The sequence below is a fragment of the Rutidosis leptorrhynchoides genome, chromosome 2, assembly GCF_046630445.1.
Source record: "Rutidosis leptorrhynchoides isolate AG116_Rl617_1_P2 chromosome 2, CSIRO_AGI_Rlap_v1, whole genome shotgun sequence".
NCBI lineage: Eukaryota > Viridiplantae > Streptophyta > Magnoliopsida > Asterales > Asteraceae > Rutidosis > Rutidosis leptorrhynchoides.
The window spans coordinates 126,417,573-126,489,661 of NC_092334.1; the positions used below are offsets into that span (position 1 = coordinate 126,417,573).

At 32.4% G+C, this 72,089-nt stretch overlaps 3 protein-coding genes and 1 long non-coding RNA gene across 6 annotated transcripts; 2 read left to right on the forward strand and 2 right to left on the reverse strand.

Moving 5' to 3' along the window:
• Positions 1-29,813: 29,813 nt before the first annotated feature.
• On the reverse strand, positions 29,814-31,712 carry LOC139891366 (uncharacterized). Of its 3 annotated transcripts, none has more exons than XR_011773627.1 (3): positions 31,604-31,712; positions 30,167-31,404; positions 29,814-29,948 (listed from the first exon to the last, which is right to left on the reverse strand). It is a non-coding gene; the product is annotated as an uncharacterized lncRNA (long non-coding RNA). The 3 variants fall into 3 exon arrangements; XR_011773628.1 differs by having other exon boundaries at positions 30,167-31,443; positions 31,604-31,698; XR_011773626.1 differs by lacking the exon at positions 31,604-31,712 and having other exon boundaries at positions 30,167-31,087; positions 31,235-31,588.
• A 314-nt stretch (positions 31,713-32,026) lies between these two features.
• LOC139891367 (uncharacterized) lies at positions 32,027-36,106 on the forward strand. Its single transcript, XM_071874331.1, has 6 exons — positions 32,027-32,318; positions 32,533-32,733; positions 33,817-34,308; positions 34,660-34,803; positions 34,890-35,327; positions 35,968-36,106. The coding sequence occupies exons 2-5, from the start codon at positions 32,541-32,543 to the stop codon at positions 35,198-35,200; spliced, it is 1,140 nt and encodes a 379-aa protein (XP_071730432.1). The 5' UTR covers positions 32,027-32,318; positions 32,533-32,540; the 3' UTR covers positions 35,201-35,327; positions 35,968-36,106.
• Positions 35,391-36,689, forward strand: LOC139888248 (ankyrin repeat-containing protein NPR4-like). The gene is made up of 2 exons (XM_071871271.1): positions 35,391-35,505; positions 35,968-36,689. The coding sequence occupies exons 1-2, from the start codon at positions 35,391-35,393 to the stop codon at positions 36,594-36,596; spliced, it is 744 nt and encodes a 247-aa protein (XP_071727372.1). The 3' UTR covers positions 36,597-36,689.
• A 223-nt stretch (positions 36,690-36,912) lies between these two features.
• LOC139891368 (probable prolyl 4-hydroxylase 4) lies at positions 36,913-39,046 on the reverse strand. Its single transcript, XM_071874333.1, has 7 exons — positions 38,768-39,046; positions 38,622-38,679; positions 38,274-38,378; positions 38,002-38,059; positions 37,652-37,827; positions 37,504-37,570; positions 36,913-37,380 (listed from the first exon to the last, which is right to left on the reverse strand). The coding sequence occupies exons 1-7, from the start codon at positions 38,878-38,880 to the stop codon at positions 37,085-37,087; spliced, it is 873 nt and encodes a 290-aa protein (XP_071730434.1). The 5' UTR covers positions 38,881-39,046; the 3' UTR covers positions 36,913-37,084.
• Positions 39,047-72,089: the final 33,043 nt, after the last annotated feature.

Consider the following 72,089-nt stretch of genomic DNA (forward strand, 5'->3'; position numbering starts at 1 on the left):
AAACTCGGGTCCTCGTCTTGCGTTCCAACGAACCCTAACTATCGGTATTTTGCTTTGTTTTAATTGTTTGACCTCACGGTCCATGATTTCAACAGGTTCTTCGATAAAATGAAGTTTATCATTGATTCGTATTTCGTCAAGAGGAATTACGACATCCTCTTCAGCTAAACATTTCTTCAAATTTGACACGTGAAATGTGTTGTGAACACTACTAAGTTCTTGCGGTAGCTTTAATCGATAAGCAACTGTTCCAATTCTTTCGGTGATTTCAAAGGGTCCTACGTACCTAGGACTTAGCTTTCCTCGTTTACCGAATCGTACAACGCCTTTCCAGGGTGACACTTTCAACATGACTTTGTCGCCCACTTGAAATTCTAGCGGTTTTCTTCTTACATCAGCATAACTCTTTTGGCGACTCATGGCCGTTTTCAATCGCTGTTGTATTTGAATGATCTTTTCGGTGGTTTCGTGAATAATTTCTGGTCCAGTAAGTTGTCTTTCTCCTACTTCACTCCAACATATAGGAGATCTGCACTTTCTACCGTAAAGTGCTTCAAATGGCGCTGCGTTGATGCTCGTATGATAGCTGTTATTGTATGAAAATTCTGCCAACGGTAAGTGTCGATCCCAACTGGTTCCAAAGTCAATCACGCATGCCCGTAACATGTCTTCCAATGTTTGTATTGTTCTTTCACTTTGACCATCTGTCTGTGGGTGATAAGCGGTGCTCATATCTAATCGAGTTCCCAATGCTTTTTGTAATGACTGCCAGAAACGTGATGTGAATCGGGTGTCGCGATCAGATATGATAGAGATGGGTACACCATGCCTGGAAACTACTTCCTTCAAATATAGGCGTGCTAATTTCTCCATACTGTCTGTCTCCTTTATTGGTAGAAAGTGAGCTGATTTAGTTAGACGATCAACTATCACCCAAATAGTATCATGACTACTTGCAGTCCTTGGCAATTTCGTAATGAAATCCATAGTTATTCTTTCCCATTTCCACTGCGGAATTTCTGGTTGTTGCAGTAATCCTGACGGCTTTTGGTGCTCAGCTTTGACCTTTGCACACGTCAAACATTTGCTTACATAAGTAGCAATTTCTGTCTTCATATTAGGCCACCAATAAAACTTCTTGAGATCGTGGTACATTTTCCCGTTTCCTGGGTGAATTGAGTACCTCGTTTTGTGTGCTTCATCTAGTACTAGTTGCCTTAGATTACCATATTTTGGTACCCATATCCTATCAGCAAAATACAGGGTTCCATCGGCTTTTACCTCAAGCTGTTTTTCTAACCCTCTGCTCATTTCGCCTTTTTCATTTTCTTCTTTTAAAGCTTCTAACTGTGCTGCTTGAATTTGCTTTGTGAGATCGGTACGAATTGTAATATTCAAAGCTCGGACCCTAAGAGGTTTTACTCTTTCTTTTCGACTTAGGGCATCAGCTACAACATTAGCCTTTCCAGGGTGGTAACGGATTTCACAATCGTAATCGTTTAACAACTCTACCCAGCGACGTTGTCTCATATTGAGTTGTTTTTGATCAAAAATATGCTGAAGACTCTTATGGTCAGTGTACACTGTACACTTGGTGCCATATAGATAGTGTCTCCATATTTTGAGTGCAAAAACTACAGCTCCAAGTTCCAAATCGTGTGTTGTATAGTTCTTTTCATGAATTTTTAGTTGTCGTGAGGCATATGCGATAACTTTTGTGCGTTGCATTAATACACATCCTAAACCTTGGCGCGAAGCGTCACAATAGATCACGAAATCATCATTTCCTTCTGGTAATGACAAAATGGGTGCAGACGTTAACTTCTTCTTTAACAACTGGAATGAGGATTCCTGTTCCGTGGACCAATCATACTTCTTTCCCTTTTGAGTCAATGAAGTTAAGGGTTTGGCGATTCTAGAGAAATCTTGAATGAATCTTCGGTAGTAACCAGCAAGACCTAAGAATTGGCGGATTTGTGTTGGAGTCTTCGGTGTTTCCCATTTACTAATGGCTTCGATCTTGGCAGGGTCAACTTTAATTCCATGTTTACTGACAACATGTCCCAAAAATTGTACTTCTTGTAACCAGAAATCACACTTCGAAAATTTTGCGTACAATTCTTCTTTCTTGAGTATCTCTAGTACCAGTCTTAAGTGTTGCTCATGTTCTTCCTTGTTCTTCGAGTAAATCAATATGTCGTCGATAAAAACAATGACAAATTTGTCTAAATACGGTCTACAGATGCGATTCATTAGATCCATGAATACTGCTGGAGCATTAGTCAATCCAAAAGGCATGACTAGAAATTCATAGTGACCGTAACGGGTTCTGAACGCGGTTTTAGGAACATCTTCTTCCTTCACTCTCAGCTGATGATATCCGGAGCGTAGATCAATCTTGGAATAAACACTTGATCCTTGCAATTGATCAAACAAATCATCAATCCTTGGTAATGGGTACCGATTCTTGATCGTTAATTTGTTTAATTCTCGGTAATCTATGCACATTCTCATAGATCCATCCTTCTTCTTGACGAACAGAATAGGAGCACCCCAAGGTGAAAAACTAGGACGAATAAATCCACGGTCCGATAATTCTTGCAACTGGTCTTGTAATTCTTGCATTTCTGAAGGTGCAAGTCTATATGGAGATCGGGCTACAGGTGCAGCTCCTGATATGAGATCAATCTGGAATTCTACACATCTGTGTGGAGGTAGCCCCGGTAATTCTTCTGGAAATACTCCGGGATATTCTCTTACAACCGGCATGTCATTAATGCTTCTTTCTTCAGTATCGATCTTCTTTACATGTGCCAAAATAGCATAACAACCTTTTCTTATAAGTTTCTGGGCCTTCATACAGCTGATAAAGTTCAGCTTTGAGTTGCTCTTCTCCCCATAAATCATTAATGACGTTTCATCCTTACGAGGGATGCGAATTGCTTTCTCAGCGCAAACAACTTCCGCTCTTGTTTTGGACATCCAGTCCATGCCAACGATTACGTCAAAACTTCCTAATTCTACGGGTATCAAATCGATTTTGAAGGTTTCACCAGCGAGATTCATTTCGCAACCATGGCAAATTTTATCGGCTTTTATCAGTTTACCATTAGCTAATTCAATAGTATATTTATCGTCTAGAGGTAATGATGCACATTTTAGTTTAAAACTAAAGTCTTTACACATATAACTTCTATCAGCACCCGTATCAAACATAATAGAAGCTAGTTGATTATTAACGGTAAACGTACCCGTGACAAGATTAGGATCCTCACGTGCTTTACTGGCACTAACATTAAATGCCCTCCCACGTGCGGGTTCTTTGTTCTTCTCCTTATCAGGGCATTGATTTATAAAGTGACCAGACTTCCCGCACCCAAAACATTTCTTGACATCGGTCAGTTTTGTCTTTACTTCAGAAACGGTGGCATAACAATCTTTCGCCACATGTCCTTTCTTGTTGCACTTATCACAGATCACTTGACAATAACCTGCATGATGTGTGTAACATCTTTTGCAGAACGGATGGGGTCCCTTATAGTTTGGACTTGCAGTTGCCCCATCTTGTTTACCTTTAAAAGTTTCTTGTTTCTTCAGGTGAGTACTTTTGCCCTTATAGTCTTCCCATTTCCTCTTTCCTTCAGTTGTCTTGACTTCGGTAATTGGTGCCTTAATCGAACTCTCTGTGATCTGGTCCATGAGTTGGTGTGCCATAGTCATGGCTTCCTGCATCGTATTTGGTTTGGACGATGTAACATTTCCTTTGATATTGATCGATAAACCGTCAATATACATTTCTATCTTTCGTTTCTCGTTTGGCACCAATTCGGGACACAACAAGGCTAGTTCCATGAAACGCTTTTCATAGTTATTGAGATTCGCGCCGATAACCTTCAGATTACGTAACTCAGATTCCATTTTTCTGATCTCGTTTCGAGGACAGTACTCCTCGATTAGCATCTTTTTCAGTTCTTCCCAAGAGATATCATATGCCGTATCTATTCCTTCTGCTTTAGCATAATTGTTCCACCAAGTAAGTGCACCATCTTGCAACGTGCACGAAGCATACTTTGACTTGTCTCCGTTCGCACAATTACTGATTTTGAAAACGGACTCCATCTTTTCAAACCATCGGGTTAGACCGACTGGTCCCTCGGTTCCACTAAACGTCTGTGGTTTGCATCCTTGAAAAGTTTTGTATGAGCATCCGTTTCGTGAGTTTGTGTTTACGGCTGCTGCTTTGGCTGCTGCTTCGGCTGTTGCTTTTGCTGCTTCGGTTGCAGCAATTCTTTCATTCACACGTTTCTCGACTAGTTGCTCAAACTCAGCATCCGACATTTGAGACATGTTTCTTCAATAAACACAACAGATATAATTTAATCATATAGAATATTATAGGTAAAATGAGTTGTCAATAGTTAATCGTAGCATATTAATAATATGAACCAATTATTATAAAAGCCTTTTCTTCTTATTAGCATTTTATAATTATTTCTAGGGTATTACCTACCCGTTAAGTTCATACATAATAGCTAGTACAAGGAATTAACTACTAAAATCCTAATAATATTCCACTATAAAAAAATTATAGCGAGTTACTACATTATTATGTAATAATAATAATAATAAGAAGTAGTAATAATACAAATAATCATTCCATGCATTTATTATTAATAAACCAAAATAATACAATACCATACAATACTGATATTTTACATATGCTTATTTTATATAACAAGATAGAGTAGCACACATAAGCAATAAAATAGCGCATGGAAGATTTATGGTTGCGAGGTCGTTCATTCAGAACTATCAGAAACTTCTTCCCATTTGGTTCTCTCTGCCAATTGTTTGTGTGCACATGGTCCGACAGACATTCTGGCAGTGTATTTTATTTTTAGTTGGGGTTTTGAGGTACCCGTTGCCTCAGTGGGTTTAATACAATAAGGGTGGTTACGGATCGAATGGTCCTGTTCTTTTTTAATAATTAAGGACATTTTATTATTGTGGTTGTTTTTATTATCTATAGCAAGTTGGAATTTCTCCTTAGTGATCTCTTTTATTTCATTAGCGAAATCCTCCTCCTTACTGATCTCGTCTGATGACGAACTGTCTGAGTCATGTGTAGGAGAATATGATGACGAACTGCAAGAATATGTACCGGTGGTCATGAACCGAAATCTGCCAGGCGTAATCGGCACAACCCGCCCGTCGGCGGTATATCTGGACCAATGTCCATATTTGTTTAGAAATGGACGATCCTCTTTTACTCCAGGGATCATGGGTCCATGCCAACGATATTGTGGCTCCGGAAAACTAAAGCTGGGTGGAGCTGGAACCTCCTCTGGGTTTACCGGGAGTTGAGATTCCCCGGCTAACACAATTTCTTCTTTAATAGGTATTGGAACGCCCTTTTCAGTTGTGGATAGAATAGATTCAGTGTCCGATTCCGAGTCGTACAAAATGATAGGATTAGAAGAAGTCATCTATCACATAATTGAAACAACAATTACGTTAGCATATAAATATATCACATATAATGTTTTTGACCAAATAATAAGCAAAAATCAGGAAAAACAGATATGGTCATAGTCCAGACTCACTAATGCATCCTAACAATTACCAGTTAAACACAATAATGTAATTTCTGGTTCCCTATGACCTCAAGCTCGGATACCAACTGTAACGACCCGTCAAAATCGCTATTGACGCGGCACATTAATCATTGATTCCACAGTGAGGTTTTGACCTCTATATGATACGTTTTGATAAAATATTGCATTCATTAAAATAAGTAACTTTCTAAACATAGAAAGTTATAAACATGTGGGCGAGTGCTTAGGTATAAGCAAAACCCCGAAATACATAAGTCTTTAATTTACAGGTTGACATCACAGTCCAATTATTTATTACACAACGCAGTTTTATTTTGAATGCAATAAACTTTGTACAAAGCATGAGAGACTCCATGCAGGCAACAAGCACATCACAGCGGAAGCATTCTAAGGACCTGAGAATAAAACATGCTAAAAAGTCAACACGAATGTTGGTGAGTTATAGGTTTAATTGCTCGAGTCATAAACATATATAAAGATAGACCACAAGATTTCATCAAAAGTTTATCAATAGATTCTACGTAACAGAGCACCCTGGTAACTAAACTTAACGCTATAGTGATAATTACCCCATTCGTTTTAATACACGCAAACCAACGTGTCTTAAACTCAAATAACATACGTCCGTTAAAAGGCTAGTGCTCTAGCTCGGACGGGGATGTCAAGCCCTATGGATCCATATACAATTATTCGCGCCCACCAGTCCATATCCTATGTACTGGCAGCTACTAGTTACCAAAGCTAAGGGATTTTCGGTTTAACTCAGTGTAGAATTTAGTATGTACTTGTGTCTTATCGCGTTTAAAATAAATTGCATATATTCTCAGCCCAAAAATATTTAAAGTATTTAAAAAGGGAGACTATAAACTCACAGTTCAATATTGAGACTCAATATTGTAGGCAAATTGCGTAGACGTAATGATGGTAGACGACTGTATGGTTGGCCTTGGATTCAAGAACAATACCCCGAACAATACCCAATATTTCCTTAGCTTATAGTGGTTTAAAACCCGAATTAAAACACCCTCGAATATACTTTATTATTATTAAACTTAAATTTAAAATTATAATTAGAATTTAAATATAAATTTTTATTACTGAAGAAAAAAATATGTGATAATTCGTCGAGCAAAACAGGCGTATTTATATTACTTTTCCGTTTACTGTAGCTCATGCGATCGCATGAGTTTTCAGTGTTTTTGCCATGCGATCGCATGGCCGCCTTTTCTGTTTTTGTTTGGTAGTTTGTCGACATCAAATAGTGTTACTGTAGCAAATAGTATTTTACTGTAGCAAATAATCTGCTCAATTGGATGCTGGTTCATCAAATAGCTGGTTGTAGAACACACAGCATCTTGATCATCAGCTGGTTCAGATGAGTGAGCAGCAACAGAAGGTTGCTGATCAATATCAGTAGAATCAGTACCAGCTTGTGATCTCTCAGAACCAGCAGACCTAGGCTCATAGTGTTTTACAGCAACAAATAGTGTTACTGTAGCAAATAGTGTTTACTGTAGCAAATAGTGTTTACTGTAGCAAATCACTGTAGCAAAGTCGTTTTTCACTGTAGCACTGTAGCAAAATACGGTTTCACTGTAGCAAATAGTGTTTTACTGTAGCAAATAGTGGTTTACTGTAGCAAATAGTGTTTTACTGTAGCAAATAGGGTTTTACTGTAGGAAAGTCGTTTTTACTTGTACATATATATATATATACATACATATAATTGTTCATGAATCGTCGAGAGTAATCAAAGGTAATTGTATATATGAAACAGTTCTAAAATTTTGAGACTCAATCTAACAGACTTTGTTTAGCGTGTTAAAATAATAAATCGTATAGAGAATTGGTTTAAATAAGTCAAAAAATTTCGGGTCATCACAATTTAAAGGATGGTGGGTTGTTTGGGTTGAGACATACAACTTTTTCTAAGTCTAAATTTTATACCTTTTTGAAAAGATGTTAAATTTTATTTAATGTGTAGCTTCAAATTTATAACTCAGTTAATAGCAAGCATCTCAACAATAATAATCTCATAACTAATGACTAACGAAATCATAACAAGCACCATTTATTTAATCTGAATTTACATATGTTTATTTATCTATTTATTTTAATTTATGTCTTTTATTATTATTGAAAAACCCCAACATTTAACAGCAAGCATCTCAACAATAATAATCTCATAACTAATGATTAACGAAATCATAACAAGCACTATTTATTTAATCTGAATTTACATATGTTTATTTATCTATTTATTTTAATTTATGTCTTTTATTATCATGAAAAACCCCAAATCACTCCTTTTTAAACCCGCTAAGATAGATACCCGATTGTAGGCAGACGCTTACTTCCTACTGCATTGTTCTCTTTAAACGAACGACCCTAGATCATACTACTGCTACTACTTTTTTGGGATTAGGAGTGATAGTCGATTTAGGCCCGAGCCTTACAAATTAATAAACTATGCCGGATACTCTTTAGATTACCCTTACGCCTAACGACAAGTAAAAACTTGACTAATGTGAGCGTACCAGCAGTATAACACTCGTCATCCGACCAGAAAGTATTTGGTAGAGAGTGTGACGACCCGGAAATTTCCGACCAAATTTAAACTTAATCTTTATATGTTTCTGACACGATAAGCAAAGTCTATAATGTTGAGTCTCGAAAACTTTGGAACAGTTTACATGAATGCATTTACCCCTTTACCATTCTCGACGATTCACAAACAATTGTTTGTATATATGCATATTGTAAAAATAAATATAAAGCTTGACTAACAATTAGAAATAATAGAATACAATATAATTATTTGAACTTAAAATGTAAAAATAATATATAGAATAATTAAACTACTATTAAAATGAATATATATAGGTTGTGTAAATATGATTTTTATGAATAATTGATGATCATATATATATATATATATATATATATATATATATATATATATATATATATATATATATATATATATATATATGTATATATATATATATATATATATATATATATATTGTAATAAATATTAAACATTCAATAAAGGATATATATTATATAATTAATAAATATTACAGAGTTAATAATAAATAATAATTGTTATAGTAATATTATTATGATTACTTTCATTATTATTGTTATTAATATTAATATTCATATTTGTAATATTATAACTTCTAATCTAAAATATTTATATATAACATATGATATGTTTAAGTTGTATTAGTATTATTATTATTATCAGTATTAACGATTATTATATTTTTATTATTTATAAAATTATTAATATTATTATTATTTATCTACTTAATTATTTATACTGAATATATATTGATAGATCGCGTAAATGAAGGAAATCAGTTAAAGAATCAATCAAACTATACTAAATTTTGTTTTCTTGTCTCTGGTCTGTTATACATCAAAATCCATTCACTATAAACAAAATTTGACAGCTTCCATTAGCCATTGAACGTACGAATCTGCTTTAGTAGCTTTCAAACTGTAATTGATTTGCAAAATTGGTACAAATCACTGCTTAATCACAAGATAACAATTTTTGTTAGCTTTCTTTTTCTCCTTTTTAAGTTTCTAATATATTTCAGTACTGAGCGAATGATTCTTGTCGAGTTTGTTAAGCTACAAAACAATCGATCACTTCATAATACTTGTAATCGAAAACACCATTTGATCTTCTTCTTCTCTTTTCTTTAAAAGCCACATGGGTGTTATCACTATTATGTTTTCCATCACCCATACACCTATGCTCAAATCATCAACCTTCATGAACAAACCTCGGGTTCTACCATTACATATGAAACGTTATTACCAAGATCGATCCCTAAATTCATTTGTTTTCTTTTTACATCGACAACCATAAACCCACCATCATCTAAGGCTACCACTTCACGCACTCTCTCTCTCTCCTCTCTCTCTCATAATCTTGATATTCTTCTTCGTTCCTGTTTTGAACCACCATCGCCATCTTGTGCCACCACAACCGTCAACTACCACTATCATCTTATAATCACCATTACCGCCATCACCTACATCATTAAACCGCCACCTTATCCTTCCTATTTGCAGCCGTTTTCCCACCACGTACCATAACCCATCAACATCTACTACTACAGCACATATTATTCGTATATTAATTTCTGTTCTTCATTTACGCTTAGCAACACCAAGAGTCTCACACCACCTTGCTTCCTCTCTATCTCACATACCTCTTTCTCTCTTTAAAATACTTCATGAATTCCATATGACCAAAAACCTTTGTGCCATTAACTGCCTTTTATATTTTTTTTGTATTAGCCGACAATTATAAAGTAAGGAACCCCATGTGATAAAGTTAATCGAGATGTTGGTCATATTTGATTAAATTACCCACCACCACCGAATATTTTTTTGTGCCATCCACTTGCTATCTAACAAACATATTAAATCAAAGAGCCCACTGTCCAATTTCATTGTCGACCACTTGAACCTACCAGCTGGATATACAATCGATATGCTGTGAATTAATTAAGTTATTCATGGGTCATGGTTATGGCATTTTATTGGTTGATGAATATAGTAATGATTTGATAATTAAAGGTGATAAAATTATAAAGCAATGATGTTAAAGGATGATACTTTCGGTTGTGGGTTCCATAAACAGACATCCATATGAGGTTAAATGTATGAATATTACAAATAAATAAAAGATTGAAGGCTGCGTTTGATTCTCCTTCGGTTCCCAACAGTGGGCCGATATATATATATATATATATATATATATATATATATATATATATATATATATATATATATATATATATATATATATATATATATATATATAGTTCAGGCGTGTACATATGGATTAGACCAAGATTGATGTGTGTTTATGCTTATTGGGCTGATGATACAGTTTAGTTGTTGGGCCTGGGGACTGCCTATGGGCCGAAAGAGATGCAGGGATGTGAAGATCATATTGATGTTGTGTGAAAAAGGAAAACGAAATCAAAACCAAAATACATTAAATAAAATAAATGTTGAGTATATTACAGAAAAATAGAATGGATTGGTTGGTTAAGGTGTGTTGTGTGTTATTCAAGAGGTCAGGTGTTCGAACCTAAGCAGGAGCATTTTTTTAAAAAAGTCATTATGAACACTCTTAAGGTAGTATTTAATTCCTGTTATTACTATTTTTATTATTATTATTATTATTATTATTACTATTATTATTATTATTATTATTATTATTATTATTATTATTATTATTATTATTATTATTATTATTATTATTATTATTATTATTATTATTATTATTATTATTATTATCATCATCATCATTTTTATTCTAATTATTACTAATTTTATCATTATTATTATCATCATAAGTATTAGAATTATCATTACAAACATTATTATTATTAGTACTATTTTTATCATTAATATTAAAATTTTAATTATTATTATTATTATAATCGTAATTAATATTATTTTAATCATTATTATTATTAATATATCAAATGATGATTTTCTATATAAAAATATATTTAAGACATAAAACCTAACCATATACATACCTTTGTAATAAATGTTAATTATATATATAAAGATAAATATATTTAATTAAGTTATTAATAAAACACATAATATCAAATAACAAATAAAATCACTAATAATATATATTTGTTCGATTACCATTACATGTATTAATATACAAGATCGAATATAGGTTCTTGAATCTGAGGCCAACCCTGCATTGTTCAATTTAGTCATATGTATTTTTACTACAAAATACAGTATGGTGAGTTCATTTGCTCCCTTTTTACTTATTACAATTTTGGGCTGAGAATACATGCAAATGCTTTATTAACTGATTTACAATATTTATATGCGTGAGTTCATTTGATTCCCTTTTACTCTTTACATTTTGGGACTGAGAATACATGCACTGTTTTTACAACTACTTTATTAAATGCTTTTGGAAATATATTTTGAACTGCGAATACATGAAATGCTTTTATAAATGTTTGATGAGATAGACACAAGTACTTAAAAACATTCTACGAATGAGTTATGAGTACACCGGATATCACCCCTTTATAGTCTGGTAATCTAAGAATTAGGAAACCGAGCTCCTAATTCACGCGAATCCTAAAGGTAGCTACCGGGTTTAACACCCCCACCCAGAATGTTCACTAGACGGAAGAGCTAGTAGGCGTGGTGTTTAGTACTTCGAAGTTTATTATATTATACAGACGAGATGTTCTGTTTTGGGGATATTATTGATGCGCATTATATGTTAAGGTCGGTTACCAAGCCAAGCTATGAAAGCAAAGTGAATATTATCTATCGAGAGAATGATTTTATACACAGGTTATGTGTATGTTATTTTTGTGCATGAGATATGTGTACGGTTACTAAGATTTATGAAAGATGATTTCGTACACGAGAAAGGTGTACTGTATTTAAAAGATATCGCATGTACATTACATGTGGGTATAGGATTCGGGCCCATTTGTACCATGCAGCATTTAAATCTTGTGGTCTATCAAAATGATAAATTTTATTGTTTTATGATAAACCTATGAACTCACCAACCTTTTGGTTGACACTTGAAAGCATTTTTATTCTCAGGTATGAAAGAAATCTTCCGCTGTGCATTTGCTCATTTTAAAGACATTACTTGGAGTCGATCATCGCAATGGGACCAGATGTTGGTGACTTCGTCCAGATGGATTAGGATGGGGTATGACATGTGGTATCAGAGCAGTGGTCTTAGCGAACCAGGTCTTGCATTAGTGTGTCTAACTGATAGTTGTTTAGATGCATTAGTGGGTCTGGACTTCGACCGTGTCTGCATGTCAAAAGTTTTGCTTATCATTTCGTGTCAAAAATTACTTGCTTATCATTATTAAAGTCTAGACACGTCTTACTGCCTCTATTTCATAGACAGTGTATAGATAAATTCATATCTTAGCGTATCTGTTATTGTTACCTTTGCCTGACAGCTTCCGTAGATTCCTCCGTAACTTATGGGATTTTAGTATTATATATGCATATGTAAATTATGTATTGCAGGGTACTAATCTACATCCTATAATCTATTTCCTATCGAAAATCCTTCATCTAATTGTACGAGATGAATCCCTCAACCAGTTCGAGTCCCTCAGATTCCGATAGCTATTCCGATAGTTATTCCGACAGCTATTCCGACATGGATGTTCACCTAAGCTCCGAAAGTAGCGTCATCAGAATGAATCAACCAATCAGCCATCCCCAATTCATCTGATGAGTTCGTAGTCGACTTAATCAATAGAGACGAGAAGAAGGCGATACTTTCCACCAACCAAATTTCCTTCTTGGCGAAGAACCTGAAGCACTTACCGGCGAACCTGTCTGAAACACCATTTTCTCTCTCATTTCCAGAGTATCTCGCCACGACTATATCACAACTCAGATTCTAAACCTTATTCATTCGCTCGTTCCTACCGACAATCATCCCGGAGTAATAAGTCAACGAGCTTCGCGCCCGAGTTGTAGCCTTGGAAAATATGGTGCAAAACATACCAGCTTCAGCAACATCACCGACACCAACAGTACCATCAATAACAGCACCAGTACCATCAACAATCTATGCCTCAACATCTCATTATGTACCTCGAGCATAATCACCAATCTACGAATCGTTCTACATCATTTATCTTCGTTCGACATGGCAATTATGTAATCTCTAATGTTTTAGAGATTATATATTCTTGTTCTAACGGTAAATCAAATGAGTTTAATATCATATTGACTCATTAAATCCATGATTACATCTGAAGAAAATTTATATGTATATATATTTTCATAAAGATTGTAATTAAAAATTCTTTCGTACAAACTGTTAATGGTGAAAATATTTTAACGGGTAGGTAATATCCGAGGAATATTTAGATTTTACATTAATAAGTACACTGTACATTCTTTCAAATCTAATTCAATAGTCATTTATTATCCTATTTACAACCACCGATATACGTACCCGTTCACCGCAGAATAACCATTTTCATTCAATTTCATATTTGGATTTTGATCTATCAGAATCCAACAAGTGGCATAATAAAGAAAACATTGGACAAAAATAAAATTTGTTAGAAACAAACAAATTAACCATGAGAAAAATTTTGTTAAGAATCCACGCTAACTGTTCCTAGCTAACTGATTACATTTTATTTATCGCAATTTATTTATCGCAATTTATATTCTCGCATTTTTATTTATCGTCATTTAATTTCTGTTATTTATTTTACGCACTTTAAATATCGGGACACGTATACAAGGTTTTGACATATCATATCGACGCATCTATATATATTATTTGAAATCACCATAGACACTCTATATGCTGTAATGCTAGAGTTCGCTATAGAGGGTTGAGGTTGATTCTACAATAATATATATAGTTTAAGTTGTGATCGAGTCTGAGACATGTACACGGGTCACGATACGTATTAATTAATTCGAATATTATATATTAAATTATATATGAATTATTGGACTGTTAACTGTGGACTAATGACATTGGACAATTAAAATGAATTAAAATATTGATTATAACATATGAAACTAAACATTTCTTCAAGTTTGCCACTTGATTTCATCTTAAACTTCAATTATATCTTGACGATTATAATCTGCGTTCAAGCCTTTCATAATTCTTGAAAACACTTCAGTCGAGAGGATGAACCAACTGCATCTCATCTACGGAAGAAAAGATTTATGCATATAGTTATGTACCTGAAAAACTCTTGGAACCTGAGTAAAGGTTTAACGCGTATCTGTGCTAGCTCCTTTGGCATTATTATTACAGAAAATAACATTGCAATTCTTTTTCACAATAGTCAGTTTTGTCACAGCTCCAGCAAGACAACTTCGACTTTTCATTCAAAACAACCTTATTATAACCTTTATATATATGCGTACTCTTTTATCGTTACCGGAGAACCTTTCATATTCCACCATATTACCATCAGCGTTTAATCATCTAAAAACACAATTCTCCTGAAACCACCTCGGATTGATAACCGATGATTCAGATATCGTAGCATTAAATGCAGAGGAAACAGAAAAATGGTAGATGGTCTAAACGGCCAAAAGTTGGATGATAAAGAAAGGAGTGTTAGGAACGCTCGATAGAAAATTTGGTACTGAAAAACAGATTGAGCGAACTATGAAGGAGACCAAGGACAAATACAAGGACCAAACCCTATATTCAAAGAATCCAGGTAATTCTGGATCCGATGAAATCTTTAGAGAATATCTTGCTCCGAAGTCATGTTAAAATTTTGCGGAAAATCTTTCTTCATCAACCATCGAACTTAGAAATCCCAAAATATCATCATAAATATCTTCGATATTTCTGAGGATATTTTCATAAATATTCTTGTCCGAAATTATCTACCTCTTCGTGTTTTCTGTATTACATTATATTGGAAACTTCTGCAAAATCTAAGTATAAATTATGAATGAATTGTGGAGAAGTGTAGGGAATTGAAGCATGAGTTAGTATAATATAATGACGCTTGGCCAACGTGATTGTATTACAATAAGTCATGCTGGAAGTTCTATTAGAGCATGATGATTCACAGATCATAACGTCATCATGTGTCATGTTACATAACTCTTTCATTCTACTTAACTTCTGAACATATCAAGAAAATGTATTCTTGATGGTTCTATCTTTCGTGATGTTGATAAATTTGAAAATCAAATCGTGCTATCACGTTCCTTCCTGCTTAGAACATTATAATCATTTGAAACTCTATATCTACAAATTCTGGACCATTATTCGCTTGACTTGACGTCAGAAAGAGAAAACAAGAGCATGGAGCTCCGAAATATAAAGGAAATTATAAAGCCGATCACAAACACAGAAATCACAAACCGTGTATATCAATGTGTATAGCAACATAAAGACACGGGAAAATTAAAAACATTATAACTCCAAGGGCGAAGTAGAAGAAAACAGATTCCTCCGGTGGTAATTGGAAAAGGTGAATGATTGTTGCGATAGTAAGGATAAAGACAAGAATCAGAACTGGATTAAGCATTTTCACAATCTTTTGAATTTGGAAATTGAGTATAGGATTGGTAAAAATAATGGAACGGAAGAAGTTAATTTATAGTGAAATGACCGATAAAGAAATCAAGGCAGATTTCTGCATTTAATTAAAGAAATCCCAATTTCCTTAATCTCAAGGAAATCAGATCTTATTCAGACTTCAAAGATTTTCTCTAAATCTCTTGAATTTCGGAATTCAAACGTGACCACGTCAAAAGTAAAGATGAATATCTATTACCTTATCTCAATCTTTTGTGATAATTTCACTCATACGCTTTGAGTAATCGAATCGTTTTATCCAAATTATTCCATAGTGGTAAAACTCTAAACTGTAACTCTTATTCATAATGAAAATATTTTTATTGTTAGCCATGACCACCTCACTCAAATTTCGGGACGAAATTTCTTTAACGGGTAGGTGCTGTGACGACCCGGAAATTTCCGACCAAATTTAAACTTAATCTTTATATGTTTCTGACACGATAAGCAAAGTCTGTAATGTTGAGTCTCGAAAACTTTGGAACAGTTTACATGAATGCATTTGCCCTTTTACCATTCTCGATGATTCATGAACAATTGTTTGTATATATGCATATTGTAAAAATAAATATAAAGCTTGACTAACAATTAGAAATAATAGAATACAATATAATTATTTAAACTTAAAATATAAAAATAATATATAGAATAATTAAACTACTATTAAAATGAATATATATATATATATATATATATATATATATATATATATATATATATATATATATATATATAGGTTGTGTAAATATGATTTTTATGAATAATTGATGATCATATATATATATATATATTGTAATAAATATAAATATTAAACATTCAATAAAGGATATATATTATATAATTAATAAATATTACAGAGTTAATAATAAATAATAATTGTTATAGTAATATTATTATGATTACTTTCATTATTATTGTTATTAATATTAATATTCATATTTGTAATATTATAACTTCTAATCTAAAATATTTATATATAACATATGATATGTTTAAGTTGTATTAGTATTATTATTATTATCAGTATTAACGATTATTATATTTTTATTATTTATAAAATTATTAATATTATTATTATTTATCTACTTAATTATTTATGCTGAATATATATTGATAGATCGCGTAAATGAAGGAAATCAGTTCAAGAATCAATCAAACTATACTAAGTTTTGTTTTCTTGTCTCTAGTCTGTTATACATCAAAATCCATTCACTATAAACAAAATTTGACAGCTTCCATTAGCCATTGAACGTACGAATCTGCTTTAGTAGCTTTCAAACTGTAATTGATTTGTAAAATTAGTATAAATCACTGCTTAATCACAAGACAACAATTTCTGTTAGCTTTCTTTTTCTCCTTTTTAATTTTCTAATATATTTCAGTACTGAGCGAATGATTCTTGTCGAGTTTGTTAAGCTACAAAACAATCGATCACTTCATAATACTTGTAATCGAAAACACCATTTGATCTTTTTCTTCTCTTTTCTTTAAAACCCACATGGGTGTTATCACTATTATGTTTTCCATCACCCATACACCTATGCTCAAATCATCAACCTTCATGAATAAACCTCGGGTTCTACCATTACATATGAAACGTTATTACCAAGATTGATCCCTAAATTCGTTTGTTTTCTTTTTACATCGACAACCATAAACCCACCATCATCTAAGGCTACCACTTCACGCACTCTCTCTCCTCTCTCTCTCATAATCTTGATATTCTTCTTCGTTCCTGTTTTGAACCACCATCGCCATCTTGTGCCACCACAACCGTTAACTACCACTATCATCTTATAATCACCATTACCGCCATCACCTACATCATTAAACCGCCACCTTATCCTTCCTATTTGCAGCCGTTTTCCCACCACGTACCATAACCCATCAACATCTACTACTACAGCACATATTATTCGTGTATTAATTTATGTTCTTCATTTACGCTTAGCAACACCAAGAGTCTCACACCACCTTGCTTCCTCTCTATCTCACATACATCTTTCTCTCTTTAAAATACTTCATGAATTCCATATGACCGAAAACCTTTGTACCATTAACTGCCTTTTATATTTTTTTGTATTAGCCGACAATTATAAAGTAAGGAACCCCATGTGATAAAGTTAATCGAGCTGTTGGTCATATTTGATTAAATTACCCACCACCACCGAATATTTTTTTTGTGCCATCCACTTGCTATCTAACAAACATATTAAATCAAAGACCCCACTGTCCAATTTCATTGTCGACCACTTGAACCTACCAGCTGGATATACAATCGATATGCTGTGAATTAATTAAGTTATTCATGGGTCATGGTTATGGCGTTTTATTGGTTGATGAATATAGTAATGATTTGATAATTAAAGGTGATAAAGTTATAAAGCAATGATGTTAAAGGATGATACTTTCGGTTGTGGGTTCCATAAACAGACATCCATATGAGGTTAAATGTATGAATATTACAAATAAATAAAAGATTGAAGGCTGTGTTTGATTCTCTTTCGGTTCCCAATAGTGGGCCGATATATATATATATATATATATATATATATATATATATATATATATATATATATATATATATATATATATATCTTTAGTTGGGGCGTGTACATATGGATTAGACCAAGATTCATGTGTGTTTATGCTTATTGGGTTGATGATATAGTTTAGTTGTTGGGCCTGGGGACTGCCTATCGGCCGAAAGAGATGCAGGGATGTGAAGATCATATTGATGTTGTGTGAAAAAGGAAAACGAAATCAAAACCGAAATACATTAAATAAAATAAATGTTGAGTATATTACAGAAAAACAGAATGGATTGGTTGGTTAAGGTGTGTTGTGTGTTATTCAAGAGGTCAGGTGTTCGAACCTAAGCAGGAGCATTTTTTTAAAAAAGTCATTATGAACACTCTTAAGGTAGTATTTAATTCCTGTTATTACTATTTTTATTATTATTATTATTATTATTTTTATTATTATTATTATTATTATTATTATTATTATTATTATTATTATTATTATTATTATTATTATTATTATTATTATTATTATTATTATTATTATTATTATCATTTTTATTCTAATTATTACTAATTTTATCATTATTATTATCATCATAAGTATTAGAATTATCATTACAAACATTACAAACATTATTATTAATATTAAAATTTTCATTATTATAATCATAATTAATATTATTTTAATCATTATTATTATTAATATATCAAATGAAGATTTTCTATATAAAAATATATTTAAGACATAAAACCTAACCATATACATACCTTTGTAATAAATGTTAATTATATATATAAAGATAAATATATTTAATTAAGTTATTAATAAAACACATAATGTCAAATAACAAATAAAATCACTAATAATATATATTTGTTCGATTACCATTACATGTATTAATATACAAGATCGAATATAGGTTCGTGAATCCGAGGCCAACCCTGCATTGTTCAATTTAGTCATATGTATTTTTACTACAAAATACAATATGGTGAGTTCATTTGCTCCCTTTTTACTTATTACAATTTTGGGCTGAGAATACATGCAAATGCTTTATTAACTGATTTACAATATTTATATGCGTGAGTTCATTTGATTCCCTTTTACTCTTTACATTTTGGGACTGAGAATACATGCACTGTTTTTACAACTACTTTATTAAATGCTTTTGGAAATATATTTTGAACTGCGAATACATGAAATGCTTTTATAAATGTTTGACGAGATAGACACAAGTACTTAAAAACATTCTACGAATGAGTTATAAGTACACCGGATATCACCCCTTTATAGTCTGGTAATCTAAGAATTAGGAAACCGAGCTCCTAATTCACGCGAATCCTAAAGGTAGCTACCGGGTTTAACACCCCCACCCAGAATGTTCACTAGACGGAAGAGCTAGTGGGCGTGGTGTTTAGTACTTCGAAGTTTATTATATTATACAGACGAGATGTTCTGTTTTGGGGATATTATTGATGCGCATTATATGTTAAGGTCGGTTACCAAGCCAAGCTATGAAAGCAAAGTGAATGTTATCTATCGAGAGAATGATTTTATACACAGGTTATGTGTATGTTATTTTTGTGCACGAGATATGTGTACGGTTACTAAGATTTATGAAAGATGATTTCGTACACGAGAAAGGTGTACTGTATTTAAAAGATATCGCATGTACATTACATGTGGGTATAGGATTCGGGCCCATTTGTACCATGCAGCATTTAAATCTTGTGGTCTATCAAAATGATGAATTTTATTGTTTTATGATAAACCTATGAACTCACCAACCTTTTGGTTGACACTTGAAAGCATGTTTATTCTCAGGTATGAAAGAAATCTTCCGCTGTGCAATTGCTCATTTTAAAGACATTACTTGGAGTCGATCATCGCAATGGGATCAGATGTTGGTGACTTCGTCCAGATGGATTAGGACGGGATATGACAGAGAGAGGATCTTGAGGATAGTGAATTGTGAGTGTATGCGAGTTTTGAGTATATAGGGATGTGAGGTCTTTATATGGACTCTTTATATGGACAAATGACTTAAATTAAGATATAGTAATTTATTATTATTATTATTATTATTATTATTATTATTATTATTATTATTATTATATTATTATTATTATTATTATTATTATTTATTAATTATTTATTATTATTATTATTATTATTATTATTATTATTATTATTAAATATCTAATATAAATAACATTTATAATTAAAAATGCAACAACAACATTAAATCTGATACAAATATTACAAGACTTGAAACACAATTATTTCGTGAACGAAGTTTATGCACCATCTATAAAGAAATGATTTGGAGGAAAGTAAAATGTAGTTTCAAGTTCGGAACCATCTTTGTAGAATACCTTTATCAAGTTCTTCTTAGTAATGTTAAGACAACGATATGATGAATATCGTTGATGAAATACAAGAAGCATTTTGGACTAAAACAGTTCCAATACATATACCCTTGACATCTTCAAGGATTATGTGATGAATACTACCTGGAATAGAACCTGTAGTATCCTAAAAAATAAAGTAAACATATAAGTAACCAATTATTAATAACGCATAGTAAAATGCATATCATAACATATTGAGGATCTTACTTTTATCACTACTTGAAGATCACTCAAGGCAGTTGAAACACAAGGACTTGATAACACCAACAACCTTCTCGATTTTGCCTTTTTTCAGACAACCAGACATTGCTCTCAAATTCGAGTCCCCTTCACTCAAAACCACAAATAAAATGCCACAAAGTGTATATATAACTTATCTTTAATGTATAATTGAAAAACAAAACACAATTGATTATTACCACCATCAAGATACGCCCATTATCGCAGAATACCACAAAATTTGTTCAAAGCTATAATCATATGCCGCCTCTCAGTGGCGGATCCAGAAAATTATGTCACTGGTAGCACACAAAATTTTCATTACCAACTTTATGACTTGTTGATAAAAATTCTGATCGAAATTTTTTGATTGAAAACAGTGGAGAATTTAAACGATACCGTGTGCTCTAAGTACGCCGACGCAGTGTCGTTGCCCACCCCGTCCCCGACGTTGGTGAGCAAAAACGGTGAAGAATTTGAACGATATTGCGTTCTCTAAGTAGAATAAACATAAAACTTTTGTGGATTACAAAAAGTAAATAATATATTATTACTTAGCAGTACTTTACATCGTAAAAATAAGTTTCATGAGTTCAGATAAAAGTTAACTTATGTCTAATTCATATATACATGAGTTAGGATAATACATAAATTAATGTTAATTCATATATACAGCAAGTTGATTTCGTGAGTTTCATGAGTTCGAATAAGATTTTGCCGTTGATTTTTGTAATTTTCTAAAAGAAAAAAATAATATTCTGTAATGTAGAGAGAGTACTAGCAGCTAGTAATAGGATTGGTGAGTTGTAATGACAAAAGCCCTGACCAACTTCTTTGAATTTTCAAAGTAATGTACCATTACTTGTAATATGGAGTACAAGTCATGTATACATATCTTTATTTTCTCTTTTCACATTTTCTTTTTTCTCCTTCCTCCATTTCCCTTCTTCTCTATTATTCTCCTGTAACTCATTTCAAACATGAGTGGTTGCACCTTTCATATAATTTAAAAAAAAAATCTAAAAAATTTACACTTCATCATCTAGATTGACTGGTAGCACGTGCAACCACTCCACACAAGGTAGATCCGCCCCTGCCGCCTCTTCAAGCACTTCCCTTATAAATTCCCCTGTAGCCCTCCAATGTTCCCCCTGATTATGTTAAACCTTGCTTCTATGACGAAAAGCAGCCTGAAGAACACCCGTCGGACTTGGAATATTGTATACAAATTCAACATAATCATGATGACAGTCTGGAACTGGCGGTGTTTATTGTGGGTGGTGTTATAGTTTGAGGTTGCGATTGGGATGAACTACCAATGATTGAAAACAGTTCAACGAATTCGAATTTCGAGAAATATTTGCAAGAAAATCCTAATTATCTTCCATTATTTGTTTGAAAATTACCTAAGTGAAGCTCAAAAATTTTATTTGAAAAAATTATGTAAATTGTTATATTTTTATTTGTGTGTTGTATGTTGTAAATATATAGAGTATTTGGAATGAATAAACTCGTAGTTATCGAAACCGGGTTAGGGTTTCATTAGGGTTTGAATGGTTCAAATTCGATCAAAAGTTGAGATAAACCCGGCCTTGAAAACCTGAGTTCAGATTTGGTCAGACAAAGTACACAAAAAACCGGCTTTAGCAATGCCGATTTCATCCTACATAATTGTATTTAAACGAAGCTACATGACGGGATGGTCATATGAGCATAAACTGGCGTTAACAAAATCGATTTAGGATGGGTTGTCTAAAACTGATATTTTTAAAGCTTGTTTTGTAGAGTTTCTCATGAAAAATATGGTCTTTGTAAACCTTTGTAAAAATTTGTACTTTTTAATCAAAAAGTTCTCAACTCACGTAAACGTCGTTTAAATTAAATAATACTTCGTATTAATTAATACAATTATAATTATAATAGTAATTTATTTCTCGAAGAAAACAAATGTGACGGCAAAGTATTGACAATTTAACTTATTCATACTATTAATTACTAATTATTCATTATTCATTATTATTATTATTATTATTATTATTATTATTATTATTATTATTATTATTATTATTATTATTATTATTATTATTATTATTATTTGTTGAGTCCCCAAAATAATTAAGGATTTAATTATGACAAAACTGTAATTTATTTGCACTAAAATGTTATGTGCAGCCAGCACAAGTTTGTTTATGTATAGACAGCAGATATTGCAGTGTCGAGTGTTTAGTTTGCTGCTTAGTCTACTAGCACAAGGTAGACAGTGTTCTTCAATCAGCACAGGATGTATACTCAGCAAATCAATAATATCAAGTGACTCAACAATGAAGAACCAGCATAGCTGGAATGCAGCTTACTACACAAGACAGCTATGCTCCATTACAAGCATGGTAGTTTCCTGAGTGGTCTACATCAATTGTACTATTCAACAGAAGTCAAAGACAAAGTTGAACAGGAAAGGACACGCGTCGCCGGCTGACAAGTGACCTTACAAGACCACGTGGGAATGCAGAAGTTTAACGCATGTGCAGACATGTGCTATACTTTGTCAATGCCTAGGGAACACAACATTCTATTTGTTTAAACAAATAGTGGTGCCAAACTGAATTGGGGTGTTCCTGCAAATAGCTACCAAAGAGGAAAGAGGGGAGGACGCTCTCTGATGCAGTTGTCCCCACAAGTACAGACATCCTATGTACCAGTGGACAATGGAATAATTACACGGATAAAAGGACTACTATAAATTGTTGTATCCACTATTGTAACAACTAGTGGTGTGGGTTTTATAATTTAGAGTCCAAAATGTGTAATAGCTTTAAGTTTTTCTTCATAGCTATAATCTAGGTAAATATGTATCAACCAACTATCATTCCCCAAGGATAGTTGTAATTCTTTGTGATTTAATCAATAAAGAATAACCGTTGAAAAATTATCTTTGACTCTATTTAAATTACATGCTTGAATATTAAATTGTGTTTAACTGTAAGTTAATTAAAAGAAATTGTATTCACCCCCCTCTACAATATTCCTGTTGTTTATCAAGGGACCAACATTATTATTATTATTATTATTATTATTATTATTATTATTATTATTATTATTATTATTATTATTATTATTATTATCATAATTATTATTATTATTATTATTATTATTATTATTATTATTATCATAATTATTATTATTATTATTATTATTATTATTATTATTATTATCACAATTATTATTATTATTATTATCATTATTATTATTATTATTATTATTATAATAATAATAATAATAATAATAATAATAATAATAATAATAATAATAATAATAATAATTATTATTATTATTATTATTATTATTATTATTATGTTTTTTTAAAGGCAACCAAACAACTTTCATTAATATAAGATAAGATATAGAAAACAACAGGAGCTATGCATTGAGCATATGCATTGAGAGAAAACTGGACAACATGCCAACAAGCTAGATGCAAGCTAGATATCTAAAGATATACAAGAATTCAAAAAAACTAATGAGAAAAAATGAGCCGGAGTTCAAATTAAAACTTATGGAATTAGCCATGCTCTTCGAAACTTCTCGGGTTTGACAACCATTGGGACCAATCAAGTTGAAAATTTCTCGATCTTGATTTAATCCATAGGAAGCTTTTTCCTTGGATTTCTCTTACCATCATTGGAACCGTCATATCTTTTTTTTGAACACTTTGAGGTTTCGCTTTTTCCAAATAACATAACCACCGACCCATTCTATCGCTTGCCAAAGCTTGGATGTAGACGAACTTGAAGATGAGATTTTTCCTTGAAATATATCATCGAGATTGGAGTAATGTGGGATGCCAATGTTCCACCAATAAAAAGATTCTATGCCATAAGTCTTTCACGATATGACACGAGAGAAAAGCGCGGTCAACACCCTCGATTGCATTACCACACATTGGACACCTTATCGAATCCAAATCAATCCCCCGTTTGTCGAGTTCTTCCCGCACCGGTAGTCTCTTTAATCTTATCCGCCAAATAAGAATGCACAGTTTTTTGGAATAAGATTATTGCACAATGTTTCTTTTGTAGTGAAGGCGGGTTGGAGCAACTGATTTCCAATGGATTCCGATAGCAAGCGTGTCGTGAATAAACCGTTGCTGCTTATAGACCAAGACTAAGTATCTGATTCCACATTTGAGAAAGTAAACGAGTTAATCATCATATTAAGCTGCTGTAATTCATCTTCAGTTCGGCCAGTTGGAACACGACTCCATTTCCAGTTGGTGACCATCAGATTACCATCTTTTTTGATTCGATCCGCTATCATCGCTTCCTTGTTAGTTTCTAACCTGTAGGCTCACATAATTTCATGTTATTAAGCCAAGTGCCGTGCCAAAAAGATATATCCCTCCCACTGCCAATCGATCTTTCAAAAGAATTAAGAAAATTAACTCCATGCTTTTCAATGTCAAGGCCTGCTTTTTGAATACCAGGCCAAGCTGACCCTGTGTGCATTGCCGAAGAAGAAATAATCGAACCCAAGCCCCCGTCCCTCCCATAAATGCTTTTTATGTATTTAACCCAACTCGCATTATTTTCAACCCGAAATCTCCACCACCATTTTTCCAATAATGCTAGATTTTTTGCTTTAAGAGACCCAACATTTAAACCACCCTTCGCGTGAGGCGAAATAATAGTATCCCAGCCCACCCACGACATTTTTTTATTGTCACACGACCCACCCCAAAAAAATTTACGACGCATACCTTCCAACGTGTTGATGACACTCGATGGGGCACGGAATAGGAATAAGGCATACAACGGGAGACTCGCGAGTACCGACTTGATGAGAGTGAGTCGACCACCAAACGACATTGCTTTTGACTTCCAATCCGCGAGTCTATCTCGAACTATGTTAATAAATGTGTCCCAGTCTTTCTTTTTGTTCATCTTTTTCCCAATTGGTAGACCGAGATAAGTCATAGGTAGCTTTCCTGGTTTACACCCAATAATTGATGCAACAGATTCTATATATTCTTGTGATAACCCGATCCCGATTAAACAGCTCTTTGTAAGGTTGACTCTTAAACCGGATAACTTTTCAAAGCATTGAAGTATCTTCGTTAGATTAGAAACATTTCTGACACTCCAATCTCCGATAAAAATAGTGTCACCAGCGTATTGTAAGTGAGATAATAATACCCTTTCTGACCTGATTTCTACACCTTTATACAAGCTGATACTTATTGCTTTCTTTATTAGCTGGCTAAGTCCTTCTGCGGCTAGGATGAAGAGATAGGGTGATAGAGGATCCCACTGCCGTACACCCCTACTTAGTTGGAATTCTTTAGTTGGGGACCCATTTACTAGGACTGAAACCGAAGCCGAGCCTAGACATGATTCCATCCAGGATATCCACCTATCACCAAAGCCCATTGCTTTCAAAACAGCCAATAAATATTTTCAGTTCAAGCTATCGAAAGCTTTCGCAAAATCTGCATAAATAGCAGGCATTTTCTCTTTCTAGCCTTTAGATCCCCGAGTGCTTCATTTGCGACCAGAATACCATCGAGAATGAATCTTCCCTTTCGGAACGCACTTTGTTCGATCCCTACAAGCTTTCGGACTACCTTTTTAAGCCGATTAGCTAGCAGCTTAGCAAGTATTTTGTAGAAACTTCCTATTAAACTGATGGGCATGTAGTCGTTTAGGCTCATAGGGCATTTCACCTTTAGGATTAAGGTGAGAAATGATGCGTTGCACCTTCTTGAAATAGATTTTGATTCCCAAAAGTAATCGAAAGCATTTCAAAGGTCGTCCTTGATAAGCCACCAAAACTTCTTGTAGAATCTGAGATTAAAACCATCCGGTCCGGGCGCTTTTGAATCGTCACAATATTTTAAAGCGTCCAAAATTTCAGTTTCAGAAAATTGTTGTTCTAAACAGGTCGATTCATGAGGGCTGATGCAGTTGAAATTTAGACCCCGATTGCCATCCTCATCCGGGCTGCTGACAGAAACATTTTCGAAGAGAATCTGGTAAAAAGAGAAGATTTCGTGTTTGATTTTTTCCGGGTTTTCTTGCCACAATCCGTCGATATAGAGCCCTCTGATTTTATTGGCATTGACCCTTCTTCGGATTGATGAATGAAAGAGTTTAGTATTATCATCGCCTTCCGCAGCCCACTTGAGTCTTGCCTTTTGTTTGAGCATTTGTGTTTTTTCTCGGTCCCTTTGCAACCAAAGTTTTCTAGCATTCATCCAAGTTTCCTTATCCCGATCACTTAAAACATACTCTCAGCCTTGATCTCCCACTCTTCAGCTACCGAACGAGCATTTTCAAGCTCTTCATCGAGATTTCCATATTTATTTTTACTCCATTTGCGTAACGCTTCTTTCACGTTCTTAAGTTTATCCCTGAAAGTGCAGTCGTACCTTCTACTTTCGACCCTTTACCCCAAGATTCAATTATCAGTGTTTCACGTTCCTTTGATTCCCACCATTTATTGAAGACTTTGAACGGTTTCGGCCCGAAATCGTCATTTTTATCCCGAAGCAATATTGGACAATGGTCCGACAATTTTCTCTCCAACGCAACTGCCGATATATCTTTCCAAAATTGTAGAAAATGCTCCGATACTAGAAAATTATTATTATTATATTATTATTGTTATTATTATATCATCATCATCATCATCATCATCATCATCATCATTATTATTATTATTTTTATTATTATTATTACTAGTTTATAACCCGCGTATTCGCGGGACTTAAACATAAGTGAATATAAAATGCATATATCTTTAAATTAGTTGTATATGCTAATAAAAGTACAAACACGCTTGATATAGAAGAACATTATGAAGGTATACAAAACATAGAATATAATAAAAGCATGTAAATATTCATACAAAACCATAATAAATAGTTACCAGTCGCAAAATAGAGTACGTATTAAGTAAACAGGCAAAATGTCATGTTTGCGTGTGCCCGCTACTTAAGGTGATAAGTGTGTCGAAGTAGGTATTTATTGACATGGAAAACGTTAATTACGTTTGCAACGTAAATAACGCTTTTTCACGCAATTTATCCCGGCCTGTAAAATTACAAAAATAATTACTATAATCAAATTGTATGGATAATAATAATGTAAGTAGCAAATGCAAAGTGGAGAGAATGATTAATTAGTGATCTGTAAGTGTCGAATACAAAGTTTCTTTCTTCATGAATAGACAAAACAACAGTATAATTTCTCAATATGCCAACTATCCTCTTTTAGATAAACAATGTTAGAAGTGTAAACAATTAGAAGATAAGTAACATTAAAGAAACAACAATGTACATTCATGATTCATATGACAAAAAGTCTATAATTCCAGACGAACATTAGATACCAATTTCAAAAAAATATGGCAGAGTAATAGAGTAATACAACAAAACTACCATCTAACAATCACATGTAATGGTCTTAACAATTAAACACAAATATCTAGTGTAAAGTTTGGGTGGCCAGCATAATGGATGATACTAATAAATTGTATCTGGTCTAAAAAGACAAACAGGTAAAAATAGTATGATCACTTCGATGTAAAACATTTTAAACAATGTCAGTACAATAACATTAGTAATGTAGAACATAAATATTAAGAACATAGAATGCAACCCTGCTTTATAGCTGTCGAAGGGTTCTTCTTCCTTCAAGACGGAGACAAATTCCTTCACTCTGAGATAAAGTACTCTAGCAACAGCTCGATCACTTGCAGTTATGTTACTGAATTTCTCAACATACAATGTCGTATACAATTAGTACATTACCTTCACTGATAATGTGAGTGCTCGTCGAACCTGGAGAAACAAAGGTTGAAGAAACGACATCTACAAAAACTTTCGTTAAACACCAACAACAAAGAAAAAAATTTAAATCATTAAAGACAACAACAACTAAAGAGCGCATATGTACCCACATTGTTAAAAGCACCTACGAACCGCACATTATCCTCATTACAAATCACGAATCTTTCACAGGTAGGAGTAACCACATTTTCATTCTGATAACTAATAGACGGCCGTGTAATACGATTTTTTTTTTTTTGCCGTCAGAGAAGTCGAGCAACGAACATCACTGACACCACCAGCTGTGGATGGTGAAATAGGTTCTAAACGATTGCCTGACTTCCTTTTAGGCGCCATTATAGGACATACTAACAATCACTTAAAACAATAAAAATAACTTCATTTAAAACCAAAACCAAAGATAAACAAAAATCAGGCCTAAAATTTGACACATCTAAAGAAAAGGCAGACCAAACTAAAAAAAAACAAAATGTACCATTTTATGCTATTTTCTAAACATATACAATAGTATACAAATAGCGAACATATATCTTTGTTATTTACAAACATATGAAGTACAGAAGCATACAAATAATTAACATAGGTGGTAATCATTACCCAATATGTATATGCTATAAAGCAACAATGTGTTTAGCACATGAACCCACATTTGTATCTTTAGTTGTGACTAATGGTTTTATTTCATTTGCTCATAAGTTGTAGAAATATCTACTCAATCAATATCAACAACATGTCGTTACCGGTTAGGCTTGGTTGACTTTGTCAGAAAAGATGCGTTGCGAACACTTTCATTTTGAGCGTCTCATCTTCTCTATAGAAGCAAAACTCGAACGGATAGAACAGATGGTGCAACTACATAACTTTTGTGGGACCCTCTATAGCATCGGGTGACCAAGTATGCGATCCTATCTGTGCAAATTTCCCAGCAGCACCAATAAGAAGTAAAATACAAATAAGAGTTATGGCATTCAATCTCATATTGCGACCCCACTTCAAGCGCACCTCTGTATCGACTGAATCACTCTAAGGGTCTAATCGGTGGAATCGGTTAGCTAATTTTTATAATGTATGTTTATGTATGAAATTTACCTTTGTAACCTCTTGCCCAATATAAGCTAGCAGCCAGCATTGTAGCTCCACAACATTGCGTTGCGTGTTTGTTTCACAAAAATGTCTCCACAACATTGTAGCTGCATGTAATATGTAGTTAATGATTTGTGCAGTTTGGTAGTTGATCCATTATTTGATTACAATTTGGATTTCTGGAGGTTATGATATCTCAAACCCGCTATGCATCCTATATAATCTGTTAACGGGGTATATCCAAAACGGCTTGAAACATAGTGTGGTATCAAAAGGCGTAACTATAAATCGAGATGAGAAACGAAATTGTAGTATTAGTAGCTACCTTACATTCCAGTAGATAGAAGATACACCAGTTATAGCCTCGTGCCCTTATCAAAGAATTTTTGGCAGCCATTAAGATTCAAGAGGTCCAGGTAGAGGGAGCCCGAAAGCATAAATTTTCACATGCATTTTTAAATTGAGTTTGCTGGAGAACACAACAAACTCAATATAAATTCGCCTCGATCTTAAGAATTTTGCTGATTTTCAATACGTTGAGCAGACTCGAGAATTATATATTTCACACAGTGATATCATGTCTGCAGTACATACATAGAGATATATTAGAAACACCGCTTTTTCGATATCCGCATTAAGAATCAATTACCAGTGTTTGGTAACAACGAAACTTTCCAACTACAGCATATATATTTATTACCATCCAATAACCAATTTAGAAAAATGAAGAAGAAAATTGATTCTGATTTGCATAACTCAACAAAAAAATTACATCCCAATTTCAACATCTTCGTCACCATCCTTAGCCTAAAAATATAAAATATTTAGCTAAGAAATTAGTAACACTGTGACATCAATACATGCCTGTCCTACAATCTTCAGTAAACACATGTGAGTTAGAAATGTATCACCTTTTAATGCCCTCATACTTGAAAACAATCTATCTATATAAAAATTAATAAACTTGGACAATGAGGTTTTTTGAGCAGTTTTCCTAATCATGTTAGAAAATTGCCGTGCTGACCCAACCCGTTTTGCCCGGATATAAAACCCATTTGAGTCACTCATCAATAAGCAGGTACTCGTAGTTACACTTACCATTGTGACTACTCATTAAGAAGAAACATCGATTGTGGCTGAACTGTGGCTGATCGAATTTTTTCACTTACCATTGTGGCTGAACTGTTTTTGGCATCGCAACACAAGGTTATTGAAACATAACAAATTTTTTTCCCTTTCTCAGCATCTGCAATCATATATATTACATATATTAATTAAAACAAAAATTATTTATAAATATGTATTAGGGTGTCACAAATCTCTAATTGTAACAAACATGTATGAATAAATAGCATAACTGTAAATAACAATGAAATGTGAAAACTTTCATTACCGCTGATCATGTCACAGTAATAAGAATGCTTAGAAGAAAAGAAATTAGGGTTCATATATTTTTTCATCACCGCTTGTAGTTGGCCATGTCTTCGTGGTTTCTGGTATAAGCTAATTTACAGAAGACTGGAATTGCGCGAGCCCCAATTGCATATCCGCTTAGCATCATATCTACGGGATTCCAATTGTGCGAACCCTAATTGCATCGGTCTTAAAAAGGAACACGAATACATGCTGAGTAATCTTCAATTTTCGTAATCATGTTAGTGATTAATAATAATCAATCAATTTTTAAACTAAATACGTAGTGACAGGAACAAACAAATCAAACAGAAATAAATTTTTAGACCATACAACAATTATTTCATACCTGATTTAAGATATGGTGGATGTGATAAGATTTGATTTGCCATGAAGAACTCGAAAAAAAAATTGCAAAGGAGAAGGAAAAGAGAACGTGTGTGTGACGGTTTAGGGTTTGTTTCCCCAATTTTAACTGTACAATTTCTTTTTATTCGTATTAATTAAGGGCAGGAGGGTAATTATAAACCTTAACTGCCGATTAGTATTTCTAATGACGCCATTAACAATTTAAATGGCTGAGATTTATTTAAGAAAAAATGTATCTAATGGTGTGAGATTTTGCCACATGTATTTTTTTCATAGTTAATGACTTTCTTATTATAGATAAAAGAGATCATTATCATCATCATCATCATCTCAGCATCTAATCTAATCTATGTTGGCTTCAACCCATGAAGACATGAATTCCTGTATAACTGAGTCTAATAATTCAAAATCTGTAGAGGTATATTAAGGTAAGGCTTTGTTCTAGAGTTTTATTATGGAGAGAAAGGAAATGAGATAGAAGGAAGATAAAATGAATTGGTGGTTCTTGAGTTTTGTGCTGGAAAGAAGAGAAAGGAAGTGGAGTGATTATTATGCCTAATTTTCTCTTCAACAATTCTTTCCAATTTGAAAAGATCTCAATCCCCTCCCTTTCATTTCATCTCATTTATTTTATTAAGAAACTCACAGACCCTAAGTTTCTATTATGCTACGGCCTGCGAATACTTATTTTCAAGGTTCTTGCTAATTTAGAGTGTGTGGGATCGCTCATTATAAACTGCGTGTGTGTTTAAAAAATTAGGACATAAAACACTTATCTAAAGATCAATTGAAGTTGTTTAATCTATACACTGTAATTGTAATTATAAGTAATAAACCGATAAACATACACTTGTGTAAACAACACCTACATATAAAGAATTAAAGATAGACGTCTTGTGTGTTGTGCAGGCCTGTAAATGAATTTAAAAGAAGCACAAAATAGTAGTAGACAGGAGCACGGAATTAACATTCCGAGTACTCAAGATCACAGGTTGGTATTAGAAATGGGCCCAAAAAGTCAACCGGATGCTGCAAGTCCAGATCAGGAAGATACAACTTCAACTACTTCTAAGCCTCCGCCAAATTTGGCATCTGGAGAACTAATTAATGGTATAGTCATCTGTCTGATAGTTGTGCATCCTTTTTAGCAAATAACCCTAGGTCTAAGGTCACTAAAACATATCTTGAGTGAATGAGTTGGTGGCGAGGTAAAAGCGTCAGAAACAATCACGAAATAACCCGGTGATCAAGCATATGAGGGGTGAATATCAACTTGATTGCAATAGAGAAGGTTTTAGCCTTTTAGGATCAGCGGTCTTTAACACTTCGGACTTTGGCCAGGTTACTGTGAATAACCCTAGCGGAGATTAAATTCAAATTCAAAAGGTGTATGTTTGGAAGGGACACTCCGACCATGTGTAACCTTTGGAAACTCACCAGACCCATCCCGAAAGAGTCGGATGCCGAAAGATTACCTCTACCGGGTCCCCACACATGTGACAGGAGCAACCATCATCCCACTACCAAACAAGAGTTGTAAATTCCTGTTGCGGGTGAGGATTGAACTTGCACCTACTGTTTTTTAAATTCAAAGCTTTCACATGGCGGGTCCCAGCTTCACAGGTACAGAGTACCACTGAGCTACTGCTACATTGATCCATAGCAGAGATTAAGATCTCGATAAGGTGGTTAAATGCTAGTTCGTCGATCGATCGACGGGACCGATCAGCAGCAATGGGAAAAACCCTACCAAAACCGTAGGTAAAAACCCATAACCGAGAAAAGCTCTCCTGTGAGGGAATTAGGGTTTTTTTGGAAAGATTATACGGGCCGCCCACTTACCAAGCCTAGTTGTCCGGCCCGATGAACTACGTACATCATCACCTGTTTAGTCCGTGTATATCTGAATAAATATAATCTCTTTCTCAGTCTTAGCCGAGTAGGTTGAATAGAAAAAACCTTATCGGTTTAACCATTTACCATTTCTATCAAATCAAAATCAATGTATTTTGGGCTACATGATTATGACTGTAAAGTGGAATATATACCATTTACTTCATTTGTCATATACTCCTGCTTAGTTGGTTAAACATTTCTTTTACATAGAGGGAGTTTGACTGATACTATATACTTACTATGAAAAAAAATTAAAAAGGGTGCTAATTAACATGGTTTTGTCAACATTATGTGAAGGAAGTAGAGAAAAGTTCTTGGAAATTTGCGTTCCTATGTTTCAAGCATCAGTTACTGGGAATTGGGCTGCTGCAATGGTCATGCTTGCGCAGCACCCAGAGTTGGTACGGTGTGCAATCACAGAAAGCTACGACACAGCACTTCATGTTGCAGCAGCAATAAAATACACCAAACAGATGGAGATATTTGTTAGAAATCTAGTGGCTTTGATGGATGAAAAGGATTTGGAATTTCAAAATGATGATTATAATACCGCCCTTTTTTTAGCAATTGCAGCTGGGAATAAAGAATTTGTTGATATTATGCTGAAAAAGAATCAATCACTGCTGCTCATTAATGGTATTAGAGGAAGACCTGTATTGTATATGAGTGTTCTACATAAGAGATATAACTTAGCGAAGGAGTTCTATGATGCTTCTCCCGATTTGAGTGAATGGTCACATAAAAGTCGGGGTTGGCTTATCGATCAATGTGTGGAGTGTGATCTCTTTGGTAAGTAATTTGGTGGTCACCGTTTTTTCCATAGTTTTATTAATCATAACTACTGTTGATATATCACTCGGGGTCTGTTTGTTTACATCTTAATTGAATGGTTTAGCGCTAAATGTTGAACCATCCAACATTCAACGCGCTTGTTTCTGACCTTTAAATGATATATGGTGCTTAATCCATTCAGACTCTCTTAAGTATTAAGCACCCAAATTTTATGTAATATCCTCTTTATTGTATCAAGAAAACTTATTAAACAACTATATTGTTTTTTTCTTTATGCAAAAGGTTAATAAGGTAATTTTACATCATTTTTCATTCAAATGGATTGATAGTATATCATAATTTGTCTAGATATGGCACTCAGAATTGCACACGACCATCCGGAACTTGCTTATATGCATGGTGTGCGTACGCTTAAATATTTGGCCAGAAAGCCGAATGCATTCAATAATAGAGTAGCAGATGGGAACTTATACTCGAGAATTGTAAATTCGAGTGAGCATCTCTAGTTTATATATCTATAGATAGAAGTAGACGCGTATGCAATACTCTATAACTAATATCATGTCGCTTGATTTCAGTTATTATGTACGTGAAGGTAGGATCTACTAAGAAGGAAAATGATGCTGTGAAATTGGTAAGATTGTTATGGACACAATTTATCAAAAACACATCCAGAGACAAAATTGACGAAAGACTCAAAAGTTCCCAACTCTTATTTGTGGCCACGGAAATAGGCAACACCAGTTTCGTAGTTGAGCTTATTCGAATATATCCTGATGTAATGTGGAAGACAAATGATGATAAACACACGATTTTTCATATAGCTGTTTATGAATCGTCATCAGGATATCTACAACATATTGCACGAGATTGGTTCAATGAAGGATAAAATAATCGATAGTGAAGACAAAGATAACAATAATATGCTTCATTTATTTGGCTTGACATCGACGAAGATGTTGTCTCAGATGTCCGGACCATCCCTGCTAATGCAACGAGAATTATTGTGGTTCGCAGTACGTTACTTCTCTCACTTTATAATGTTATCAGACTAAAATCTTCTTATATATAAAAGTATAATGTCATACCAAGGTAGCCCAAGTGGTTGGGGTCCTCACATCGTGAGGTCTCGGGCTCAAAATCTTGGGGTGGCCAGGGAAGGGTTGGAAACAGCCAGTAATCCTGATGGGTTGCGTATAGTAGAATATGAGGTCGGATTACTCGCCCTCCGGGTAACCCGAACAGGGAAAAACCTTGCAGCTTTTTATTTAGATGAGTTAATTACTATGATTTTCAATCATTGATTTGGATGATGATGTCATAATTGTCTCTCTCTCTCTTCAACTCGACTATTGATATGAAATTTCAAAAACTGATTTGAGTATCAACCATTAATTTGTAACAAACTCAATGATCCCTCTTATCTTTTCTCTTTAATATATAAAAACCAAAATAAAACAAAATTATCTTTATTCTCTCATATATATTGTATATAAAAAGAATTTCTATTACATTATTAGTAATATTATTATTAGTAGTATTACTATTATATTATTATTATTAATTAGTTAATTAAATGTAGTTATTAATTATTAGTTCTGTAAAGTCGCGGGTGTACACTAGTATAAATTATAATGAGTTACTTTTGTATTTTAGGAAGTAGAGAAGATATACCAGAAACTTACAGGAAATTGAGAAACAAAGATGGTCATACACCATATGAGTTGTTCTCTAAGAATAACCAAGTTTTGATTTCCCAAAGTCTTGAGTGGATGAAGGATTGCATGGTGGTCGCAACGCTTATTGTTACTGTAGCATTTGCAGTAGCTTTTACGGTTCCAGGGGGTTACAACCAAGACCAAGGACGTCCGATCTACATTCATGATCCTATGTTTTTAATATTTGTTTTTGCAGATGCCATTTCGTTATTTGCTTCTTCAACTTCACTCCTAGTGTTCTTGTCTCTCCTCACATCTCGTCATGGTCCATGTGATTACATGTACTCATTGCCACGTAAACTAATGACAGGTCTAGTAACACTTTTTATCTCTGTGGTTGCCATGGTCACTTTTAGCGCTAGCTTCTTTGTGTTGTACCGTAATGGGTTGCAATGGGTTCCTATACTTATTGATGTACTTGCTGCAATTCCAGTCATCATATTTGCTGCATTACAAGGTCCTCTTTATGTGGATATGTTTCGCTCTTTGTATGATTCTAGGTACCTCTTTAATCCGAGGAGACATGTGCTTTATAATGATGTACAGTATCTGAAAGGAGGAAACTAATCCAAGGAGACTTGTACTAAAATAAAAGGGAGGACACTAATCCAAGGAGACTTGTACTGTATACACTTAGATTTTGTTTAACTAAATGACTTGTACTGATAGATCTTTTTCTTATATTTTATCTCCATGACTTCATCCTTTTGTCGCTATTTCATATCATATCGATTGCCAAATGCCACCAATAACAATTGTTATAACCTTTTTCAATGTACACTAGACCTTTACAACTAACTTTGCAGCCATGATCAATAACATTGTTAGACAAACTACTTCACGCGAGTCCTCACCATTGGTTGGGACAATCAACAAGTTGATAACAGCATATGAAACCTCGTGCGTGTGCATGTTTTTGTACATATATATGGTCAATCATCATTATAACTGTAGTTATTACATAACCAATAACAAGGCATAAGGTATAAGGTATATATGAATGAATCAAAAGCTAAATATTACAAGATAAAAGTTACATATAGTGGTATATAAGGTTAACACAGTTTGCAGCTCCTGCGGCAATAACCAGGAAGTTCAGGAGTTCCTACCATATACTCTTTGTTCTTGGTGCACTCTCCTAATGCTGCCCATCTCTCACAGTTTTCATTCATGTCTTTACAACTTCCACCATTATCGATAATCTTGTCGAATGAGTCAACGTGAATCCACTTGGTTGCTGACCATTTCTCCCCTTCGAGTACAGGGCAACCACCATGAAGACTGGTTGCATCTGGGATAGCTGTTGGATACAAGCTGAAGAAAAGCAGTGCATCTCCTTTTTTTGGTTTTACTGTTTTGTTTTTGCAGAAATAGGTTAGATATATGATCCTCTGAGATTACATATAAACCAAATTGACTCATTTATAAGTAAAGGGTTGAAATTGCCACCATTAGTTTTGTATATATGACTCACCTGCAATTCCTTTCTGTGCACATTCAGATAAATCAGCTGGTTTTGGTGTTTTATGACGGGAATGTTCCTATTAACATTTTATACTTTATGAGATAAACCCGAATAAAGTTTTATACCAAGAAAAGTGACAAAAGAACTTGTGACTAACCTCGGCTGATGGGAAAACAGTTTCACCTCCTTTTTCAACATCGCTGAGATACATCAGAACAGTGGCTATGCGGTGTCCGCCATGAGCAACATTAACAGGGTCAGTGAAGTAATCATAGTGTGGGTCATACTTTTGGCCAGATTCATATCTCAAAACTTGCATGTCCTCTCCATTTTCTGGAAAAAAAAATACAGGATCCACATTGTTCATTCAAATTTGACTAGATAAGAAACAGATAAGCTATAAGATGTCGCAGAAGTTCATACGCTGTTTTAGGACTTATAATAAACACTAATAGAATAGATAAAAGTTCGCTTCAAGCATCATGCATAGTTCATACTGAAACATACCTTTGGGCAGGAAGGTCCAAGTTGCAATTTTATCTTCTATGCCAGCAACAATTGGATCCTGTGTTGATTTTAAAGAACAAAAAAGAAAAGGTGGAAATTAAGGACAAACGATGTTGATTGATGTACAAAACTAAATGTTGGGAATTTTAAATATAAAGATCACACCATTGATGATCACTTCTATAATCTGTCCTTAATATGTTCACTAACATCTCACCGCTTTCAAGTAAGAATCAATAAACACTAAACACATAAAATAGTAACTGAAGTACCTTATTTTTCGAGATAAACATCCCCGAACTTGTTCGAACCTCACTGAGCTTACTTTTACCAGAAACATTATCCGCAACAGCAGATCTCTTCAGCTCAGATTTAGCCTGTTACATGACATCCTCAAAAAATAAGCCCTAATACAATCAATCACTCCATTATAATCCCTTCTACCAATACTAAACAATCAAAAGCATCTATAATCTAAGCATCTTATAACCTAGGGATTGCAACATCACATCACAACTAAGGTGTAAAAAAAAAAAAAAAAAAATTCACACACATATATATACACACACACACACACACACACAGATAACAATTTATCAAATAAAACAGTAATTACTCACAAGAGAAATCAAGTGATCACATTCTTCTTCAGTAAGAAACCCTTCATACACAAAAGCTCTGCAAGATTAAAACAGGAAATCAAATACTTTTAGCTCAATTGCATGCGAAGAGCTTTAAATCAGAAATAAATCAGATAGAAGTTGACCTAGGTTTCGATGAGACTTGTTTGACTTTAGATGGATTGACAATTGCTGAGCTATATGATTGAGAAACAAATATAAACAGAAATGAAATCAGCAGAAGATGCATAACAGTCATTTTAATTTTCGAATTAATTTAATATACGAATGATAACGAGATTAGATCTGTGTATGAAGGAGTGTTAGATTCAGGAAGTCAAAATGAACGAGAGATTATCAGAAACGGTAAAACCCTCCTTCGTCCTACACCATTTCAAAACTCACCTTTTTTACGCTACCTTACTTTTCCTCTTTTTTTTTTTTAGTTTGATCCCCGGGGGTAATTTACTAATAAAATAATAATAATAAAATAAAAAATTAGAAGGTGATCCTCATACACTACTTTGGATCTATATATAATTAATTATCTATTTTACACTTAATTATACTTATAATAATATAATAATATAAGTTCAAACTCCTTAGGGATATAATTGTAATTTTATGAGATAAAAGTGTACATGGATCAAAAAGTAATGTATGAGAATCACCTCTCTAAAAATAATCTTAATTAATTAATAAAATAATGGATGGTTGTGTTTAGACGGAAATAACTTAAGCCATGCTTATTGGAGCTGAATCTTATAGATGTAGCTAAAGCTTATACTCCCTCCATCCCACGTGCCCACTTTGACTTTTTTCAGTCTTCCTTATTCAACTTTAACTTTAGATATTTTTGTTGGTGTTATATAATATTTGATGAAAGTTATATCAATAAAAATACAATTAGAACTCAATCCATTCATATAATTTTCATCAAATATTATATAACAAGAACATAAATATTTATAGTCAAAGTTGACAAATAAAGACTGTCAAAAGTCAAAGTTGACACTTCTAGTGAGACGCAGATAGTATTTTAAGTTGGAAGTTTAAGTTTGTTATTTTTACAAGTGTTTAATAAATTAATTGAAGTTAGAATTTATTGTTATAAATTGATTTAAATGTACCTCTATATAAAATCTAAAATAATATAATACAGTAAAGGGTATGTTAGTAGATTTATCTTCATAACCTCTACTTTTTTTTAAAGAAACTACTTTTAGAAATATTTATGAGTTCTACTTTTTTAGTATGACAAACGAAGCTTACGACTATAAGTTTATTAAAATGATAGGCACAAGCTCTATAAGGTCTCATAAACTTGTAACTTAAGCTTAGAGGGTGTTTCAGTGAAACTAGTTAGAGCCGGAGTTTAGAGCTAGAGCTTATTTTTTAAGCTTAAAGTTAAAGCTTATTATTTTTCATAAGTGTTTGCTAATGTAACTGAAGCTTATAGTTGTAAATTGAAAAAAAAGAGCAACATAATATATACTAAATAAATATTCAATTGGTAATTATGTAATTTAACACATCATAAGCTATGAGCTTATTTTTCAATCTTAATGGAGGGAGTGTTAGGACCCCGAAGTTGTATAGTGTTAATGTGAAACATGCTTAAATGAAGGTTCTTTAGAAGAGGTCTATATAAGGAACCTATGTAGTCCTAATTAGATAGCCATGGTATTGTAACTGAGTTCTAGAAGCTGTGGAATGTAACTTTTACCGATTCTCTCTAATACCGAATCTGTTCTTCACTTACCGAGTCTCACTCTAATTCATCACATCTTCTAATCTCACAATGATTTGACCTATCATTTGGTATCAGAGTATCCAGGAAGTGATTCTACATCACTATATCGATCCAGAGATTGAAGATTACAGAATCTGTACGTTCACGGTTAGATTTAATCAGATTCGGTATTATCGAATTTGATTATCTGACGTTCAGATTCTTGTGATAAGTTCAGCGAAGGTGTATTAGGTTGATTAGAAATAGTTTCGATCATCATTACAGCTTTTTAACAACAATTATGAAGAATCAAGTTGATTTTTAGAGTTCGTGGCTAAAACTCTTGGTATTGATCAATTCCAGCTTGATTCTGTATTTTAGTAAAGGTTTGTGATTTCAGTTGTGTTCGTGAGGTGATTAATCAAGTTTTTGACGGTTCAATTTCATAAATTCTTCAAGTTTTGAAGATTTGATCAACACTCGGTATCGTAACTGCCATACCGAGTCTACTTCAAAGTTGATAATTCGTGTTAAGTGTTGCAGATTGTGGTGTGTTAGTGATTCTATCACATTCGGTTTGATCATATGCAGCTAATTGGTGTGGTTTCAGAAAGGATTCAATTGAACTTCTAAGATTTTATACTTAGACTCGGTTTGTCAACTGCTACAGTTGACATTCGGTATCCTATACATTCGGTATCTTTGATATTCTGTGTGTTACTAACTTGTTTCCTTGTACAGCAAGGTTACCGAATCTAGTTCAAAAGAATTGGATTGTGTTTGCATTCAAAAGTTTACAGAATTTGACTACCGAGTCAAATACCGAACCAGAGTCTCGGTATCACTTAATACATTGGTTTTAAGTGTTCTAAGGCTTCAAATCTTGTGGTTACCGAATATATACCGAATCTGGGTGTGTTACTTGTGTTACTCATCAGTTTCTGATACAGAATCTGGTTTACCGAATATTTACCGAATCTGCTACAGTACCGAATTACTTACCGAGTCTGCTACAGTACCGAACCAGATACCGAATCTGACATTTTTGTTAGATTTTTGTGAACCTTCATCCTTGATTTGTGTAATACCGAATCTTTACCGAATCTACCTCAATTTCAAGATGTCTACCCAATATACTTTGATCATTGTATCAGATTACCGACCTCCAGTGTTGTTTGATGGCAAGTACACTCAGTGGCTCCACCGTATCACTCAGTATATAGACTACAAGGGTGAGAAAGTAAAGTACATATGGGCTTCTCTGAGAGATGGTCCAGTTGTAGAGTATCATTCGGATACTAGTATGCCAATTCCAGTCTATGTACTATCTGGTGATAGACGTGAGAGAGCTAAGGGTGACATAAAGGCAAAGAACATTGTTATGCATGTGACAACCCGGAAATTTCTGACCAAATTTAAACTTTAATCTTTATATGTTTCCGACACGATAAGCAAAGTTTGTAATGTTGAATCTCAAAAACTTTAAACTATGTTCATACATTCATTTAACCTCGACCAAGTTCCGACGATTCACGAACCATTAATTAAATGGATATGATTGTATATATATGTGTATATATATATTATAACTTGAAAACGTAAACAAAGTATTAGATGTATAATACTATACATAAACATATTTGTTCCAATATTATATTTATCGACGAGATTAAAAGATAATATCCAATGATTGATCTATCAGATACATTGTATGTTTACGAGTCTCTGTTGGAAAGTCTACTTTGATTTAAGAAACTTTTCTTTTTTTAACGGTATTTGAAAATAATGATAAAGTGATCTTCAATTAAGGACAAGGTGTTAAATAATGAGAGTTAGTCAAAAGTTGTGAAGATTCCCGTTTAATTTTCAAAAGCATGCTATACAGTGATTGACTCGTGTCCCTTGGTAGATTAAATTAATTAGTTTTCATAATATTAAAAACATTATTGGATATAATAATTTCTATTATTAAAACAAGATTAAATTATAGAAAACAAACTTTGAAATATAAATTAGTTTTTGAAATACTAAATATTATATTATTAGATAAATATATCAATTATATATAATGTGTACAAATTTAAATTTTAAATCATGATATATATATATATATATATATATATATATATATATATATATATATATATATATATATATATATATATATTTTACAAAAAAATAATATTAACTTAGATATAAAACGTTTTGAATTAAATATACTTTGATGAGTAATGAGAAAATGATTTACGAAAGCAAATGATCAAAACACTCAAATGCATAAGTTACACTTCGTGTAATATGGTTTACTAATGATTTAAGTATATATTTTGATAAGGGTGCGAGTCACAAAACGTAAAGTGCTAGTTTTCTAAACGTACGAAATAACGTTCGATTAACTGAACCCGAGACATTAGTCGAGTGACAACGTCCAAGACAATGGAACTAATTTTACAAGTTAACTATATACGTAAATATAATATAATATATAATTAATTATATAGATTAAATATTAATTTATATATAATAATAATTAAGAATGTGTCGGCAGGCCTTGTAAAAAACGTGTTGGACTCAAAAGTGTGGCTCATGCGATCGCATGAGGCCACCCTCACATTCTCATGCAATCGCATGAGGGGTTAGGTGTGGCTACATCCTTTTAAAAGCCGAACGATTTCAGTTTATGGATTCAGTTTTCTCATTTACCTCACTCGAGTTATATATATATATATATATATATATATATATATATATATATATATATATATATATATATATATATATATATATATATATATATATATATATATATATATATATATATATATATAATTTATAGTATTATTATTAATATTAATATTATTATTATTAATCTTAATATTATTATTAATATTATTATTAATATTAGTATACATAAAATACTACGACGAGGTCATGAGTGAATTATTTCAAGACGGGTTTTTCGAGTAGGATAGGGCTAAGGAAATCATGGGTTATAGCTATGGAGGTTATGGGTAATGTTCGAAGGTATGCTCGTGAGATCAATCTAGTGTTTATCATCTCCGTTGCGTCCACGTACTTTTCTGCAATATTGAATCATAATATTGATACGTGAGCACTCATAACATATTTTTTATATATTATTAGTGTATCCCTGACTAGTGCTCGAGTAAATATGATTATGCATGAATGTATGTTTAATTTAGTCGTTAGATAGTTTTGATAAATCATAAATTTGATACATATGCTACTGAGATAAGGTATAGGATATGCATGTCGTTGGAAAGCAGGCGAAAAACTATAAACTTTTCATTTAGATATCGTATGGTTTTGATGAACGGATTAAAAGATATCGTCAATTGAATTATCTATAATTTTAAAGTATTACTGTTAAAATGATTATCGTTATCGTTATCGTTATCGTCATTATTATCGTTATTATTATTATTTAATAATCAATATTATTATTATTATTAGTAGTATTATTATTATTATTATTATTATTATTATTATTATTATTATTATTATTATTATTATTATCAAAATAATTAATATTTTTATCAAACTATCAATTTATTATTTTTATCATCATTATTATTATTAAAAGTATCATTAATATTAAAACCATTATTTTTATTAAAATTATCATTTTTAATAGAAATATCATTGTTATTATAAAATATCATTATTATTATTATCATTTTAGTATTATTATTATTTAAAATTATCATTTTGAATAGAAATATTATTTTTATATAAAATATTATTATTACGATTAATATTAAAAAGTATTGTTATTATTAAGATTTTCATGATTAGAATTATCATTTTATTATAATCATTAGTAAATATAAATATTGTTATTTTTATTAGTAGAATAATAATAATTATTATTGCAAAATAATACAACTTTCACTTATTATTGTTATTATCGATATTATTTTATCAAATAAATATGTGATAAAAAGATATTTTTACCACACGTAATATAATTACATTAATAATAATACATACCACTATATTTTTGGTAAACTTTATAAATTTTATTATTTAAGATATATAAAAGTATATTTTTATCATGTATAAATTTTAAATATAAATTTTTATTTATAAATGACTTGTATTATTTTTACTCTAATAAAATCTGTTAAAAATATTGAAATATATAAAACGACTATATTTAAGTTATATAGTAATCATGTATAGATTTTGGAAATCATTTTAGTCATATTGACTTTTATTGACTTTTACATGATAATCTCGAGTATTAGGATTGTGATACACTACGACTTGACCTAAATTGTTAGACAGATATTGTCCAACATATAAATATATATAATTAATATAGGTTCACTCAAGCTCCGAAAGCAGTGTGACCGGAATGGACCAATCAATCAGCAATCATCTATTCTGGATGAATTGGGGATGGGTTCGTAGCCTCCTTAATCATTGGAAACAAGAAGAATGCGATCCTTTCCATCTACCACATTGCCCTCTTGGCAAGAACCTGAAGCACTTACCGGCGAACCTGTTCGAGACAACATTTTCTCTCTCATTTCCAGAGTATCCCGTCATGATTATATACTATCCCAGATTCTAGATCTTATTCATCCGCTCATCCGAACCGCCAATCATCCCAGTATAGTAGAAGAACCCAACGAGCTTCGCGCTCGAGTAGTGGATTTGGAGAATATGGTGCAAAAGGTTACAAGCACCAGCGGCAACACCGTCATCAACAGTACCACCATCATCAACATCAACAGAACCATTACCACCATCAACAACATTCACATTCCATGCTTCGACATCATAAACTGCCCCACGAACATCGAAGACATACGCCTTGTAGATACTAAGGAATACCAACAACAATAAACGATGAGGTATTGATTCATAACTTCATTGAAGAAAGATTTTGCAGCGATTATGTAATCTCCAAAATCTTAGAGATTATTCTGATTCTGATTACAATTCAGATGAGTGAACAGAGACAGTAGAGTAGAAACCCTGACCGGAATGGTGTACGATTTACAAGCTAGACTCGTTTTACCAACAGCATTAACAGTATCATCAACATCACCAGCACCGTCATTACCAACAGCATCTATAATATCACAAGCTTCGCCAGTTCAAGAATCACCGTGGACATCATTACAAATCAACAATGAAGTATATTGTATCAATGAGTTATGAAGTATTAACTCATTCCCTCTGAAGAAATTATATGTATATTTTATTTATATACATATGAATTTTGAGATCAAAATAAATCTTTTCGTACTAAGCTATTATGTATGAATTAAATAAGGGTAGATATTACTCGGTTAAATTCATATTACTAATATGCTATGATGTACATCCTTCTTTAACAACTTAACCATCGTTAACTACGATCTCTGTTTCAATTCAATGAATTCCATTTCATAATAAATCAAGTGTATTATTCAAATATAGGTTTGATTTTACACTTTCATCATCGATGTACTCGAAACTTTTCAGATAACATCATTCGTACTTTGCGAAGTTCATAAGAAATCCACGAACACCAACATCATGCATCAACAAATAACGAAGTATTGATTCATAATTTCAATTTCATTGAAGAAATACTTCGTAAAAGTTATGTAATTTCTAAAGTTTTAGGGATTATTTAATTATAATTTCAACCGTAAATCAAATGAGTTTAATTTAATATTAACTCATTAAATCTATGTTACATCTGAAGAAAATATACACCTATATATTTTTATAAAGACTGTAATAAAATTTTTGTACAAAATATTAACTGTGAATTTTTTTTTAACGAGTAGGTAATACCCGAGAGATATATATAAATTCACAATTAATATGTTACATTCTTCGAATCTGATTCAGCAATCACCAACTATACTCACTACTTTCACAACAATATACATTCTTTTATAAAAATCAAAACAACCATTCTCATTAAAAATTGAATACATATTCTGATTTTGACGAATCAAAATTCAAGTCAAGATTTAACAGAAGACATCACTCTTAGATTCTTACATCTTTCAAAGCTATACTTTGACTTCAAAACTGTGATAAAACATCATTTCTATTCATAGAACCCAGAAAATATTTGTATCACTCAAAATCCTAGAACATTATATGTATATTAACGATTACAATCTGTGTTCAAACCCTTTGAAATTCTTAAAGACACTTCAAATAATGAACAATCGAGATGATGATCCAATCACATGTTACCCACAGTTATGTACCTGAAAAACTCTTGAAACCAAAGTAAAAGTTTAAACACGTATCCGCGTCAGATTCTTTGGCATTTATTAGCAAAAAATAACTTTGCGATTCCTTTTCAAAGTAGCCAGTTTTGTCACAGCTCCAGCAAGTCAACTTCGAATTTTCAGTTGAAACATCTTATTATAACCTCGATATATACGTTGCCCTTTCGCCATCGTTACCAGGGAACCGTTTATGTTCCAACACATTAGCAATAAACTTACCAACAACTCCACTGATCTTTGATTTTTCCGAAAAATCATTATATTTATCAAAACCCCATCATTTATTCATCTGCATCTTGTAACGAGAATTGCCATACAAATCATCGGGAATTAGCAATCAGTATTTTGAAATCTCGCAGCATGTCTACGCCAACAGTTATATGTGTACATATAACGGACTTACAGACTTCGAATGTAAAGTTTCTGAAAAACACCCTAAACTGCGAACTAGTTCTCGAAATTTTGAAAAATGTTGATGAAGTAGAAAAAACTGTAAATGACCTTAACAGTAAAAAGTTTGATGATAAATAATAGTGTGTTGGCAAAGCTCAGAAAAAGAGAAGGTTTGGAACTGGAGAACGGATTAAGCAAACTATGAAGGAGGCTGTGGACAAATTACAAAGACGAAATCTACCTTCAAAGAATCCAAATGATTCAGTGTCTGCTGAAATCCTTAGCAAATACCTTGCTCCTTACTCTAAAACCCTTTCGGACAATATTCTTCATCGTTCTCTTATCTTAAATATTCTAAGATATCATCGTATCTTCCATTATAAATATTCTCCATATTTCTGAAGATATTTTCATAACCATTCTTATCTGAAATCATTCATCCCCTCGCGTTATCTATATCACATCATAAAGGAAACTTTTTTAGTTTATAAAACATCTGAAACCTCTGAGTGTAAAGTATGAATATTTTTGAAGTAATGTTGGGAACTGAAGCATGAGTTAGTATAATGTAATGACACTTGATCAACGTGATTATATTACAGTAAGTCATACTGAGTTTCTAAATGGAACGTGATGATTCACAGATCATAACGTCATCATGTGCCATGTTACACGACTCTTGTATTCTACTTAACCTCTAAACATATCAAGAAAATATTTTTCTTGATGATTCAGTCTTTTTTGAGGTATTATGGTAATTTGACAAATCAAAATCGTGCCATTACCATTTCCTTCTTAAAACATTAACTATGTTCATTCCGAAATTCATATCCACGAATTCTGGACCATTACATGCGATGCTTAATGGATAGAAGAGAAAACAGAGCATGAAACTCCGAAATAGAAATGGAAGTATAAATCGCAGCAAATAAGAGAGAACATTAACTGTGGGTGACAATGGTTATGAAAGACAGAAGCGGGGAATTTGAAATATAAGGGAAGATATAAAACCCAACAACAACCCAGAAATTACAAACCATATATGTCTATGCATATAGCAATATAAAGACACGGGAGAACTAAAAATACTATAAAACCAAGAGTATAGTAGAAGTAAATAGATTCTTCCAACGGCAGATGAAAAAGAAGAATGACATATATGAAAGTTAGAAGTATATCGAGAACCATAATTGGATGGAGCATATTGACGAATGATTCAAAGTATAAATTAAAGGATAAAGAATAGAAGGTGTGAGTTGTAAGGAAATGAAGGGGGTGGATTTATAGTAAAATATTCGACAGAGCAATCAAAACATATGATCGCATTTAAAGCGGATCCTAATTTTCTTAATCGCCGAAGAATCAAATCCTATATAGATTACAAAGATTTTCTTTAATCTAGAGATCAACCGTGATGACGTTAAAAGATAAGGCAAACCTTTATTTTTTCATTTCATTCTTTTATGATAGCTTCACTCATACGCTTCGAGAAATCGAATCATTTTATCCGTATTTCTTAATCATGTTAAAACTCTATGTATCAGCTTATATTCATCATAATAACATTCTTACTGTTAGTCATGATGACCTCGATCAAATTTCGGGGACGAAATTTTATTAACGGGTAGGTACTGTGACAACCCTGAAATTTCCGACCAAATTTAAACTTTAATCTTTATATGTTTCCGACATGATAAGCAAAGTTTGTAATGTTGAATCTCAAAAACTTTAAACTATGTTCATACATTCATTTAACCTCGACCAAGTTCCAACGATTCACGAACCATTAATTAAATGGATATGATTGTATATATATGTGTATATATATTATAACTTGAAAACGTAAACAAAGTATTAGATGTATAATACTATACATAAACATATTTGTTCCAATTTATATTTATCGACGAGATTAAAAGATAATATCCAATGATTGATCTATCAGATACATTGTATGTTTATGAGTCTCTGTTGGAAGGTCCACTTTGATTTAAGAAACTTTTCTTTTTTAACGATATTCGGAAATAATGGTAAAGTGATCTTCAATTAAGGATAAGGTGTCAAATAATGAGAGTTAGTCAAAAGTTGTGGAGATTCCCGTTTAATTTTCAAAAGCATGCTATACAGTGATTGACTCGTGTCCCTTGGTAGATTAAATTAATTAGTTTTCATAATATTAAAAACATTATTGGATATAATAATTTCTATTATTAAAACAAGATTAAATTATAGAAAACGAACTTTGAAATATAAATTAGTTTTTGAAATACTAAATATTATATTATTAGATAAATATATCAATTATATATAATGTGTACAAATTTAAATTTTAAATTATGATATATATATATATATATATATATATATATATATATATATATATATTTTACAAAATATAATATTAACTTAGATATAAAACGTTTTGAATTAAATATACTTTGATGAGTAATGAGAAAATGATTTACGAAAGCAAATGACCAAAACACTCAAATGCATAAGTTACACTTCGTGTAATATGGTTTACTAATGATTTAAGTATATATTTTGATAAGGGTACGAGTCACAAAACGTAAAGTGCTAGTTTTCTAAACGTACGAAATAACGTTCAATTAACCGAACCCGAGACATTAGTCGAGTGACAACATCCATGACAATGGAACTAATTTTAAAAGTTAACTATATACGTAAATATAATATAATATATAATTAATTATATAGATTAAATATTAATTTATATATAATAATAATTAAGAAAGTGTCGGCAGGCCTTGTAAAAAATGTGTTGGACTCAAAAGTGTGGCTCATGCGATCGCAGTTAGGTTTGGCTACATCCTTTTAAAAGTTAGGTGTGGCTACATCCTTTTAAAAGCCGAACGATTTCAGTTTATGGATTCAGTTTTCTCATTTACCTCACTCGAGTTCTCTCTCTCTATATATAAATAATTTATAATATTATTATTAAGATTATTATTATTAATCTTAAATCTTAATATTATTATTAGTATTATTATTAATATTAGTATACATAAAATAGTACGACGAGGTCATGAGTGAATTATTTCAAGACGAGTTTTTCGAGTAGGATAGGGCTAAGGAAATCATGGGTTATAGCTATGGAGGTTATGGATAATATTCAAAGGTCTCCTCGTGAGATCAATCTAGTGTTTATCATCTCCGTTGCGTCCACGTACTTTCTTGCAATATTGAATCACAATATTGATAAGTGAGCACTCATAACTTAATTTTTATATATTATTAGTGTATCCCTGACTAGTGCTCGAGTAAATATGATTATGCATGCATGTATGTTTAATTTAGTCGTTAGATAGTTTTGATAAATTATAAATTTGATACATATGCTACTGAGATAAGGTATATGATATGCATGTCGTTGGAAAGTAGGATAAAAACTATAAACTTTTCATTTAGATATCGTATTGTTTTGATGAACGGATTAAAAGATATCGTTAATTGAATTATCTATAATTTTAAAGTATTACTGTTAAAATGATTATCGTTATCGTTGTCGTTATTGTCATTATTATCGTTATTATTATTATTATTATTTAATAATCAATATTATTATTATTATTAGTATTATTATTATTATTATTATTATTATTATGATTATTATTATTATTATTATTAATATTATCAAAATAATTAATATTTTTATCAAACTATCAATTTATTATTTTTATCGTCATTATTATTATTAAAAGTATCACTAATATTAAAACCATTATTTTTATTAAAATTATTTTTTTTAATAGAAATATCATTGTTATTATAAAATATCATTATTATTATCATTTTAGTATTATTATTATTTAAAATTATCATTTTGAATAGAAATATTATTTTTATATAAAATATTATTATTACGGTTAATATTAAAAAGTATTGTTATTATTAAGATTTTCATGATTAGAATTATCATTTTATTATAATCATTAGTAAATATAAATATTGTTATTTTTATTAGTATAATAAGAATTATTATTATTGTAAAATAATACAACTTTCACTTATTATTGTTATTATCGATATTATTTTATCAAATAAATATGTGATAAAAAGATATTTTTACCACACGTAATATAATTACATTAATAATAATACATACCACTATATTTTAGGTAAACTTTATAAATTTTATTATTTAAGATATATAAAAGTATATTTTTATCATGTATAAATTTTAAGTATAAATTTTTATTTATAAATGACTTGTATTATTTTTACTCTAATAAAATCAGTTAAAAATATTTAAATATATAAAACGACTATATTTAATTTATATAGTAATCATGTATAGATTTTGAAAATCATTTTAGTCAGATTGACTTTTGTTGACTTTTGCATGATAATCTCGAGTATTAGGATTGTGATACAATACGACTTGACCTATATTGTTAGACAGATATTGACCAACATATAAATATATATAATTAATATAGGTTCGTGAATCCGAGGCCAACCTTGCATTGTTCAATGTCTTCATATGTATTTTTACTACAAAATACAGTATTGTGAGTTTCATTACTCCCTTTTTAAATGCTTTTGCAATATATATTTTTGAGACTGAGAATACATGTGCTGCTTTATAAATGTTTGACGAAATAGAGACAAGTAATCGAAACTAAATTCTATGGTTGGATTATTAAACCGAATATCACCCCTTTTAGCTTGGTAACCTAAGAATTAGGCAGACGAGAGGTTCTGTACCTAATTGACGAGAATCCTAAAGATAGATCTATTGGGCCTAACAACCCCCATTCAGGTTATGGATGGCTTTAGTACTTCGAGGTTTATATTATACAGATGAGAGGTTCTGTTTGGGGATATTCTATGCATTAAAGTTAATGTCGGTTACCATGTGTTCAATTCATATGAATGATTTTATCTTTATGCAGACGAGAGGTTCTGCTTATAAATATGAAAATCTTGTGGTCTATTAAAATTATGGAAATGATTGATTATGATAAACTAATGAACTCACCAACCTTTTGGTTGACACTTTAAAGCATGTTTATTCTCAGAATTAAAAGAAATCTTCCGATGTGCATTTGCTCAATTTAAAGACATTACTTGGAGTCATTCATGGCATATTTCAAAAGACGTTGCATTCAAGTCGTTGAGTTCAGTAAAGATTATTATTAAGTAAATGACAGATTAGATCATTTATAGTTGGATATTATGAAATGGTATGCATGCCTGTCAACTTTCAATGTAATGAAAGTTTGTCTTTTAAAACGAATGCAATGTTTGTAAAATGTATCATATAGAGGTCAAATACCTCGCAATGTAATCATATGTTATTGTATTTGTTCTTATGGATTATGACGGGTCTTTACAATGCAAGCAATCCCATATGAGTTGTTTGAAAATGTTGATAGCAACACCACAGCAAAAGACATATGGGATGAGATCAAATGACAACAAGAAGGTTATGACATGTCAGATGTTACTAAACTAAATAAGGCTCTTGGATTTTGTGAAGATTTCAAGCAGGAACCCGAAGAACAACTCAAGGATACCTATCGTCGTTTCAATGGTGTTCTTAATGAGTTGAAAAGACGCAAGATTATAAAAGTGAATGCTGAAGTCAACATGAAGTTCCTCAAAAAGCTCAATGCTGATTGGCTTCCTTATGGAACCATTGTTCGATCTACCAAAGAGATTGACAAGATGACTATTCATGAGCTTGTTGGAGTTCTTATGCATTATCAACCAGAGGTGTCTAAACTTCAAGAGGGAAGGAAAGAGTCGTCTCCAAGTGATCCACTTGCCCTAATTGCCAAAAAGAACAGCAAATCATTTACAACTTCCAAAAGCTTATCCAAGAAAGTGCTTGTTGAAGAATTAACTGATTCTGAAGAGTTGAATCTTTCTGATGTTGATGATTCTCACCTTGAATTAGTCAAGATGGTAGCCATGTTCACCAAAGCCTTGAACAAACACAAGTTCAAAGGCAAATCAAGCAATCAACGCAAGAACTCATCTTCTTCCTCCTACTACAAGAAACCAGATCAACCAAAGAATCAACGTGCTGATGATTCCAAGAAAGATGATTCAATCTGTTTCAATTATGGCAAAGCTGATCATTACTCTCATGAGTGCAAGATGCCTAAGAAAAATGATGCAGCTTACTACAAGAAAAAAATGTTGATGGCAAAAATTGTGGAAACTGAAGGAGAGCTGAAACCGATTGATGATACTTGGTTTAACTGGACTGATGATTCATATTCAGAGGTGGAACATGAAAATGTTTGCAAGGTGACTAAGCTCATCAAAGCAAAGGAAGCAATGGAGAATTCTGACTTAGCATCTGATGATGATGAGGTACAATCAACTGAAATCTCAACTGATTTTATCAAAATGCAAAATGACCTGGTGAAGAACTTGGTCTCAATGTCAAAAGAAGTTAAAGGTTTAAAATCTGAAAACAAGGTTTTGAAAGATAAAATCAAACTAAATGAGACCAAACCTTCATCATCCAAAACACAATCGGAGATGAATAGATTAAAAGTCCAACTCAGCTCTACGAAAACTGAGTTGGAAGATCTTAAAAAGACAATTTATCCGATTAAAGTCGAAAGGACTGATTATCGTCTAAAATCAGAACGACTTGCAGAAAAAGTTCAATTCTTAGAAAAAGATCTTTCTGATTTGAAAAACCAACATGAACCCACACTTTCAAAGCTAAACAAGAAAATTATTCAATTGGAAGACACCATAATTGAGAAGAACACTGAAATTTCTTCATTGTCAAAAGAGTCTCTTCAAATGAAAGCTCAACTTGCTCGATATGAGGAAAAACTCTATCGAACAGAGCAATCTAAAGCAATCTAAATAGTTTCTCCTAAGATTTTAGATGATGCTTCCAAAAAGATTCCAGGATTATATCATTCTGATTATTTTCAAGCTGGTTTACCATCTCATTTTGCGCATGCTTCTGATGCTGATTTTGATGATATTATTGTTAATCGCAAATCTAGAAAATACCATCAAATTAGCTTAATGTATGAGAAAATCAATGCTAAAATGGGTAAATCAAATCCTGATTTCTTGAAGGAACTTGTTGAAACCGAAAAGAACATGCAACGTGATAATTATGTGCCTAAGCGTAGACTGGTTTATATTCCTACACTCATGCTAGAGAAATACATTTTAATGCTTGAGAATGAAGTGTTTAACAAACCTAGTTCTAGCATTATTACCATAGATGAAGTGTTTGATGAACTAACTTTTTATGTGAAATTAATTCTATCGGTCTTACCTACATGTTCTATTTCTGATGATGTTTTCTGCGAAGACCTAGCACATGAACTAACTGTCTTCTTTGAGACAGAATCCCTAGGTCAAAATTCTTTATATGAAAAGATAGAACCTCGAGATGAACCAACTGTTGAACCTTTGACAGACTTTAATGCAATAGTTGAACCTTTGATAGATTTTAATGCAACAATTGATCCTATGAATGAATTTTATGCAAACATACCTGCTGTACGTAATTTGAGTCGTATAGTAGATATACTTGAAAAGGAGAATGTTAAATTGCAACTTAAGTGTAAATCATTAGAACAAATGCTTGCTTTATGTGATAAATTGCCTCCACTTCCTACGAACGAATGTACTTATGATAGTTTCTGCTGAGGAATTATGTCTTGAGATTAAAAGCTTAAAACAAAAGATAATTCAACTGAAACAGGCTAACACACTTAAGGATGCTACTGTTGAAACCAATGTGTCTGAATGTGTTGGTGGGATTACTAAGAAGGGGAAAGGGTCAACAACATCTAAGGATGCTAAACCCATTACTATTCTTAAAAATCCTTTACGTTCTCAATTTGGTAACCATGTTTTAAAAGTTATACCTTCAACACAATTTGTTGTCAAGAAAGTTCATTCTCAAGATGGTTCTGTGTCAACTGAAAAGATTCCTATGATTCCAATGTCAAATAAATCAAAGGAGAGTCTTTTAAAGAAATCAGTCAAGTCTAAACAACACACAAGTCCTAAACCTGATTTGAGTGAGTATGATGCAAAGGAACGTAAAATCAAATTAGAAATTTTGCAAAATCAATCATCCCATGTGTCAACTGCAAAGTTTGGACGTCTAACTAACAGAGGTGTTTTTCGTGTCACAGGTCATAATTCAAACTTGAATTACAAGTCTGTATGGGTTCTAAGTCAACGACTAAGAAAGTAGCAAACAAACCAAAGAAATCTGCTAGTCGACCTAGAAAGTCATCACATGTAGAGTAATTTTCTTCTGTGAACAAAACATCTACATGGAATAAGTTGTGTGTTAAGACATCTGATAATGATGTAAAACTTGATATTGCGTATGATGTTTCATGTAATGTGGTTTTAAATGATGCTTTATTGTCTAAATTGAATGATGCTGTACATGATTATCTCATTGTTGATCCAAAGTTTGTTGATGGTACTAACCGTAGAGGACTGATGTTTTAGCAGAGGGGTACGAAATAGTTTATATTTTACTAGGAAAAACTATTAAATACGATACAATTTTACACAAGATATTTATTTATTTATAGAATGGATATACTTAAACCTTGCTACAACACTTATAGGCAGTGTACCTAATCGTACAGTAGTGTAGTTTTTAGTAAGTCCGGTTCGTTCCACAGGGAAATCTTTAAACAAAGCGTAACGCTATATTAGTTTACTTTTATAAAAATACAAACATATATATAAGTAATATTATTATTATAAAGGGGTTTTTTTACCGTTTAATGATCGGTTTGTCGATTTTAAAACTTTAGTCGCAGTTAAAACCTAATGTAAAATATTAAATAAATAAAAGACTTAATTTAAAGCGTAAAGTAAATAACGATAATGAAATTGCGAATAATAAAAGTGCGATAAAATAAACTTGCGATAATTAAAAAGTACGATAATTAAAAGTGCGATTAAATAACAATAAATAAAAGTGCTATAATTAGAAGTGCAATTAAATATAAAATAAAGGAAATTAAATATGAAATAAAAGAATTATGCTTATTTAAACTTCCGTAATCATGATGTTTGACGTGTTGATTTTAGTTTTATGCCCATGGGTTAATTGTCCTTTGTCCTGGATTATTTAATATGTCCGTCTGGTTTTTGTCCATAACAGTCCATCAGTCATAAATATAAAGTGCGAGTGTCCTCATCAAATTATTCTTATACCCGAAGTTAAATATTCCAACTAATTGGGGATTCGAATTGTAACAAGGTTTTAATACTTTGTTTAATGAATACACCAGGTTATCGACTGCGTGTAAACTAAGGTTTTACTACTTTGTTAACAATTACACCAATTACCCTTGAATGTAATTTCACCCCTGTTTTAATTATTCTAGTGGCTATTAATCCATTTCCGTGTCCGGTTAAATGAACGATTATTCGTACATATAAATACCCCGCCCATCGTGTCCGATTGAGTGTATATGGTAATTTATAGGGACGCCCAATTGTAAATCTTTATATTAACATTAACAAACTATCATTTAGTTAAACAAATATAAAGCCCATTAATAGCCCATAGTCTAATTTCCACAAGTGTCGTTCTTTTGTCCAAACCCCAATTATGGTACAAAGCCCAATTACCCAATTTTAGTAATTAGCCCAACATCATGATTACTTCGTTTTAAATAAGCATAATAATAACTTAGCTACGAGACATTAATATAAAAAGGTTGAACATAACTTACAATGATTAAAAATAGCGTAGCGTTACACGGACAGAATTTTGACTTACACCCTTACAACATTCGCTAACATACCCTTATTATTTGAATTAAAATTAAAATATAAATTATATATATATATATCGTTTACGTATGATAAGAGAAGAAAAAGATTATGAATTGTGATCAGAATTCGGTTGGCTTTATAGGGATTTTCGATTTTTGGGGCTCCGCGACTCGCGGTAAAATCCTCTTCAAACTCCGCGAGTCGCGGAGAATGAATTTACAGCTCAGTCCTTGGAGTCTTTCTCTGCCGACGGTTTTTATTTATAAATATAATATATATATAATTAATATAATTAATTATATATTATATTATATTTATATACCTAGTTAACTTGTAATTTTTAGTCCGTTGCGTCGAGCGTTGAGAGTTGACTCTGGTCCCGGTTCCGGATTTTTGAACGTCCTTGCGTACAATTTAATATCTTGTACTTTACGTTTTTAATCTTGTACTCTTGTAATTTCGAGACGTTTCTTATCAATAATTGGAACCTCTTTGATTGTCTTTTGTTCTTTTGAGCTTTTTGGTCGTTTGCGTCTTCAATTCGTCGAATCTGTCTTTTGTCTTCACCTTTTATTATTTAAACGAATATCACTTGTAAATAGAACAATTGCAACTAAAAGCTTGTCTTTCTTGAGGAATAATGCTATGAAATATATGTTCGTTTTTAGCATTATCAAATATTCCCACACTTGAGCGTTGCTTGTCCTCAAGCAATATCGTCTTGAAATACAAGAATCACTTCTTTATTCTTCATACTTTGTACATCAGTGATTTCTATACGGCGGTATAAACAATGGTAGTAACGATATGGTTTACAGTCCCACATGACCATAAAAATTTAGATCCATTAAGGAAATTGGATCTTTATGAAAACATTTGATCTTTTGAAATCTAGTTTTTACCCTAGATAAGTTTTCCGGAATAACCCTTTACCGGTGTTTGCAAAATATTTTTGTGTGTTTGGTGGGTTTTAGATTTGAAAATTTTAGCTCAAAACTTGCGGTTTTGTGTCACCCACTTGCTAACCTTGTATTTGGAAAGCAACACGTCCAGTTTACTTGTCCCGTATATTACCTTTCGGTAAACTACCGTCCGGTTGAAAGGAAAGCGTTGAACAAGCAACTGTTAAGGCAATGTCCCCTGACATGCTTTTAATTATGGTCTATAACGTGTCGGACGCAATTACTATCCTTGGTAGGAGCAATAGTAAAGCTCACCCTTATAATTTTTCGGTATGGCACAAGGTCCTGTCTTTGACCACTATGCAACCACCGTTCTTACGGTTGACACCCGATTTAGTTCAGGTGACCTAATGAATTCCAGGTGAATTCCTAGGATTTTACGTTCAATGGTAATGAGCGTATTGAAAATAGGGTTTTCAGAAAATAAATCGGTTTGTAATTTTGATCAAAATATTTTCTCGTTCAAGCTCGAGTTTAGATATCATTGAATTCCATGAGTTTGTAATTCTCAATCTTTAAGGTCAATCTCTAGGATTGAGTAATATCAGTCTTAAAAGCTGATTTTTAATCTTTAAGGAGATTATCCTTTCTGGGGATCTGATTCATTAGTCTTATCAAGCTAATTTGCACGGTGCCCCCCCATTGTACGAGATAAATCCTTCTCATGGTTAGGATAAATCTGACCACATGGCGACCCTGTTTAATGCTGAGGTCCGTGGATTTCCTGCTGATTTTAGTGATGACTTTTCTAGATTTTTCGTCAACCTACAGCTGGTCTGGACGACAACTTCATGACCTAAATCAAGAAGCGCGTGTCTTTTTCGGAAGACTTTACTTCCTTTCAATGATGGAATTGATTCATCGTGTAGATCCATCTCTTCTTTTCTTTCATCGGGTAAAACAGTTTAGTTTAGTCCAAAGCAAAAGTATTTTCAGTTATTTGTTACAGATATATGTGACATATGTTTAAGATAACTTGGTAAATTTTCCCACACTTGGCTTTTATTTTCCTTTTTATCGTCCTCTATTCCATTTTAAATGAATTTTAACATTTTTAGTTTGTTTCTTAATTTATGTCCTTTCCGAGGTAACAATAATTTCGGTGTTAAAACCTAGTTTTATCGTTCATAAATATGTATAAACATGATTTTGAATTCATTTAATTGAAAATTTTGAAAAATTTTAGTAGAATTGGGTAGTCAGTATATAAGACTATGGCTGTTCTTTTTTTATCAGAGAGCACTAGATTCTAATACAACTACTGCTTTACTAGTATTTTTAATGGTAACCAAGTGTATAAAGTAAAAATTTTTAAAATCCGAAAGAATTTAACCCCTTCCCACACTTAAGATCTTGCAATGCCCTCATTTGCAAGAAATTAGTAACAATTTAAATTATTGTGGGTGATTTGTGTGAAAATGATTAAATTTTTACCAAAGTTTCCAAATATATTGGCTTTTGTTTGCTGAATGATAAATGGTGCACATCATTTGTTCATTCCGTCTTGTTGTTATTTCACATATATTTTGCATCTTGTCGTCAAAATTAGTTGCTTTTGCTGAACTTAATGCCAGTCTTTGAAAATGCGTTGTTTTACCCTGTTGTGTACATAAGATAAACTGCAAACATATATACATATTTTTGAAGTTTGGTATATTACCCCACATTCAAAAATTATTAAAATCTAAGAATAAAAGTTAGATAATTATAAAAATGATTACAATATTAACAAAAGTATTAAACGTATCAATAATTACAAATTACAAAATAAAAAAAAATAATAAGTAAACTAAGGATGATATTGGTACCAATAGGGGTTCCAGGCATAACCATAAGTGCTATAGAATGCTTCGACAGGGTCATACGTAGGATACGGTGGCTGCATCTCTATAGACCAAGGAGGGAAGATGGGTTTCGGTGTAGGAATATAGTTTCTACCTATATGTTGGCAATGAGCTATGATTTGGTTCTGATGAACTTGCCAATCTTCAAATGCTCTCTGTCTAGCATTTTCGTATTCCTGAGAAGCTATAAACCTATGCATTTCTTGCATCTCATTCCCCCCTCCTACATTACCTTGCTGCTGGTTTCTCTCCACCTGTGGATGTCTACCATGGTATCGTACTGCGGCGTTATTTCGCCTCTTTAAAACTTTCGCACCATGGTATACATTTAAACCTATAGTATCGCGGGGTTCCGGTTCTTCTACTAATAATCCCCCCCGACTTATATCCACACCGAGATATTCACCAATCAAAGTAATAAAAATACCACCTCCTATTATGCTATGTGGTCGCATCCCCCGAACCATAGCTGATAAATAATAACCCACACAATATGGTATACTTACAGCGCTTTGTGGGTCTCGAATACACATATGGTAAAACAAATCCTGTTCATTTACTTTTTCTTTGTTCTTACCCCTTTGTGTAATCGAATTAGCTAAAAACCTATGTATCACTCTTAATTCGGCTCTATCTATATCCAAATAAGAGTAATTTCCCCCTTTGAAACGGTGATGGCTTGTCATTTGACTCCACACACCGTGTGTATCAAAATTCTCATCTATCTTTCTACCGTTTAGTATCAATCCTCTACAATCGGCAGACGCTAACTCCTCAGGCGTATATATACGTAAAGCCTGAGCCATGTCCAGTAAAGACATGTGGCGCATCGAACCGCCTAACAAAAATCTAATAAAAGAACGATCGGTTAAACTAGCTACCCGATCATTCAACTCTATACTACATAACAATTCTTCACACCATACTTTATATACAGGTCTACGTATGGTGAATAAACATACCCAGTCATTAAAAGAAGAATTACCATACCTCTGTACAAGTAATTCCCTAATTGGCCCGGCCAATTCTACAGCTTCTAAGGGTCCCCATTCTATGACCCTCGGTACCTTAACAACCTTAGAATGAAGAGTATGCAAACCCCGTTGATATTTTGGATAATCTATCCAAAGTCTGTCAAATCTCAGGTTCGGGTGCAACTCTTCCAAGTGCATATCGGAAAAGGTCATGACTGGATGAGGTATATCCTGCTTGTAGTAGTTATCCACCTCCTGTTGTTCCAAATTCTCAGCAGGAGCATTGCGGGCTTGGGATGAAGATTCACCCCTTTCATTCTGCAAAACACATCAAACACAATTTTTTTGCATCCAAATATGCATTAGTGTCAGCAAAATCATCAATCAAAATAATTACAATGACATTATCAATTTATATCAAACTTAAGCTCATTTTCACATTTTTATCAAATCTACACTTTTTCAAATAAGCATATACGAAAATGTTCGCCAAGTTCATAAGCATTCAACTTAAATAACATGTCAAAATAATCATTACTAGCAATTAAACAAGTCTCAAATGGCATTATCTTTCAAAAATCAAGTTCATGAATTTTAGACTTGAAAAAGTCCACTTTAATTCTCAAAATCATGTTTAGGCTCAAAGTTTGGATCATTTAACTACCTAGACATGTTACACTACTCAATTTAGCAACAATTCATGACAAAAATCGGCCATAACCTGTTTATATCAAAAAGCCCCAAATTTGCTCAAGAACACAAACCCTAGATTATTCAAAATTTGAAGTTTAAGGCTTCTAATCATGTTAAACAGTATCAATCTAGGTTATACAAGCATAATACATAAACAATTTAAGTCTAATTACACTAAAAAGCATCAAAATCAATTTGGGGAAAAAATAGCTCAAGAACACCAAATTTCGGATTAAATGGTGTTTAGGTGTAGAAATTTACCGTTTTTCTTGAGTAATTCTTAGATAGCATCCTTCTTAACATGATTTTAGCAAAAGATTTGGTGATTAACGGTTAAAAATTGTGATTTTGGGGTGTATTTTGCGGGGTTTTTCGTGGGTTTTCGTAGTTTGTTTTTGAGTTTTTGGGTTGGGGACTGAAACTGATCGTTCAGCTCTTTTTATTTTTTTTCTGTAATCCGGCCCCTCCGCGAGTCGCGGCGGAATGCACTTCAAACTCCGCGAGTCGCGGAGTTTGTTTGTTTGTTTTTTTTTTTTTTTTATAATCATTAACTTTTGAAAACAATTAAGAAATTAATTTTAAAATTTTGTTTCCCTTATTATTTAGGACGAGGTCGTTTCGGATCGATGTCCTAGTCCGTCTCACGACAAAATTTTAAAATTTGTCTTTTTGTAGCGATTGTTTTAAAAGCTAAGATTTTTGGGTTTTTTAATGTTTTTGGCATACTTTAAATCAATAAGATTAAAAATAATGATAATAAAAGTTCTCGTCCCTCCCTTGGGTAAAGCAATTTCGGTTCAAAGACCTAGTCTTCAACTTACGACGAATTTTAAAAATCATATTCTTAACTTAATGAGATAAAGTAAATTTTTGTTTTTTTTTTTTAAAATTCACACAACTTAAATATAAAATTCAAAATTAATATTAAAAATTCACACCAAACTTAAAATGCATAAAATTAAAAATTTATATTTTAAAAATTAAAAATTCACACCAAATTTAAAATTTAAAATGCATAAAATTAAAAATTCATATTTTAAAAATAAAAAAAAAAAAAATTCACACCAATCTTAATTTAAAAATTCATATTATAAATTCACACCAAACTTATATTAATTTTTCAAATATTTACAATTTTAAATATATTGTTTTTACAAAGTTTACAATATTAATTTAAGATTTAAATATTAATTTAAAAAAAAAACATGGTAAAAATAAAATTAAAAATCTTTTTGGCTTTTTATCCCACTTTAATCAATCAAATATTATCAAAAATATGCGCCCCTCTTTTCGGTAAAGTAATTTCGGTTCCAAGACCTAATTTAACTCATGACGAATTTTTGAAATATTTTGGGTTGATTGTTTAAAGATATTTATACCTTAAGAATAAACGTTAAATTTCGCAATGATGTAATAAATTTTTGAATGATATCAATAATTTCGGTCGCCAAACCTAATTTTATTTAATACCAATTTAATACTTTTTAGCGAACAAATTAGCGTTTATTATCAAAAGATTAAAAATAAAAATAAAAACAAAAACTGTACAGACATACCTGTGAAATAGATTTCTTAGTTATATGATCTATCCCATTCATAAGATAGTCGGTTTAATTGGTTTTCCATGGCTACATAGGCGTAACCTCGAGCATTCAGTGTCTTTTCTTCTAAACATATGAACGGTCCGTCTCTGCATAAAGTAACAAATTCGGTATTTGAATAGGTTTGATTATTTGAACATTTACCTCCATGTGACCATTTTCCGCATTTGTGACATCTTTCTAGGTGTCGTGCTCTTCTTTTCGCTGCGGATTTTGATTTTCCTTTACCAAATTGTAACTTATTATCTTCGCATCTGGATTCTTTTCTAACTCCGTCCATTCTTTCTCTGATTACTGATACTATTTCACTCGGTAGTATGTCATTATTACGTTTAGTGATCAAAGCGTGTAGCATTAGACCATGGTTTAGCTCACAGGCAGTCTTCATTTTGTAAAAACCTAAAAAAAATAAAAATTCAGAATGGGGGGAGAAGACTAGTTCTTTAGGGTCTGCTAGGGAAAGACCATTCGGGTTCCATTTTCGAGAACTACACGAAAACAGACAATCTAACTCTAACAGAAATACATATTATCCTTTAAAGACTTGATTCTCCCCACACTTAGTTAGCTGTGGTGTCGAAATTGTGATTAACTTCGTTGTCGACTTCCATCGGACCATGTATGTAATGTTTAACTCTGTGACCATTAACTTTAAATTCAATCCCATTTGAATTTATCAATTCTATCGTTCCGTATGGGAAAACTCTTTTGACTATGAATGGTCCAGACCATCTTGATTTCAATTTTCCAGGAAATAGCTTGAATCGTGAATTGAAAAGAAGAACTCTGTCTCCTTCTTTAAATTCTTTTGAACTTCTGATTCTTTTATCATGCCATTTCTTCGTTCTTTCTTTATAGATTAACGAATTTTCGTATGCTTCATGTCTTAATTCTTCTAATTCATTTAGTTGACTTAATCGTAGACGTCTGGCTTCATGTAAATCAAGATTACATGTCTTCAAAGCCCAAAATGCTTTGTGTTCAATTTCTACTGGAAGATGACATGCTTTTCCATAAACAAGTCTAAAAGGTGTGGTTCCAATTGGAGTTTTGTAGGCTGTTCTAAAAGCCCAGAGTGCATCCTCCAATTTAATGGACCATTCCTTCGGATTTGATCCTACCGTTTTCTCTAGAATACGTTTTAAAGCTCGATTGGTATTTTCAACTTGTCCACTTGTTTGTGGATGATATGCGGTGGAGATTTTATGAGTTACTCCATATCTTTTAAGAACTTTCTCAAGTTGATTATTACAAAAATGAGTTCCCTGATCACTTATTAAAGCTTTCGGTGTTCCAAACCTTGCAAAAAGACGTTTTAAAAAGTTGACTACAACTCGTGCATCGTTAGTTGGGAGAGCTTGTGCTTCCGCCCATTTAGATACATAATCAATGGCTACGAGTATATATAGATTATTATTAGATTTTGGAAATGGACCCATAAAGTCAATACCCCAAATGTCAAATACTTCACATACTTGGATGACATTTTGTGGCATTTCATCACGTTGACTTATTTTTCCGGCCCTTTGACATGTATCACAAGATTTGAAAAGAAGGTGTGCGTCTTTGTAAATTGTAGGCCAATAGAATCCAGCTTCATAAACTTTTCTTGCTGTTAGTTGAGGCCCATAATGCCCTCCTGTTGGCCCTGTGTGACAATGGTTTAAAATTTTACTAGCTTCATCTCCAAATACACATCGGCGTATTATTCCATCGGGACAACTTTTAAACAGATGTGGATCTTCCCAGAAATAGTGTTTTATATCACTGAAGAATTTCTTTCGTCTTTGGTATGATAATCTTTTTTCAAAGAATCCACAAACTAAGTAATTTGCATAGTCTGCAAACCATGGGATTTCTTTATAATCTATCTTCAATAGATATTCATCAGGAAAGTTGTCTTGTATTGCTGATTCATTTAGAACTTCTAATTCGGGATTTTCAAGACGAGAAAGATGATCAGTGGCGAGATTTTCTGCTCCTCTTTTATCTCGGATTTCAATATCAAACTCTTGTAAGAGTAAGATCCAACGGATTAATCTTGGTTTAGCATCTTGTTTTGAAAATAGGTATCTAAGAGTAGAATGGTCGGTATAGACCACCGTTTTTGCTAGAACGAGATATGATCGAAATTTGTCAAAAGCAAAGACAATAGCAAGGAGTTCTTTTTCAGTAGTTGTATAGTTTGTTTGTGCTCCTTGTAACGTCTTACTAGCATAATATATAGGTTGAAATCGTTTTTCAATCCTTTGTCCTAAAACGGCTCCCATTGCAAAATCACTTGCATCGCACATTAGTTCAAATGGTAGATTCCAATTTGGTGTTATCATGATTGGTGCATTAGTGAGTTTCTCTTTAAGAATATTAAAAGATTTGATACACTCATCTGAAAAGATGAATGGAGCATCCTTTTCTAGGAGTTTATTCATAGGAGTGGCAATTTTAGAAAAATCTTTTATGAAACGTCGGTAAAAACCGGCATGCCCTAGAAAACTCCTAAATCCTCTAACATTGGTGGGATGTGGAAGTTTAGCAATTACATCTACTTTAGCTCTATCCACTTCAATTCCTTCTTTTGAAATTTTATGTCCAAGAACGATGCCTTCTTTAACCATGAAATGGCATTTCTCCCAATTAAGTACTAGATTTGATTATTCGCATCTAATTAGCATTCGTTCCAGATTAACTAGACATGATTTAAATGTATCACCGAAGACTGAAAAGTCATCCATGAATACTTCCATGCATTCTTCTATCATGTCGTGAAAAATCGCCATCATACACCTTTGAAAGGTTGCAGGGGCGTTACAAAGTCCAAATGGCATGCGTTTGTAAGCAAAAGTACCATAAGGGCACGTGAATGTGGTTTTCTCTTGATCTTCGGGTGCTATTGGAATTTGAAAATATCCGGAAAATCCATCTAGAAAACAATAGTAACTATTTCCGGCTAATCTTTCCAACATTTGATCTATGAAAGGTAAGGGAAAGTGATCTTTTCTGGTGGCGTCATTTAATTTTCTATAATCAATACATACACGCCATCCTGTTACAGTCCTAGTAGGAATAAGCTCATTTTTTTCATTTGTAATGACAGTCATGCCACCCTTCTTAGGCACGCATTGAACTGGGCTTACCCATGGGCTATCAGAAATTGGATATATCAAACCTGCATCTAGCAGTTTAATAATCTCTTTCTTAACTACATCTTGCATATTAGGATTTAGTCTTCGTTGGCGTTGCACATACGTTTTATGACCTTCTTCCATAAGGATTTTATGTGTGCAATACGAAGGACTTATTCCTTTAATATCATGAATCTTCCATGCAATGGCTGGTTTATGAGCTTTCAACACAGAAATGAGTTGTGATTTCTCATTTTCAGTAAGAGAAGACGATATTATTACAGGTAATTCAGATTCACCATGTAAATAAGCGTATTCCAAATGGTTTGGAAGTGGCTTTAACTCTAATTTCGGAGGTTCTTCTATCGATGATTTATATCGATATCTGTCTTCTTCTTTTAGCATTTGAATTTCTTCTGTTGTTGGTTCATATCCATTAGCTATAAGTGTAGCTAACATTTCAGCTTCATCAATTGGTTCATTACCTTCTCCTAAAGAACATTCTCCTGTTCCTTGTAATTCTGGAAATTCTTCTAATAATTCTGCATGTGCATCTATAGTTTGAATATAATAACATGTATCATCTGCAGATTGTGGTTGTTGAATTACTCTATCAACTGAAAAGGTAACACTCTCATCCTCTATACTTAGGGTCAATTTCTTACCGAACACGTCTATCATTGCTTTAGCCGTGTTTAAGAATGGTCTTCCTAATATGAGAGGAACTTGAGAATCTTCTTCCATGTCCAAAACAACAAAATCTACTGGAAATACTAAAGTACCAACTTTAACTAGCATGTTCTCCATTATCCCTCTAGGATATTTTATTGATCTATCGGCTAGTTGTATGCTTATTCTGGTTGGTTTTAATTCTCCAAGGTCTAGTTTAGTGTATAGTGAATACGGCATTAGATTTATACTAGCACCTAAGTCTGCCAATGCTTCTATTGAACTAAGACTACCCAGAAAACATGGAATTGTGAAACTTCCTGGATCAGATAATTTTTCTGGTATCTTATTCAACAGCACTGCTGAACAATTAGCATTCATAGTAACAGCCGAGAGTTCTTCCATTTTCTTTCTATTTGAGATTAGATCTTTCAAGAATTTAGCATATCTTGGCATTCCTGAAATCACATCAATGAAAGGAAGATTTACATTTATCTGTTTAAACATATCCAAAAATTTGGATTGCTCGGCTTCAAGTTTTTCTTTCTTCATTTTACTCAGGTAAGGAAGTGGTGGTTGGTATGGTTTAACATAAGGTTTATCCTTAACTGTGTTATCTTCATTAACTTTTTCAACTACCGGTTCTTTTTCCTTATCTTGATCAGATTGTGGTTCTTGTGGAGTAGGAATGGTTTCATCAGAAGTTACAGGTATTTCAGGTGGTTTAAGTGTTGTACCACTTCTTGTGGTAATGGCTTTAGCTGTTTCATTTCGGGGGTTAGCATTTGTATCACTAGGTAGACTTCCCGATTTTCTTTCACCTATTAACCTTGCTAGGTTACTTACTTCTTGTTCCAGATTTTGAATACAAGCTTGTTGATTTCTAAATGCTTGAGCATTTTGTTCATTAGTTTGTTTTTGAGATGTGAAAAACTGCGTTTGAGTTTCAACTAGCTTCGTCATCATATCTTCTAAATTCGGCTTTTTATCATCGGTTTGTTGTGGTGGTTTGTTTTGAAAATTTGGTCTTTGCTGATTGTAAGTATTATTGGATACTTGTTGATTGCTAGGACCTTGTTGGTTGTTGTATGGAATATTTCGGTTATAATTCTGGTTTTGATTGTAAATCGGTCTTGGCGGTTGATAATTATTCTGATAATTATTTCCAGGCCTTTGGTTTATGTATGAAATATTCTCTCTTTGTTCCATTGTTAATTCAATACTGAGACAATCTTTTGTCAAATGTGGTCCTCCACACTGCTCACAACTAATTCGTATTGAGTGAATATCCTTAGTCATCTTTTCCATTCGTCTCTCCACAGCATCTATCTTTGCGGAAATGGAATCTAAGTCATGACTAGAATCGGCTCTAGCTGCTTTAGATGATCTAATGATATCTTTTTCTTGGTGCCACTCATGTGAGTGGGAAGCAGTGTTATCAATAATTTTGTAAGCATCAGTTTCGGTTTTCTTCATAATAGAACCACCAGCTGCTATATCTATGTCTTTTCTTGTAGTGATGTCGCATCCTTGGTAGAATATTTGTACTATTTGACAGGTGTCTAAACCATGTTGCGGACATCCTCTTAACAACTTTCCATATCTAGTCCACGCCTCATATAGAGTTTCATTTGGTTTCTGTGTAAACGTAACAATTTCTGCTTGAAGTCTTACGGCTTTAGATGCAGGAAAGAATTGTTTAAGAAATTTGTCAACTAAAACATCCCATGTATCGATCGCCCCTTCAGGTAACGATTCCAACCAATCTTTGGCTTCTCCCTTTAAAGTCCAGGGAAATAACATGAGATATATCTGTTCATCCTCCACTTCTCGTATTTTAAATAGTGTGCAGATCCTATTAAAGGTACGTAGATGTTCATTTGGATCTTCCTTAGGCGCACCACTAAATTGGCATTGATTAGTTACCATGTGTAGAATTTGTCCTTTGATTTCATAATCTGGCGCATTAATGTCTGGATGAGTAATTGCGTGACCTTGGCCAGTGCGTTTAGCTCTCATTCGGTCTTCCATACTTAAAGGTTCCAGATTCTTCATAATTGAATTTGTTGAATCGGTATCACTAGATGATTCTGATTTAATGGTTCGTTCCTCAACAATCTCTGTTTGAATGATTGGTGGCTCCGGAGGAAAGTTTAATGGTTCAGGATCTACGAACCGTTCCTGAATATTTTCCGGATTCTCAATTGTGAGGTCGGGTTCAAAAAATGGATTATCGAAAATTTGAACTGAAGTACTTGGTCGACTGGATGATGATTCTAAAGAAAAATCAACGGTGGTAATATTTGCTAAATGTCTTGATCTAGTTACAGGTGGTGAACGTACAAAAGGTGATGAACGTCTTGCTCGGTGCATTCACTGAATATCCTATTAGTTTTTAAAAGGAAAGAAAAATTATAATAAGTTATCCAATTAATAGACTTTTCTGATTTTGCCCACGTTTCGAATAGCCAAAAGATGCAGCAGAGGGGCAGGATTCGTTTGGTCTCAATATAATTGAGGACTGTTTGGCTCCAATAACCCGGTCCACGTACAAATCCAACTATTACTACGAACCAGAAAATTTTGATGTCTATTAATTTAACCACTTAAAATAAATTTTCGTAATTTTAAGAAATTTAGATAAGAAGTAGAAAAAATTCTAAGTCCTAAAAACTAGAATGGCGAGAAATAAGAGAGAAAAAGAGTTCGTCGCAAAAGGTAGAAAAAGAAAAATGATTGAAAAATAAAAGGTGACGGAAAAATAAAAGAAACTTATAAAAACTTAAAAATAGTTGACTAACCTAACCTTATTACTACAACTAACTTAAAATTATAATCGCAAATTGAAATTACTAATTGGAATGATAATTGATACATAGTAAAAGGTGTCTAAAAATATTAAAGCTTACAGGAAAAACTAAATTCCAAATGGAAATAACTTAAAAAGAAACTAAAACTTAAAATGGCGTCGCAAAATTCTAAAGTACCTAAATCTTAGTCTAAAGAAAAAGCACTTAAGGAATTCTACGGCAAAGCCTAAAAATCTAGGAGTAAAAATAACTATAGCAAAAACTAAGTTTAAAATTAAATATGAGCTAAAAATAAAAATATTACGCTAAAACGATTAAAAAGGGACAAAATATAAAAATATACAAAAAGTTGTAAAAATTACAATTTTTATAAAAATATTATTTTTATATTATTTTTTTTATAAAACTACTAATTTTACAATTTAATAAAACTAATTTAAACAAAATAAAACAAATTAAATAAAAAGAAATTTTAAAATAAAACTTAATTATAATAATAATACATAATTAGGGTTTATATTAATAATAATTAATAATAATCCATAATAAATGCTGAATTAGGGCTTCTGTCGGCGTGTCAGAAAGTCTCCGCGAGTCGCGGTAATTAATGAAGAAAACCCCGCGAGTCGCGGGGTTCAGAAATTCAATTCTGGCACAGTTTGAATCGACGCGTTTTTTCTTTATTTATTTTTTTTTTCTGTTTTTAATTTTTTTTCTATAAATAAAAGATAGTTAATAAAACTTATATTTTTATAAACTAAAATAAAAATAAAGAAACTTATAAAACTTAAATATTTAACAAAATCTTAAAAATGCTTATATTTTTGTTTTTCTTTTTATATTTTTGAATAATTAAAAAATATTTTTACAAAAACGAATTTTAATAAAAGTTAACTAAAAATCTTTTTTTTTTTTTATATTAACGTTGCGCTTCCGGCGTTTAAGAGAGTTCCCGGCAGCGGCGCCAAAAATACTTGATGTTTTAGCAGAGGGGTACGAAATAGTTTATATTTTACTAGGAAAAACTATTAAATACGATACAATTTTACACAAGATATTTATTTATTTATAGAATGGATATACTTAAACCTTGCTACAACACTTATAGGCAGTGTACCTAATAATACAGTAGTGTAGTTTTTAGTAAGTCCGGTTCGTTCCACAGGGAAATCTTTAAACAAAGCGTAACGCTATATTAGTTTACTTTTATAAAAATACAAACATATATATAAGTAATATTATTATTATAAAGGGGGGTTTTTTTACCGTTTAATGACCGGTTTGTCGATTTTAAAACTTTAGTCGCAGTTAAAACCTAATGTAAAATATTAAATAAATAAAAGACTTAATTTAAAGCGTAAAGTAAATAACGATAATGAAATTGCGAATAATAAAAGTGCGATAAAATAAACTTGCGATAATTAAAAAGTACGATAATTAAAAGTGCGATTAAATAACAATAAATAAAAGTGCGATAATTAGAAGTGCAATTAAATATAAAATAAAGGAAATTAAATATGAAATAAAAGAATTATGCTTATTTAAACTTCCGTAATCATGATGTTTGACGTGTTGATTTTAGTTTTATGCCCATGGGTTAATTGTCCTTTGTCCTGGATTATTTAATATGTCCGTCTGGTTTTTGTCCATAACAGTCCATCAGTCATAAATATAAAGTGCGAGTGTCCTCATCAAATTATTCTAATACCCGAAGTTAAATATTCCAACTAATTGGGGATTCGAATTGTAACAAGGTTTTAATACTTTGTTTAATGAATACACCAGGTTATCGACTGCGTGTAAACCAAGGTTTTACTACTTTGTTAACAATTACACCAATTACCCTTGAATGTAATTTCACCCCTGTTTTAATTATTCTAGTGGCTATTAATCCATTCCCGTGTCCGGTTAAATGAACGATTATTCGTACATATAAATACCCCGCCCATCGTGTCCGATTGAGTGTATATGGTAATTTATAGGGACGCCCAATTGTAAATCTTTATATTAACATTAACAAACTATCATTTAGTTAAACAAATATAAAGCCCATTAATAGCCCATAGTCTAATTTCCACAAGTGTCGTTCTTTTGTCCAAACCCCAATTATGGTACAAAGCCCAATTACCCAATTTTAGTAATTAGCCCAACATCATGATTACTTCGTTTTAAATAAGCATAATAATAACTTAGCTACGAGACATTAATATAAAAAGGTTGAACATAACTTACAATGATTAAAAATAGCGTAGCGTTACACGGACAGAATTTCGACTTACACCCTTACAACATTCGCTAACATACCCTTATTATTAGAATTAAAATTAAAATATAAATTATATATATATATATATCGTTTACGTATGATAAGAGAAGAAAAAGATTATGAATTGTGATCAGAATTCGGTTGGCTTTATAGGGATTTTCGATTTTTGGGGCTCCGCGACTCGCGGTAAAATCCTCTTCAAACTCCGCGAGTCGTGGAGAATGAATTTACAGCTCAGTCCTTGGAGTCTTTCTCTGCCGACGGTTTTTATTTATAAATATAATATATATAATTAATATAATTAATTATATATTATATTATATTTATATACCTAGTTAACTTGTAATTTTTAGTCCGTTGCGTCGAGC

Bases quoted from the DNA above. Each gene is read 5' to 3' on its own strand.
- LOC139888248 (XM_071871271.1), top strand. From the start codon at position 35,391: ATGTCATACCAAGGTAGCCCAAGTGGTTGGGGTCCTCACATCGTGAGG. The intron at 35,506-35,967 runs GTATAGTAGAAT...TTTGTATTTTAG, and splicing joins CAGTAATCCTGATGGGTTGC to GAAGTAGAGAAGATATACCA.
- LOC139891367 (XM_071874331.1), top strand. From the start codon at position 32,541: ATGAATTTAAAAGAAGCACAAAATAGTAGTAGACAGGAGCACGGAATT. The intron at 32,734-33,816 runs GTATAGTCATCT...CATTATGTGAAG, and splicing joins ATCTGGAGAACTAATTAATG to GAAGTAGAGAAAAGTTCTTG. The intron at 34,309-34,659 runs GTAAGTAATTTG...TAATTTGTCTAG, and splicing joins TGTGGAGTGTGATCTCTTTG to ATATGGCACTCAGAATTGCA.
- LOC139891368 (XM_071874333.1), bottom strand. From the start codon at position 38,880: ATGACTGTTATGCATCTTCTGCTGATTTCATTTCTGTTTATATTTGTT. The intron at 38,680-38,767 runs GTCAACTTCTAT...TTAATCTTGCAG, and splicing joins CAAGTCTCATCGAAACCTAG to AGCTTTTGTGTATGAAGGGT. The intron at 37,571-37,651 runs GTTAGTCACAAG...AAATGTTAATAG, and splicing joins CTGTTTTCCCATCAGCCGAG to GAACATTCCCGTCATAAAAC.